Genomic DNA, 72,089 nt, shown 5'->3' with positions numbered 1-72,089 from the left:
GTCATATGACCCTATAATGCGTCGGTGGGCTCGATCTGCATCCATGATCTTACCTCGTGCCATGTTTGCATGCTGTGTTTTGAAGGGAAAGATCATTGTTGCTGGCGGTTTCACCAGCTGCAGAGAATCTATATCTCAAGCCGAAATGTATGATCCTGACAAGGATGTCTGGACTCCAATACCCGATCTCCACTGCACTCACAATTCAGCATGCTCCGGATTCGTTATCGGAGAGAAGGTGCATGTCTTGCACAAGGGGTTGTCGACAGTGCAAGTCCTGGACCACATAGGTTTTGGGTGGACAGTAGAAGATTATGGTTGGCTCCAGGGTCCAATGGCAGTAGTACAGGGAGCCCTGTACGTGATGAGCCATGGACTCATTGTCAAGCAGGAAAAAGAAGCTAGCAAAGTAGTGGTTTCTGCTTCGGAGTTTCGTAGGAGAATCGGGTTTGCAATGATAGGACTAAGAGATGAAATATACGTGATTGGAGGGGTAATTGGCCCTGATCGGTTTAACTGGGATATCAAACCAATGTCCGATGTTGATATATTGACTGTTGGGGGCGATAGACCTACATGGCGTCAGGCAGCTCCAATGACTAAGTGCCGAGGAACAATTTTTGGTTGCATGCAACTAAGAATTTAGGTCCCCACTTTTCTTTGGTAGTTGTTGGTTTAACGCGAGAAGTGAACTCATTTTGTTGAGGCATTTCAATTCCTCTTATTGGAGACGAGAAATCTTTCATTCGTGTCTTTGGTCTTGGTTTTCACTCCATTTTTACTTTTATTTTTAAGAGTTCTAACAGGGGAGATTCCTTTCGAAACGAGAAAGTGACATTGAAGTTCTTGCATAAAATACAGAGAAGAAGGGAGACAGCAGACAAAGACGGATCCTTGTGGGAATTGCCTGGGCAGACCCTATGCAAAAGAGAGATGGAGAGTTAAACCAATTTCTATGGTCTGGACCCTAAAGACGGAAGATAAAGAGAGCGAGTTAAGCCAAGCATTGGGGTCCGGACCCTATGGCTAAAAAACTAAGCTCTTCATCATGTAATGAGACTCGAGTTGAGCCAAGAATGCATATTTTATCTTACCTGGTGTGAGTTTGAATCTTGATATTTATTTTGGGAATATGAATATCTTTTTACTTGATCAAAAAATATTCGATGTGATGATACACATTTTGAGAAAAGGTTTAATTCAGAAAAAAAGATCACTTCCTTTGTAGATTTATTGGGAAAAAAAGTTATGCGCACTAACAGTTAACTAAAAGTATCATAATAATACATAGGATGATAATTTAGGTACATATTAAATATTTTGTCGAAGTACAAGTAGTACATTAAAAAAAATTATAAGTATTACATTGACAGTCAAAATATATATATCATATAAGATATTTTATCAATATACATGTACTGCATTAAATATTTTAAAAGTTGAAATACTATATTAAACTGTCCTCTATGGCTAGGCTATAGAGAAAGAACAATGGTCATCTGTGTTGTTACATGGGCTTGAAAAAACTTGGAAGTGAAGTTTAGTTTCCAAATGATCCTTTATTACTCTTCCATCTTTATTGCGTAATGTCACCGCCACCAAATCTTTTACAGAATTGGGGTTTCGACTTTCCAATCGAAAGGGACATAGCCATGGCTGCGCCTGTCCAAGAAAAGTCATGGAAAAATATAAGGCTAAAGAAATCAGGTTTCCATGGTGACACCAACCCTACAACGAGGGTTTTCTTGTAGGAGTAAGCAACCCTGCATTTTGTAACTTTCTACAAAATAAATGAAAGAAAATGTGAAGGGATAGTGTTTCTTTCAAATAGGGTGAGTGAAACGAAAACAGATGAGTTTCATCATCCTTATTCCTTCGACTTCGTGCCTTTATTTCTGAATTCGAAAAAAATATTGATGTAAAAAATTACAAAAAAGGTTTTTGCATGCGTTTTTTACTGCAGAAAGCCACTAATTCTCATGCATGGCATAGTTCTCTTTAAAAGCCGCACTCACCTGCAAAACTCTACCCTTTTAGCTCTATTTTCTACTTTGTTTTTGCCTTTACCTTCTTCTCTCTGTCTCCTGAAAATTCGTGGCAGAGCTTAATGAAACTAATGATTAAAGCGGAGGTTTTGGCCAGAGCGTAATCGATGCCAAGAATGATAGCCTAGCGCCCACCAAATTGAAGGAGAGAAACAGAGTTTTGAAGCTTTATTTTATCTGCATATCATTTCATTTGCCTCAAAACGCCCATAGATACAGTTCTTTTTTGCAGTAAAGAACACTGGCATAGAGCTGTTGTTTCGTGCCTGGTAATGATCATATGCTGTTGCACGGATGCTACAAAGATTTAAGAAGCATTTCAATTCTCCAGGCCAGTCCACACTTTCTGTATCTGTCACCCTTTCGGTTTCATGTTCTTATCGCTCCCTTTGTTTTATGGTGTTCTGCAGTGACCAGCATCAAGCAAACTCTAATGGCGGATCACAATTCTCAATTGTTTCCTTTTGGTAATCACTTTTGTTTTCATTCAAACCAACCCAAATCTTCCACAAGATTCATCCCACCCGAAACATTGGAACCAAAAGGTATCGGTCTTGCCATAGTCGATACTCTCGGTGATAAGCAGATCGAAAACAATGGCTCTTTCGAGACAAGTAACAATAAGGTCTTGTTTGGGACGGCCAAGCTCAAAGTTACTCCAAATTCTCCTCCTCGGGGGTGTCTTACCTTTAGAGAAATGGAGCTGTCTGAGGATTATACATGCGTGAAATCACACGGCCCTAATCCGAAAACAACTCATATATATGATAACCGCGTTGTAAAGAGCTGTTGCAATACATTGGATGAGGCCGAGTGTGCACCAAAGAGTAATTATTTTCTCAGCTTTTGCCATACATGCAAGAAGAATCTTGAACAGAAGATTGACATTTACGGGTTCAGTTTCCTACTTCTTCCTCCTCAAAACCCGATTTTATTCTATTATGTTTAATGCACAATCTGATCATTTATTTGCATTTTATAATACACAGTGGAGAGAAAGCTTTTTGCAGTCAGGAGTGCCGATATCAGGAAATGATCCTCCATGGAGAGGAGAAATAAGAACTTCATTTTCTCAATGGTTTGGATAAATTATTTATTAACCACCTTTTTTTAGGGTTCTGATCTGAATCATATTATCATTGTAGATCAATGCTTAGAGGATAAAGCAATTAAAATAATAGCAGTAGGTGGGAAAGTTTGATACTTTGTGCAGAGTTATCAGCAAAGAAGCTTTTTCAAGAATTTATCAAGTGATTTTACCGAAATATCACCCGTACAAGTAATAATTATCTGTCAGACACCCTTTATCCTTATATTATTGATCTAGTATACTTTCTAACAAGACAGGGATCGTTCACAAGATTTTGCCCTAACTGATACCACGTAAGAGAAGGCGCGAATCATCATCCGTGCCTTAACTGAACCTATGACATATATGAAAAGAACGGATCATGAAACGTGATTTCATAGGTCAACATCATCTCCAAAAGCATTTTAAAAAATATACTTTAAAAAATTAAAACTATAAAGACTAACATCATAATTTAATACATATTAGATCCATAAATTGAAGAATTTAATAGTATTAATTTTTATAGGCATATTGAAGTGTTTATATTGTGTTTCTAGACAACGTGAGGTAAAAGTGAAAAATAATTTTTAATTCTTAACATTGATGTTCATCAATTCTCACATAAATCTTATATTTATGTGACCTTTTAAAAGTAAAAAAAACACAAAGTGCAACATCAAACAAGTTTAACAATAATGAATTAAAAAAATCAAGCAAGCATATTTTTCACTTTTATTTTTTTGGTTAATATAAAATAACTTAGAAATTAAATAAATAATAATTTATCAATTTTTATTACATTTACATGTATATAATTAAAATAACAATATAATGAAATCGATCGAATGCAACTTATAGAAACATAACATAAACACATTGTCAAGAAATACACTTTTTAACTTTTATCACACATTGTCAAAAAACATAACCTAAACACTTCAATATATCTATATAAACTAACCCATTAAATTCTTCAACTCATGAAACAAATATGTATTAAATTATAATATTATTCCCTATAATTTTATTTTTTAAAATTTTTTAAAGCATATTTTTTAAAATACTTTTGAGGATGATGTTGACTTATATGTATGCGGTTCAACTAAAGCGCGGATGACAATTCGTGTCTTCCCTTGCATGACGCCAGATCAGACAAAACCCCGCGAAGGTGCATATGATGATCCGTGCATAGTCAAAAATAGTGCTAGATCGGTAATATTAAGAAAAAGGATGCATGACAGGTAATTATTACATGTACGGTGATATTTTGATAAAATCGCCAATTTATCAAACCACATCATCGCTAGTTCCCTCCTTTGTTTCTTTATCTTTTTCACAAAGAAAAAGAAAAATACATGCATGCAATATATGAACATTTTCAGGGACTCAACTACCAGTATGATTATATAATAACCCTCCAATAAATTCATATTCCGACGTACTAAAGCATCAAAATGCATAATAGAAGTGAAGGAAAAAACACAGCTACAAAAGGTCATACTGCACTTTGAAGTTTTGAACATTAACATGGCACTTTAGGCAAAACACGAGATTCGTCTTAAAGTACACAAAAGCATAAACAGACGCTGAAAACATACATTTCAGAGACAGTAGCGGGATACAGATATGGTTCCTAACAGCTTGCATTAGAACACCAACACATCTACTTTTAACAAAAGCCTCCTGAAAAGACTTATCCCAGCGGTGGCTATCTATTGAAAATCATAATAGAGCAGATTATTAGTAATGGTTAAAAAAAGAACAAGATAATGTTTAAATATCTTGAGAAAGGAAATACCTTATAAGCAGCTTGGCACAGTCAACAATCTCCATGAGAGATGGCTCCAATGAAACACACTAACAGAGTGGGGCATTAGGCACTAGGATGAACAAGACACAAACAACACTTTCAACTGGGCATGGAACTGATTAACACTAACAAGTTTAAGAGGTGACAAATAACCATTTTACTTTTCCTTACCACCTTTTTCTTCACAAAAAAACAGAAAAAGATGACGAGGAAGGGGAATCAACAGAGAAATCCCGAGTAAGAGTGTATTTAGGATATTTGATTGTTAAGCAGCCAATTGAGGCAATGCTTAAGAAAGGAGAAGAGTTGTAAGAAAAAGAAAGGTCATATAGGCAGGCTAATTTAGTCTAGGTTGTAAAAGGAAACAAAGGGGCTTATCAAAGTTGGACTAATTGAAACCAAGGGAAACACTAGTTGTAGACCAAGGAAAGATGATGATAAAAAGAATACAAAAGAAACTTAAGGAATTCGGATAAGCAGTTTAGTAAGGGATCTACGGACTATAGTATATACACTGTATCAGACACTTAAGGAGGAAATTAGCTTAAGGACAACAACTAAACAGACATTGAGTAAAGTCTTCCACTACTAAGTATATAGTTTCCTTCGAACCCATGGTATAAGAAGGAAGTCGTCACTTTGAATTCATGTCAATCCAAAGAGGGTAGACAATGATTAATTGTAATGAAAGCTCCCCTTGGCTTCCCGAATAGCTTGAGTCATCTTCCATCCAAGCTTACAACACCCACAAATAGTGTACCTTCTGCATTGAGTCAATCAAAAGTTCCCATAACCAGAACCAAGCTCTCATAAACCATCATAAAGGAAATTCTGGAGATTGTTGACCTACCATTGCCATTACTTTCTCATTATCACCACCCATAGAAAGCTAAACCAACACATACCGACCCATGCTACCAACCATCTTATTCAACCTATATACAATCTAAAACTAACTTCAAAATTTGCACAGTAAACTTATTTACAGGAGCTCAAGAGCTCCTTCACTCATTTCAGTCATCAGTGTTGTCCAGGTTGAGAATGCGACGTAAAGCCATAGTCGCAGATACAGAGTCAGCACCTCGAAAAAGTTCCGCTACAGAAGGGCTAAGCTCCCTTGTAGGGGATGCAGGTGCAGACTTAGCAGTTTGGTAAACATCAACAACAGGGGCAGTAGCAGGCGAATCTAGTGACACAGTCCTCTTCACCCGAAGTGAGAATTTGGGAATCGGCAAAGAACTCGGTGGCGGAGAATTAGAATAAGCAGGTCCAGCCCAAAGCTCAGAGAAAAGAAAACCTTCCCCAGAAATCTCCTGAGTAAAAGGCTTACCATTTCTAGGGGTTCTATTGCCCTTGATGGGAATGGGAGAGCTTTTCCGGGTAGCTTTCGCTTTCGAGTGTATTCCATCAGCAAAAGGAGATGGTGTTTGGGGGGAAGATGGTGAAAAGGGAGGGGAAGATGGCTGTTTGGTTAAAGGAGTAGAGTTATACTTAAACGGGGTCGGGAGCAATCCTGACCCGGATTGAAAAGTCCTACAGTTAACCCCTCTGAAATTTCTAGATGGTGGTGATGACCCAAATCTAGCAGGACCATGTGGCTTCACCCTGCTACAGTATTGATTCCTATGCTGCGCCACCACAACAAGTGTCTCCATAACTTCTCTTAATTTCGATAATCAAATACCACAGACTCAGCGATTTCAGCTCGGTCCTATTACAACCAACAAAGAAAAAGAAACCCGATCCTTCTAAAATCCTTAAATCCTTGTAACAGATCACTTAAGAATACTAAAGGCAAGAAATTTTAAAGGCAAAATCATGCCCAGAACATCTCCGCCATTGCAAGATACAGATTACGATGGAAACTAAAATCGAACTGATTTATTTCTGTCTAGAACTACTGGATCAGAAAACCCCTTAGATTCAAATAAACAACTCACAACTCTATAACCTCGAATCAGGCAAAATCTTCATAGATCACAGCCATCAGTCATCAAAACTGCAACAAAACAAAACAAAAACGAATCTTAAATAAGAAAGCAAGCATGAATCTGAGGGTAAATTTCTCGTAGAAGCTCTGGAGTGGGAAAATTACCGGAAAAAGGCGTTTTCCCTCGAGAAATGTTGCAGATCAAATTGATATCAAAATATTGTTTAGATCTGAAAAGGGGATGAAAATTTCTTCTTTATTTTCCTTCTTGTTCTTCTGGAGAAGGATGATTTCATGTAAATGGGTATTGGCTGAGTATTCTTTGTGTCCTTTGGTTTTCAGGGATTCGTTTTTTAATCCTCTATGTCTTTTGTCTTGGGTTCAAATCATCAAAACGCAATGTAAATGAGGGTGGGGAATAGTTAGAGAGAAGTAGGGAGATAGAAAGGAAGCAGACGCTCACGGATCTGAGATAACTTTCTCACAGTTATATTTAAATATAGTTCCATGTACTTTATGGCTCCTCCATCCCTTTGTTTTTTTTTTTTATAGAAATAGTCCTCGTCTTTTACCTGATTTTATATTTTAATATTTATCATACAACAACAACAAACAAAATCTTATTCTCATATGCAGGTAAGAGATTTTAATATTTATCATTTTTTTTCTTATATCTAATTCTATTTTTAATATTTGTACTATTTTGTATATTTAAATTTTAAGAATTTAATTATTTAAAAAATAATTAATAACAACTTCAAAAAACTTTAGTTAAATTAAAGTATCACACGAATCAAGTGACCTCGTTGATTAAAAGATTATTGTTATTTCTTGAGATTTCGAGTTTGAGCATCGCTTGTATTGATGTATGAGCGTTTATTATCAGATAATTAAGAGTCCTTAAACATATACTATGTTATATACACCCCAGATTTATCAAAATAAATAAATAAAATTAACAATTGGCCTTAAAGTATCAAAATAATAAAAAATATAAATCTTTAAAAATATAAATATATAAATCAAAATTTAAATGTATGAAAATACAATATTAAATTTTTAAATTAAATTTTCTTTTGATACAATAGAGTGTTATTTTGTTGAGCCTATCGACTATTAAAAGTTTTAAAATGATCATCCTACGATAGAGTGTTATTTTGTTGAGTCTCCAACTTTTAAAAATTATAAAATTGTCACTCGACTATTCGTATATTTCAAATTCATCATTTTCTGTTAAATAATTTATGGTAGTCTGAGTTGGACGTTAACTTACTGATTGAGATATAATAAAATTATATTTTAATGATGCATACTGGCATTGTCTTCCCATTTATGCATTGATTCGACGACATAATGTTTCAAGAACTTGGTCGATGATATAATATAAATGGAGAGCCGATCCACAAAATACATCTCAAACGATCTATGATCATATTTTATCATATCATATTCAACATATTAACATCAAACTTAGACAGCTGAACGAAAAATGATGAGTTTATAATATATAAATAGTCATGTGACTATTTTATAACTTTTAATAGTCGAAGATTTAATAACGCAACGTCATATAATAAAGGACCATTTTGTAATTTTAATAATTAAGAATACTTAATAAAGTAATATCTTATAGTACCGGACCAATTATACACTTTACCCTTCTTTTTATTTTAAGAATACAATAATATAATAAGCCTGATATATAAAATGTGAACAATCTTACACGTGTCGGATTTCTGTAACTTCAATTTCCCATTCCTTCACTCTAAACCGTCTGATGGAAAAATGGAGTATCGACGTTGTTCTTTTCTTTGCCTGGTTGGTCGAAAAGCTGCCAAAAAACCAAAACGTTTCATTGAGCTTTTACTTTTGGTTTGCATTGCACGCCGAAAGCCATTCCAAACGCTCTTTTTATTGTTAAATATAATCGAGTGCACAGTTTAGCTTTGTCCCCCCCCCCCTAAAAATAGGCTTATCTTTAAAAATAAAATCTTGGGAAAATTCAATTAAATTTATTTCACTGTAAATATATTAATTAAGGTGGTTTTGTATCGACAAAAATCGATATTAACTGTTAAACTATTAATCAAATAATTTACGATATTAATATGATAATTTATGATGTTTATATGATCTTAATTGTTATACTATTAATCAAATAATTTACGATATTAATATGGTAAATTATGATGTTTATATGATGATCTACATGATACAAAAATAATTAATATGATTATTTATTTCACTTTAATTTATTTTTATATGAAATTATTATTCTTAATCTTATTCAAATATAACTATTTTTTTTATAAAAAAAGTTATTCTTATTAAAAATATAAAATATCTTGATTACGGTGAAAGTTTACAACTATAATAGTAAAATAAACATATAATAAGGATAATTTTTTATAACCATTAACACAAGTATCCATTTAACGAAAATGTTAAAAAAAGTAACAAAAAAATCTCGAACACAAAGTGTATATAAACAAATCCGACCAAATCAATAAACGAATCACAAAATAGGACTACGTTATTGAAATATCACTTACAAATCACAAATCAAAGTCTAAAGATGTGAAAAAACTATCAACGAAAACAAAATACATATCTAATTTTTAATATGAAGGTCCAAAATAGGAAAGATATAATATGATAACAAACAAGTATATTCTTGATTAGTTTTGAAGATATCAAATCTAATTCTAAAAAAATTATAAAAGAAAACAACGATTAAACGACTAAAAATGTACTAAATAACAGCGAAAAATTAGTCATAAAGATGAGAAAAATGTATCATAAATACATAATTATTAAAAAATAAATAATAATAATAACCAATTATGTGATAAAGATAAAATAAAAAATATTGAAGACATCAACTAGTACTAAGGTTGATGAGATGATTTATCAATCAAAAATATCAATAGGATTGATTTAAGAGGTAAATAATTTGATATCAGTTAAGTAATGTCTTAAGTTCGCGTTCTTGCGTATGCAAAAAATCTCATATGTTAGGGGCGTTTTTCCCGATATATCACAATTTTCATTTAATTTTCCCTGTCAGGCACCATTCAGACTATTTTTCCCGATCTAACACCCTTTGCAGTAAGGCGTGCCCCATGCAGCGCGCTTTACGCTGACCTGGTGCCACGTAGGGTAAGGCGCCCCCTGAAGCGCGTCTTATGCTGACTAGGATACACATGTGTAAAGCACAGTGCAGGGGTCGCGTCTTACCTGCAAATCTGACACGCGTCAGAAAGGCGCGCGCCGCAGGTTTAATTACGTACATGCCCCGACAGTTCACACCCCATCCTCAATCACTTTCATCACACCAAATCCTCTCAACTTCTCTCAAATTTTTTTATATTCTCTGTTTAAGGTATATTTTATTATATTTTATATTTAATTTATTTAAGTATTTAAATTAATTTTTTTTCAGATATAAAATGGAAGGCGGCCTGCTTCGCTTGGATGAAAATCATATATCTCGATATTTTGCTGATACGGTAACATTTTAACGTTTTAATTTAATTTAAATTATTAGTAATAATTTATTTATTTATTTAATGCATGATTATTAGTTTAAAAATTATTTTTTGTAATTATTCATATTTTAGGATAGAGACCGTATATTAGATCCTTTTATTAGGAACCTTAAGTTAGTGATACCTGACCGTGTCATGCCGTATTTAGTAGAGGTTGGATTCGGTCATATAGGTAGATATGAGGGTCATTGTAAGATAGAACCAGACCTTATTGCTGCCTTAGTGGAGCGGTGGAGACCGGAGACCCATACATTTCATCTTCCGTGCGGAGAGTGCACGATTACACTTGAGGATGTTTCTATGCACCTGGAGCTTCCGGTGGATGGAGGTGTGATATAAGGGATATCTTCCGGTTCTTGGACTACTTTGTGTCGGGTTAGTCTAGGATGTGTCCCGTAAAATTTTAACGGTGGTCGGATACCGTTAAATTTGTTAGATGCCAATTTTTGGGAGTTGAGCGCAGACGCCACTGATGATATAGTTAAAATGTATGCACGGGCATGCATACTGCAGCTGATAGGAGGGTTGTTGATGCCAGACAAATCGCGCAACCAAGTTCACTGTATGTGGTTGCAACATCTTGGCGACTTTCATCTGGTCGGATCACTCAGTTGGGGCTCGGCAGTTTTGGTTTTCCTGTATAGAGAGATGTGTTGAGCGACTAACTACAGAAAAAATGCTATCGGTGGATGTATCCTGCTGTTGTAGTCTTGGGCATGGTATCGATTGCCCTTTTTATGTCCCGTTGTCAAGAACCCATTCGTATTTTCACTACTATTGAGCTAATTAAATTAATCATTTTATACAGTGTATAGTAAATTTTTTCCTTGAATAGGTGGTCTATTGATAGGAAAAATCATCAGGAGCTACCTGATGATTTAGAAAAAATTAGGGTGTTAATCGATCAGAAGGCTGGCACAAAGGTATGCATTTTAAGGTTTAAAAATCAATTTTATATTATAGTTATATAATTAGATTATTATTTTGATAAAAATTATATATTTTTGTTTTAGTTTGAATGGGTGACATATTCTAATGATGATGTGAGGATTGTGATCCCACCTGAGTTGAGGGGCCCATCAGATGTTTGGATGGCGATGGTACCTTTGATATGTTATGCGATCGTCGAGTGGCACTCCACTGATCGCGTGCTCCGGTAATTTGGTTGTTTTCAACCAAATCCGGAAGCACTTCCCAAAATGGACGAGTAGCATAGCACAGATCGACGCAGCAAGACAAATACAGATTGGCTGGTAAGGCATTATGAGTGGGTCGTGTTATGGGAGGATCGACATTAGTGCCTTCCCTGTAGAGAGCCCATTTTTGATGATCTCTTTATTGTTGCTGACGGTTATTATGACTGGTTCAACAGTAACGGAAAACCGTTTATGCTTCCTGATGATGCACGAGGGTGGACCTTTCAGCGATGTCGACAAAGACGTTCATCGACACAGCACCATCGTCCCCCGACTCATGGACGAAGAGCAGGTCCTTCCGGTTCGTCCTCAACTCCACTAGCAGGACCTTCACAGTAGCCACCGTCTCCAGCGACTTACATACCACAACCATATATGATATCGCCACCACCATTCCCTTACTTGATGCCTCCGCCGCCACCTGGTTTTATGACGCCGTCGCGACCACCGTCACAGAGTTATATGACCCCTCCTGGAGGATATTATGGGTTTATGTTTGCATATCCTACTTGGGGTTCATATGCTGGGTATTTATCAGGTGTAGTCTCATCACTTATTGTAACACCCCAACCCGTATCCAACCCGGATACGAGTCCGAAGTGTCACATTGACTTTTCAAACATTTATTCGTATAAAATATTGAGTAATTTAAAAACTTTTATAACATTCAACTTATTCAAAACGTTTACAAAACTATTCAGAGTTTATACAATATATTCTTTTGAATACATGCTAACTAGAACTTTATATATTAAAGTACATATTAATCACCTCTTTTCTGATCTGACATTGAGTAAGGAGAACTGACATGTCTTACTCCACATCGCTCTTTACTCCTCTCCGTACCTACGTATAAATCACTTACACGCTAAGTCGTTGACTTAGTGAGGCATATAAAACATATAATAAAACCACAAACCATTTCATATAACATAATGCATACTTATAAATATTTCATTAATATACTTATCAGTACTCATATCATTATTACTGATTTCTTTCTATCATGTAAGCATATATTGAACCTTTCTATACTCACCATCGAGTATCCATGTCATTTCACAACAAAGCATATATATAGTATCATAACAAGTTATTTATTATCTTTAAAGCCCTTGCATTAGCCCATGTATACATTTGAGAACTTAAGGTATGTGAGTACATTGAGGTTGTGCGCTAATGCTGTCACCACAGCTCGTATCAATTCCCTCATGGGGCATCGAACCTTAGTTCAATATTCATCCCGATAGACCAGTCCATAGATCCCGAAGAACCTAGGTAAACAGTCCATATATCCCGAAGAACATAGGTAAACTGTCCATATGTCCCGAAGAACATAGGTAAACCCTCGACCCTTGGTATGCCAACTATACCACTAGCTCTCTTATCACATAACATGGGCATTAACATTCATAACAGTTCAATTTACTTATTCATATCCTTTCTCTTATGAACATATATCTTTTCTTTTCAGTCACGTACCAAATGTACGTGTAATCATTGATCTTATAATCACATGTTCATTCTCTTCGGTCACATACCATATGTATGTGTAAACATATATCTAATATCATATAACACGCATCACAAATGCATGTATTCACATAAATCATTTCTTATAGCTTTATTCATATCACATATTCATATAAGCTAATATCTTATTTCACATATACTTTCCATATAACTTATATATCTCATAATCACACAAATCATAACATTGATCACCAATCAAATAACATTTTAGGAGTTACTTCTTACCATAGTAACTCCATCACTGGCTCATCGCAAGCCAAATGTTTATTCAATAATATAAGTACAAATTAAATTGCACTCACCTTAGCTTTGCTTTGATTCGATTATAATCCTTCAATTGATCCGGAACGGGATCACGTTCTATATCTACATCATCATACATAGATCTATATTAGTATTATAACTAATATACTCTAATGGTTCACTCCTTAGACTAAGAAAAATGACAATTTCATCTTTCAATGAAAGTATGCATCGATGCACTACTGATGCATCGGTGCATAAAATGCATTCGATGTTGTATTATTACTGGTATGCATCGATACACTACTTATGCATCGATGCATGAATTGCATTCGATGTTTTTATTTTAAAAGAGTGCATCGATGCACTACAAATGCATCGATACACCTTCAAACAATTTCTGGGTTTTAACCTTGATGCATCGATGCACTATGAATGTGCATCGATGCACTCTGCCCAGAACCTCTTTTTGAACCCGAAAATCATCAACTCTTCACTCAAATGCTTCATATTTCATCCCCTTTCATATTCCTAACTTTCATATACATGTTTAAACTCATTTATAATCAATTATCTCGTCTTTAACCTTAATATCATCTCCTCTTTATTAACTTCAAGAATCATACCATATTTTTAACATGTTTTAAATCTAATTCTAACACTCCATATTCCTTAATTAGATTGATGACAAGTCAATTTCCTTCTCAAAATTCACTTACTAACTCTTTTCCAGAATTTCCTTAAGAAACTCATTTTCTTTAATCTTTCATAACTTCTTTATCTTTTGATTTTAGGACAACTTAAGCTTTCCATAAGCTTAAGTATTACCTAATGATCAAAACCACTCTTAAAATTAACAAATAATCAGCTAACAAGGAATCTTACCTTTGCAAGCTTGGCTTTTCTCTCTCTCGTACATGAAGAAGAAGAAGAAGAAGAAGATGATGAAGAGAATATCTCTTCATCCTTATCCCATCTAACATATATATCCTTATCATATCTATTTTTAATTCATTTATTAGTCAAATGACCATTTTGCCCTCTACTTCATTTGATAATTACTAACAACTTTTAGGATTTATTTCTAGATAAATCATTGAACTAATCTATTCTTCTACTTTAATCACCACATTTCTGAAACTTTACCATTTAGTCACTAACCCATAGTTTGGGATGTTACAACTCTCCCCTCCTTATAAGAAAATTCGTCCTCGAATTTTCACTGCATATCTTAATAAGAACATATATTCTAATGTTCTTATGTTTCTTCCCTGACTTATTCTTTCTTGTCATCATCAGAAACTTACTTTTCAATCCTTTAGTTTTCCAACTATCTTTTTCGTTTATACATTCATCTTCTGTTGCTTATCATATAAACAATAACCAGTAATACCAATCCATTGTTGTCTTTTCTATCATTCGATTATGCATTTTTCCTTTGACCTTTCTAAAATTCCATATAATGTCACTCATCACGTTAATAGTAACATCCATCTCATCACTCTATATCATAAATCCATCTATTTCTTCATAACTCTCTAATTACCTTATAACCATACCAAACTTGTATTTCGTCATCATTTGACCAAAACACAACTTTAAATCTTCTTCAATTGTGATTAAACATATACTTTAAGGAGTCAAACAATATTTTCATATCACCTTGCACATTTTTCGTGTTTCTATATTGAACTTATCATTTACAATTCCATACGAATCCTCACTTCATTCACTATATCACATTTACGTAACCAAAATATACAACTATATCCAATACAATTTCATCACAAAATCTTGTTAGTCAACGCTAACTCTTTCATTCTAAAGTACAAATCCTTATCATCTCCACACTCTTTCTTATACACAATAACATCCCTTTGTTTCAAATTCATAACTCTGATTTCATTCATATAATGTTACTTATCCTGTAGACAGTAACATCAATTCTTATCACTCAAAATCAAAAATCAATCAATTGATTTCTTTCCTCATTTTCTAATTAATTCACCACAATCCAAACTTTTACTCATTCTTTCATCATTGTCTGTATTACGATACACATAATCTCTTCATATAACCTAACATACTTTTCTTACTTCTAATCAAACTTATAATCTGCACTTCCTTATAACCCTTTATCATATTTAATCTTTCAGTACCAGACCATACTAATTGAGTCTGTCTGACTCTCATCAGATTTGATTCTCTGGCAGAGAATACAACTAATTCATACCTTATCTGAAGTTAAAAACCAGAATCTCTACCTCTCTTTGATGGTACTGAACTCTATGAAGCACCAATTCTCTTAATCATATGAGATTTTTATTCTCCAAACTTTTCATTCTGAGCTATTTCTCTTTAAAGCTTTAACACAATTAACCATTTCTTGAAACGATAACAAATTCAAAACCAGTAACACTCTTTTAATTTAAGGCGCAAGTCCTAAACAACAAATCACATGTATCATTTTCAGTCGGAATTAACTCAGCAGCAATTCTGCTTAGCTTATTAAACTTATAATCATACTCATACAAGGTGTAATTCCCTTGTTTCAAGCTCGTGTATTCCAGTTTCATATGTCTTATAAACTGGCCATCAATGCACTTATTCTTGAACTCTTATACAATTCTAATCACATCATTTAATCTTTTAACGTTCTTATGGTAACAATTGTCCACCATACTCTAGCTTACCAAAGTAGTAACAAAACTACTCAATTCAACATCTCCACTTTGAAGAAATGAAAACCTTCTATCATATCATTCAACCAAAGGTCTATAACAATAGAACCTTCCTCAAATCCACCCTTGAACTTGGGTGCTCACAAATTTATCAACTAATTTGATACATTCATTCTATGAGTTAAAGAAGTATAAATTGAAAACACATCAGAACATTCTTCAACATGAAGAATAATTTTCCAAATTTTATACAGGCACTTCCTGAGGTGTTCGCTCTTCTCACTGCTTGGCCAGGGCATGTGAATGCTATTACCTTCAGGTTTATTTCCTTTCACTTCTTTCGAAGCTCTTATTATCATACTTCTATTATCACATAATAATATATTTTTATTAGGAAGACAACATACTCCTTACACTATCATATCATAATTTTTCACTTTAATTTGGCATGTATACTTTTTAAAACACTTCTGACTTCGATTTAAGCCTAGAATTGGCTAAACAGTAGCTCTGATACCATTAAATGTAACACTCCAACCGGTATCCGACCCGGATACGAGTCCGAAGTGTCACATTGACTTTTCAAACATTTATTCGTATAAAATATTGAGTAATTTAAAAACTTTTATAACATTCAACTTACTCAAAACGTTTACAAAACTATTCAGAGTTTATACAATATATTCTTTTGAATATATGCCAACTAGAACTTTATATATTAAAGTACATATTAATCACCTCTTTTCTGATCTGACATTGAGTAAGGAGAACTGACCTGTCTTACTCCACATCGCTCTTTACTCATCTCCATACCTATGTGTAAATCACTTACACGCTAAGTCGTTGACTTAGTGAGGCATATAAAACATATAATAAAACCACAAACCATTTCATATAACATAATGCATACTTATACATATATCATTAATATACTTATCAATACTCATATCATTATTACTAATTTCTTTCTATCATGTAAGCATATATTGAACCTTTCTATACTCACCATCGAGTATCCATGTCTTTTCACAACAAAGCATATATATAGTATCATAACAAGTTATTTATTATCTTTAAAGCCCTTGCATTAGCCCATGTATACATTTGAGAACTTAAGGCATGTGAGTACATTGAGGTTGTGCACTAATGCTGTCACCACAGCTTGTATCAATTCTCTCATGGGGCACCGAACCTTTGTTCAGTATTCGTCCCGAAAGACCAGTCCATAGATCCAGAAGAACCTAGGTAAACAGTCCATATGTCCCGAAGAACATAGGTAAATAGTCCATATGTCCCGAAGAACATAGGTAAACCCTCGACCCTTGGCATGCCAACTATACCACTAGCTCTCTTATCACATAACATGGGAATTAACATTCATAACAGTTCAATTTACTTATTCATATCATTTCTCTTATGAACATATATCTTTTCTTTTCAGTCATGTACCAAATGTACGTGTAATCATTGATCTTATAATCACATGTTCATTCTCTTTGGTCACATACCATATGTATGTGTAAACATATATCTAATATCATATAACACACATCACAAATGCATGTATTCACATAAATCATTTCTTATAGCTTTATTCATATCACATGTTCATATAAGCTAATATCTTATTTCACATATACTTTCCATATAACTTATATATCTCATAATCACACAAATCATAACATTGATCACCAATCAAATAACATTTTAGGAGTTACTTCTTACCATAGTAACTCCATCACTGGCTCATCGCAAGCCAAATGTTTATTCAATAATATAAGTACAAATTAAATTGCACTCAACTTAGCTTTGCTTTGATTCGATTATAATCCTTCAATTGATCCGGAACGGGATCACGTTCTATATCTACATCATCATACATAGATCTATATTAGTATTATAACTAATATACTCTAATGGTTCACTCCTTAGACTAAGAAAAATGACAATTTCATCTTTCAATGAAAGTATGCATCGATGCACTACTGATGCATCGGTGCATAAAATGCATTCGATGTTGTATTATTACTGGTATGCATCGATGCACTACTTATGCATCGATGCATGAATTGCATTCGATGTTTTTATTTTAAAAGAGTGCATCGATGCACTACCAATGCATCGATACACCTTCAAACAATTTCTGGGTTTTAACCTTGATGCATCGATGCACTATGAATGTGCATCGATGCACTTTGCCCAGAACCTCTTTTTGAACCCAAAAATCATCAACTCTTCACTCAAATGCTTCATATTTCATCCCCTTTCATATTCGTAACTTTCATATACATGTTTAAACTCATTTATAATCAATTATCTCGTCTTTAACCTTAATATCCTCTCCTCTTTATTAACTTCAAGAATCATACCAGATTTTTAACATGTTTTAAATCTAATTCTAACACTCCATATTCCTTAATTAGATTGATGACAAGTCAAATTCCTTCTCAAAATTCACTTACTAACTCTTTTCTAGAATTTCCTTAAGAAACTCATTTTCTTTAATCTTTCATAACTTCTTTATCTTTTGATTTTAGGACAACTTAAGCTTTCCATAAGCTTAAGTATTACCTAATGATCAAAACCCACTCTTAAAATTAACAAATAATCAACTAACAAGAAATCTTACCTTTGCAAGCTTGGCTCTTCTCTCTCTCGTACATGAAGAAGAAGAAGAAGAAGATGATGAAGAGAATATCTCTTCATCCTTATCCCCTCTAACATATATATCCTTATCATATCTATTTTTAATTCATTTATTAGTCAAATAACCATTTTTCCCTCTACTTCATTTGATAATTACTAACAACTTTTAGGATTTATTTCCAGATAAATCATTGAACTAATCCATTCTTCTACTTTAATCACCAAATTTCTGAAACTTTACCATTTAGTCACTAACCCATAGTTTGGGATGTTACACCTATGGTCGCAACTCAGACACATCCTGTACAGTTTTCACACTCGGCGATGTCTGGGTTTTATAAGTTTTCTCAGTTTTCGCAAGCTGGTGGGATAGTCAGTCATACACCTCCAGGGTCATTATTCTATGGAGGTGCTTCATCGTCATCAGCTCATCCTCAACAAAATGTAACTGCTTAGGACGACAACGACGATGATGGTGATGACAGCGAGGAGTCACAACCAATGATACGAAGAAATCCTCCTCGAGACCGACAGCCACTGTCTTGCGGAACACATTCGCGTCGTATACATCGATAGATTTTTTTATTATATTTGTATTTAGTTGTTTATTGGACTTTTTTATTGTAATTTTTTAATTATTTATCATTTAATACTTATTTTTTTTGTTAATGTGGTTGAATTTATTTTAATTTATTTTGTTAAATTTGTTATACATTTTTGTTAATGTAGTTTGGTTAATTTTGTTTATTACCATTTAAAATCAGTTATTGTTATTTGGTTATCATTTACCATTTAATACTTTTTGTAAGTTTGTTGTATTTAAAATTATGTTCAAATACCAAATTGTTATTAGTTTGATAAAATTTAATAATTGTATTCTCAAACTTTCTTCAGTTTGTCACTTATTATATCTTTTATTATAATCACATATAACGCCAACGTTCAATCTCGTTTTCTTGTATCGTAAGGAGTTGCGGATGAATGTCTCCCCATTATGGCATTAAAATCATTACACATTACTGTCGTCGGGCTGTCAACTTGAATCAACTTGTTCAGTCAGCCCATAGTGGGAGCTTAATGACTGACCCCAAGCAGCACACACTTAAACAAAATTTGCATACATCTCAACATCGACGTCTGAATAATTACTTTGAGATTCAACCATCACTTCAACATCATCATTGTTCGAAAGTTCAAACGTTGTATAAGTTAATGACAACAATGATGTTGGAAATCTGTACTGCAACGACGACATTCTTCTACTACTTCCAACATGAACATTCCTCGAAATCCTCGTTATCAACTCCTCAAGAGTTATGTTTCTCTTGAATGATATTTTAACACGCTCATTTGATACGAAAACAACGCCGGTTTCATATTCTCGAATTTCACCATCATAATAAACAATAACTGAAAGTCGTGCCATTCTTTAAGTTTAAAAGTACGACAATATTATATCTGTAAAAAAACAACTAAAACAAACCTGATTAAATAAATAATATTGAAAACACAAAAATTAATTGAAAACAATTAGTATAATATTTTTTCAAATAATCATAATAAACAATAAGTATAATAAAAAAATTATAATAAAATTACCTTATAACGAAAAATTGCACGAACTTCTGAATCAAATATGAGAATATTGCCGGAATTATTGACTCGTTGACAGAATTGTTGTATTAATTTATAAGTTGAGAGGGGAGATGTGAGGAGTTTACCGGGGGAGAACGGTATTTATAGCCGAGAAAAGTTGCTATAATTATACAATGTGCGGTACCTGCACCGCGCCTTATATAATTGTATCAGTTAAAGCTAAGGCGTGACCCCTGCCCCGCGCTATATATAATTGAATTAAAGGTATGGTGTGACCCCTGCCCCGCGCTATTGCCCTACGTGGCGTAAGGCGCGCCCCAGGGGTCGCGCTTTACACTTGTGTATCCCAGTCAGCATAAGGCGCGCTTCAGGGGGCGTCTTACCCCACGTGGTGCCAAATCAGCGTAAAGCGCGTTGCAGGGCGCGTCTTACTGCAAATGGTGTTAGATCGGGAAAAATAGTCTGAAAGGTGTCTGACAGTGAAAATTAAATAAAAAGGTGATATATCGGAAAAAATGCCTATGTTAGGAGACTCATCCCAAAGCTAGGTGTGCAATATGGGTCGATCTAAAATAGTGAAAGCGAAGCCTTAAAACAAGAAGAACAACTAAAAGAAAGTAAAGAAAAAATTATACTAGTATTAATTTTGAAGAAAAAAATTTGGCGACTATTAAATTATAGTTATACAAATATAACTATTAAAAGAGTAAAATTAGCACAAATTAATTGACATCAATGATTAAGGGACTCGTTATTCTCTATAGAAGTTACGGTCCAAGCATCGATGAGATTAGAGATGGGTATTGGTCGGGTTGAGTTGGGTTTTTGGTTCACCAGACCTGACCTGAGAACAAGAGTCATCCACCCGAGACTCGACCCGACCAAAACAAGTTTTCACCGACTCAACCCGATCTATATATAACTTAAAAACCCGACCGACCCCACTCGATCCGAAACAATAAAAAATTATTCTTATTCAATAAAAACAGTGAATTAATTGAAAAAATAATATATATATATGAGTATTATTGTAATTATTCCTAAATATATAATGTAAAATTATATATGTTTCAGGTCGGGTATTTTTCACCCTAAACTCAAACCCAACTCGAACATCACATTAAAAAAACCGACCTAACCCGAACCCGATTTTTTAAAAAAAACCCGACCATTCGGGTTCGAGTCTCATGCCCATCCCTATATAGAATATGAGTGTTCATAATTAATTAATTAATTAGTTAAGAATCTTTAAACAAATATTGTTTTTTATTTACTCTACTCACGTTAAAAAAACTAAACCGTAAAATTACATTATAAAAAATAAATTATATTATGTTATATTTTTATTTAAATAATTATAGATCAATGGTAATTTGTCGACATCTGTCTCGCGGGTTTCCTTAGGAAGTAGATACGCACCAGATCGCCACGTGTCAATCTGAACTCCAAATGTCACGTTAACGATGTGAAACGTGTAACACTTATACAAATGGTTTTCGCATTTATAAACTCTATTGTTCTTGCGTTTCTCACGAAATCAATAGGACTAATTTTGATTTACAAAATCCAAGCAGAAGAAATGAGCCAGGGACAATCATTAAGGCCGCAACCCGACCAAGGTTCCGACCAGCTAGCTATCAACTACGGAGATGTTTTCGATGTCTCCGGGGGATTGGCATCTACACCAATTGCACCACGAGACGCGGCTACTATGCTTGCCGCTGAGACCCAAGTGCTCGGGAAGCCGTTGGATGCCGGTGCTGCCGCCGTTATGTATTCCGCAGCTGCTGCAAACATTACAACCGGTGTTGTCGGTCCCGACGAGGGCAATGAGATGGTCGAAAGAGAGGGCGTAGCCGTCTCTAAATCGAGAGATGCGCGAGGAAAACTTGTCGTCAACGAAGCTATTGCCGACAAAGTAAAATATAAGCTTATGCATAGGCAATATTTTCAAATTACACGCTGGTTTATAATTAAAACCTAATGGATTGGTTGTTTTTGCTGAAGCAGATGCTATGTGAATATCGATACAATCCATATGATGTTCGAGGAATTACTCTTTCTCCAGCTCCAGCTCCAAATATAAGAGATGAGCAATGGAAAGCTCCGTCATCAAATCCCACGCCAACTCCTCCCATTGGTGCCGTTGATCGAAGTGGAGGCAACATCACCGTGGGAGAAGCTTTGGAGGCAACGACCCTCTCCATCGGTGACCTGCAATACGAGTGGCGGAATCTAGAGTGTCCTGCAGCAGGCTAACCCGGCATAGCGGCCTTGGCACCAGAGCACAAGCTGCTGCCACTTTCAATGACCGTCAGGCTTGTGATCATAATATGATCACTATATCTGATGTCTTATCGGATGCTACCCAGAAGTTGCCTCTGGATAAAGCGGTGACGGCCGAAGATGCGGCAGCGGTGAAAGGGGTGGAGGAAAGAGAAAAGCCTGACATGGTTGCGACGCCTGGAGGAGTGGATGAGACATTGGAGACAGCTGCAGCGGTAAACAGGGATGATATACAGTGATGCTTGTAGTATTACATTTATGGCCGGCTCTTCGCGCCAGTTCTTTGTACCGAAGCAGTAATAGTTTGCTTCCATATATATATAGTAGAAGCCAATATTCGGTGGCTAATTTCAATGTTACTAAAATATGATAAACCAACTGTTGGTTTGGAAATTTTTAGTATGACTTAATCTCGTTTTATATAAGCCATTGTGAAGCCATGAGAGAATAAGAAAAACTTAAACCAACACTCAATGGGTTCTATATGTGAAGCCACGTTGTCCATATACCATCTGACATAGTGGTTCCAATTGCATACGTCTCTTTCCAGTGTTAACACCTGTAGTTACAACATACAAGCCACGTTGTCGAAACAACAAGACTCCACCGTGACCATGGTTGTCTGCCGCACCGAACCAGCGGCACCTTCCCTAAATCATCCCCATGCACCCGCAACCCCACCCACATTGCTCCTTTCCTTTCTCCTTTTCACTTTACAATTCCCTACACTTAAAGGAACCATGAGCCAGCAACAACCACGAAGGCCTCAGCCTGATTATTCCCGTGATCAAGAAGATCCCATCAAGTACGGTGACGTTTTTAACGTCTCCGGTGAACTCGCTTCGAAACCTATCGCACCACTACATGCCTCCGCCATGCAGTCGGCTGAGACCACGGTTCTTGGACAAACGCGGAGAAGTGGTCCTGCAGCTGTCATGCAATCCGCAGCCCGCGTCAATGAAAGAGCAGGCGTTGTTCGCCACCATCAAACAGATTTTACTGGAGACGAAGGCGTCACCGTAACTAAGTCCACCGCGGGTGGCGAATCCTGGATCACCGAAGCCGTTGAGGGACAGGTAAACATTATAAAGATAAAATTATTCTATTACTAACCTGTGATATTGTTGGAAATAAAACACTCACACAAACAACTTTTATTGAAACTCAAACAAATATTACAAGAGTACTCTCACTCAAAAACAAGAACTACAACTCACTCTTATAAGACTTTGCTTCTTCACTCACTTAGAAACTCTTAATTTTTCTTGATTCTTAAAACTAAAATGGGAAGGGGTATTTATACTACTCAAGAACAATCCTACACCACACAAATAAACTAATTTAAACCATTACAAATTCAACAAATATCTAACTCTCACCTAACTAAATTGATGTAAGCAATGACATCATTAATTAAATGATGTAAGCAATGACATCTTTAATTAAATGATGTAAGTAATGACATCAATTTAGTTTGGGTTTGGGTTTAGGCTCCCATAATGGATCAAGTTTATGATCCAACACCCTCCCTTAAACTTGATCTCGTGACCCCTAGTAGGTTCCTTAATCTTAAGAAGTCTTCGCTGGTCAGTGGCTTGGTAAAAATATCAGCAACTTGATCTTGTGACTTCACATATTCAACTTCCACATCTTTTCTTGCAACACACTCCCTTATATAGTGGTAGCGAATATCAATGTGCTTGCTTCGATCATGGAATACTGGATTCTTCGCTAAGGCAATGGCTGACTTGTTGTCGACACAAACCTTGGTAGGCTCTTCTTGTATCAAACCAATCTCCTTCAATAGATTTCTAAGCCAAATTGCATGACAAACACATGAGGTAGCAGCAACATATTCCGCTTCACAAGTGGATAATGTGACAATCAGTTGTTTCTTTGACATCCATGTGAATGCAATATCTCCCATGAAAAATACGAATCCAGTAGTGCTCCTTCAATTATCTATGTCTCCACCCCAATCACTGTCGCTATATCCAACAAGCTTGTAATCATTAGAAACTGAATAGAACAAGCCAAAGTCAATTGTACCTTTCAGATAGCGAAGAATTCTCTTTGCGGCTTTAAAATGGGTGGTTGTTGGGGATTCCATGTAGCGACTAACCAATCCAACTGCGTGAAGAATATCGGGTCTCGTGCAAGTTAGATAGCGTAGACTTCCTACCAAACTTTTGAAGAATGTTGGATCTACACTTTCGCCTTCTTCATGTTTGGTCATCTTGATCCCGTATTCTGCCGGTGTGCTTATTGGCTTACAGTTCTCCATCTTGAACTTCTTCAGTATCTCCTTTGCATAGCTTTCCTGTGAAATGAAAATTCCATCATTTTGTTGCTTAACTTCAATGCCAAGGTAGTACGCCATGAGCCCCATGTCTGTCATCTCGAATTCTTTCATCATCACATCCTTGAATTCATTAAACATGCTTGGGTTGCTTCCAGTGAAGATCAAATCGTCCACGTAGAGGCACACGATCAAAATATCTTCATCTTTGATCTTGATATATAGAGCATGCTCGTAGGGACATTTGTTGAAGCCATTCTCTTGGAAGTACTTGTCGATTCGGCTATTCCATGCCCTTGGTGCTTGTTTTAGCCCGTAAAGAGCCTTCTTCAACTTCAACACCTTGTCTTCATGCCCTTTGACTTCATAGCCTGATGGTTGCTGAATGTAAAGTTCCTCTTCAAGAACTCCATTTAGGAAGGCGGACTTTACATCCATCTGTTGTATCTTCCACTTGTTTTGAGCTGCCAAAGAAATGATTAGTCTGATAGTCTCCAATCGAGCAACAGGAGCAAATACCTCATCATAGTCAATTCCAGCCTTTTGACTATAGCCTTTAGCAACTAGCCTCGCCTTGTGCCTTTCAATCTCTCCTTTGGCGTTTTGCTTTGTTTTGTACACCCATTTGACACCTATCGCCTTATGTCCCTTGGGAAGTGAGGTAAGTTCCCATGTGTCATTCTTCTCGATGGCCTTGATTTCTTCGTCCATCGCATCTCTCCATTTCTTTTCTTGTACCGCTTCTTGAAAGCTCACTGGTTCACAATCGGCAAACAGACAAAATAATGTAAGATTATCTTGTCGTTCAGTTACCTCATAGAGATCTCTAAGGCTTCTTGTGCGTTGCACAACTCTTTCACTTTGACTCCCACTTGACGATGATGAAGGTGATGAGTCTCCTTGAGTGGTTGATGTTGGTGAAGTGGGTGGAGTTGCAAGCTCTTGTTGAGATTCATCTAGTTGCTCCCTCATTGTCTGCTCATCTTCTTCAAACTGAGGAAAGAAATTGAAGTCATCTGTATGAGAGTTAAAATCCCATTCTCCTTCTTCGTTGAAGACCACATCTCGACTAATCACAAACTTCTTATTGTCTGGATTGTACAACTTGTAGCCCTTCGAATTAGCATCATAGCCGATGAAGATAAAACTCTCGCTTTTATCATCAAGCTTCGTTCTTCTCTCGTCTGGTACGTGAACATGGGCTATACTTCCAAAGGTTCTCAAGTGGGAAATGCCAGGCTTTCTTCCACTCCATGCCTCTTGCGGTGTCTTTCCCCATACACTTCTTGTTGGAGATCGATTTGACAAGTAGACTGCACATGATACTGCTTCCGCCCAAAATTCTTTGGGTAGTTTCTTACTTTTGAGCATGCTTCGTGCCATGTCGAGGATTGTTCTATTCTTTCTTTCTGCCACACCATTTTGCTGGGGGGATCTAGGAACTGTCATTGGTCGACGAATTCCATTTGCTTCACAGAACTCTTGAAACTCCCTGGAAGTAAATTCTCCACCTCGATCGGATCTCATGGCTTTGATCTTTCTACCGTTTTCTCTCTCCACTGCTGCTTTGAACTTCTTGAAGACTTCAAAAACTTCTGACTTCTGTTTCAAGAAATATACCCAGGTTTTTCTTGAAAAATCATCAATGAAGAGAAGAAAATAGTTATTGTTACCGAGAGAGCTTGGCTTGATCGGTCCACACACATCGATATGGATGAGCTCAAGTGGCTTCTTAGCTCTTGTCTCTGACTCCTTTGGAAAGCTTTTCCTGAATTGTTTCCCGACTAGACACCCTTCACAGAGTTGGTCAGGATGGTTGATGTGAGGTAGTCCTTTCACCATCTCCTTCTTAGATAATAGCTCTAGACCTCCAAAATTGAGATGCCCAAATCGAAGATGCCAAAGCCATGATGCATCTTTGTAGCAAGCTTTCAGGCACTTTGCAACATCATTTTGTATGTTGATCAAGAACATTCTATTCTTTGACATCGGCACTTTAGCAATGAAGTTATTCTTATCATCTTTATAGAAAGATTATAATTATTCATATGAATATCATAACCTTTCTCTACCAGTTGCCCTAAACTTAAAATGTTACTTTTCATATTGGGCACATAGTAGACATTTGAAATAAATTGATGTCTCCCATCTTTCAAACGGATAAGAATGTTACCTCTCCCTTTCACTGCTATTGTGGAATCATCTCCAAACGAAACATTTCCACTTACTGACTCGTCTAGCTCCACAAACATGTCTTTCCTTCCACACATGTGATTGCTTGCACCACTGTCAAGATACCAGGAATTTGCTTGGACACCATCAGTTTCCTTTCGTGCTAGAAGAAGAGTTTCTTTGCCATCTGTCTTTTCCTCCACGTAATTGGCCTTCTCCTTAATTTTGTTGTTGGGAGCTCTACATTCTGAAGCATAATGCCCAAATTTTTGACAATTATAACATCGAATTTGAGATTTGTCATACTTTGAGTTTGGATTAATTCTTCCACGGCCTCGTGTTGAGCTTTCTCCTTTCTCATAGTTGTTGTTGGAATTGTTATTGTTGTAATTCCAGCCTCGTCCACGACCTCGACTTCCACCTCGTCCATGGCCTCTACCTCTGCCTTGGCCACGTTGGTTTCTATCATTGCGTTGGCTCTCATGCATATCCTTGAGTTGCAGCTTGAGGAGTTGCTCAGTAAACTCATGCTTCTTTTTATGCTTCTCTTCGTATGCTTGAATTGATCCTTGGAGCTGTTCGATCTTCATTTCTTCCAAGTCTTTAGTTTCTTCAATCGTCACGACGATGTGCTCAAATTTGGGATCCAACGAACGGAGTATCTTCTCTATTATCCTCACATCGTCTAACTTTTCACCATTTCTTTTTAATTGATTAGAAACAGCTACTACTCTTGAGAAATAATCTGAAATAGACTCAGATGCTTTCATGTTTAAGGATTCGAATTCACCTCTTAATGTTTGGAGACGAACCTTCTTCACTTGCTCGGATCCTTTGTAAGAGGTTTGCAGCTTCTCCCACGCTTCCTTGCTAGAGCTTGCACTTGAAATCTTTTCAAAACCATCATCATCTAATGCTTGATAGATGAGGTAGAGAGCCTTCTTGTCTCTCTTTCTTGAATCCTTCAAAGTTGTCTTTTGATCTGGTGTAAGAGTAGCAAAAGCATCATCATCTGCAGGCTCGTTATAGCCTTTCTCTATGATATCCCACACATCTTGTGATCCAAGAAGTGCCTTCATTTTGATACTCCAATTGTCATAGTTGTTGTTGTTGAGTGTCGGAACTTGGAATGGTGCCATACCATTTGCCATATCTCTCAATATAATGAGATTTTGTAAAATCCGATTGCACGGATGAATCCGGAACGATGAAAAAAAAACTTTGGAGGGACTTGGACAACTCGGTCAAGGGCTCCAACTCGGCTGACTTGGCTCAACTCGGTGAGTCAACTTGATTTTCTGGCAACAGTCTTCCGGCGGTGCGTGGCGGTGCGTCAGAACTCAGATTGAGAAAATTCTGGCGGCGGCGGATTCCTCTCGTCGAGACCTTCGATCTTTCCAACTCGCTCTGATGCCACTTTGTTGGAAATAAAACACTCACACAAACAACTTTTATTGAAACTCAAACAAATATTACAAGAGTACTCTCACTCAAAAACAAGAACTACAACTCACTCTTATAAGACTTTGCTTCTTCACTCACTTAGAAGCTCTTAATTTTTCTTGATTCTTAAAACTAAAATGGGAAGGGGTATTTATACTACTCAAGAACAATCCTACACCACACAAATAAACTAATTTAAACCATTACAAATTCAACAAATATCTAACTCTCACCTAACTAAATTGATGTAAGCAATGACATCATTAATTAAATGATGTAAGCAATGACATCTTTAATTAAATGATGTAAGTAATGACATCAATTTAGTTTGGGTTTGGGTTTAGGCTCCCATAATGGATCAAGTTTATGATCCAACAGATATATATTTTAACGTTGTTTTGATGAGAAAAGGTTGTCGGGCAATACATTCAACCCGAAGTTCCTGCGGCTATCACTCCGGCATCATCGTTCGGTGCTGACCCTATAACGGTCGGGGGAAGCTTTGGAGACGGCGGCCTTATCTGCTGCCGATAAAACCATCGACCAGAGCGATGTAGCCGCCATTCAAGCGGCTGAAAGAAGAGCTACTGGATGTAACGAGACACTACCTGGCGGTGTGGCGGCAGAAGCCCAATCTGCGGCCACTCGGAATTCCCGGACTATGCTGTTTGAAGATAAAGCCACCCTGTCCGACGTTTTATGCGTAATAATCTTGCGTTACACCCGTATCACTATTTTAGTATCGATTTGTATTCGTGAAAAAAGAAAAATTAAAAAGGTTTGAAAATTTGGTGCAGGATGCAAGTTCAAAGTTGCCTAAAGACAAGGCGGTGACCGGTGAAGATGCTGATAGGGTAGTGGCGGCGGAGATGAGAAATAATCCTGACATGACCACCACGCCTGGTGGAGTGGCTGCTTCCATGGCTGCAGCAGCTAGGCTTAATCAAAATTTCACTCCTTGAACCGGATGATAACGCACATTTAATGTGCGTCCAAATTAAGTAATCTTAATTCCTTCCTTTTTATTAGAAGTAAACTTATGTACGGTGTGCGCTATGGTTTCGACTCATACGTTTGAATATGTCCTATATCAATAGTTGGTTTTTATTTGAAGTGTACTTATGATTTGGACTAGTATATTTAAAATAAATAAAATTATATATCAAAAAATATATTATATTGAACCCTTTAAGGAAATATTGTTTTCTTTTGAGTTTTCTTTAAAATTATGAATAGAAAAATTCCTGATAATAAAATTATCAATAGCTACTTTTAATTAATTTAAACTATTAAGAGAATATATTTTATTGTTTTATTTGTGAAATATATGTAATAATAATAAATGGATGATGGAGAAATTTAGGTAACATTTTTTGCTAATGGGCTCTCAATCCATTAGTTTTTGGATCTCACAGTTTTCGTTTCATTAATTCATCGTCCCAATGTCCAACTCCAATGCATACTGCATAACACATAGGGTGCGTTTGGATGGGGAATGCTGTTTAGTTGGCCAGGAGTCCAGGAATGTCATTACCTCTCTTTCCTTATGTATTATAACATTACCGGCGTTTTGGATTAAAATGACCTTAATTTTTTTTTCTTTCCAAAATATCATTCTTCTGTCATTGAATAATAAAAATTCTACGAATGTTAAATTACAAATTTATCCTTAAACTATTTTAGATTTACAAAAAAAATCTATAATTAAAATTTTATATGAAGTTCAGGGGTTAAAATAAAATTTTACCCTTTCATTAAACCTTTTTTATATTTTTAATTTTGTAAAAAAAATTATATAAATTTAAATTTTTTAAAGAAAATATATAAATATTTTCCAACTTGTAATATTATACAAATATATAACAATGACAATTTGATCAAATGTACATTCCAATAATATTTTATTCCTTTAACCAAACATAGTAATCTTACATTCCTGCTAAACCAACCAAACACAAAATACAACATTCTCAGTAATCCTATTCACTGGTAATCTTTTATTCCCACTGGTAATCTTACATTCCGTGAACCAAACGCAGTACTTATCTTTTAAGTATATAATTTTTAATATGCTATGATGGGCGAGATTAAGACAGATAAAATATTTAATTTTAAAATGTAGGATGGACAAAAATTTTATTCGATTAATATATAAATTAATAATAATTTGAAGTAAAAAAGTTAAGGTATTTGCACGAATCTCAGTGACTTCGGTGGTGGTAAAGGAATTATTATTATTCTTTGAGTTTGCAGATTTATATGAGTGTTCAACCTCAAATGATTGAGAATTATCTTTAAACATATATTACCTTGTACTCATATATAAAAAAAAGGCCGGGGTACTTCATGCCGATGATGATGTATCAATATTTGGTAATATATAAAATTATATATTATATAAATCTATGTCTATATATAAACTGTTTTTTCAACCCGCAAAAAGTATTAATCTATCATTATGTGTTCTGCATTAATATTTAAATAAATAATTAAAGATATATAAGAGTAAATTAAGATGATTTGTAAAAATAAATATCTAATGATAATGAATCATATAGTTATTCACCGAGCTGAATCATAGGCAAAAGGGTAGTCCGCTTGGTGGAGCAGATTGAGCCTACCATGTGTCTGTTGGACCATTCTATTTAACTTAGAACTCACCTCTCCCTTTCTCTATACCCTAATCCGTAACCAAAAGGGTTTCATGCATTTTAAAGGGAACATTCATTAGCAACTTTAGTTAATTAGGGCACCTATAAAGCAAGCATTCATTATTTCGATTATTCTTGCAATAAATAAACCTCCCTCCCATGGCCTTCTCACTACTTTCAACAGCGAATCTAATATGACATTAACCTGTTTTACTTTACTACCATGGCCCATTGCAGTAACTAATGTCCGAGAAATATCTTATGTTTACGGACACTAGAATTTACGTTCTTCTGAATATTGTAATAATATTCATATCAATTAAGTTAAGAATTAATAGATGATAAATTTTTTATTAGTTAGAGCATTCAACGAATTTTATTATATTAAATAGTTAACTTGACAAATAGATATATATCTTAAAAAGTAAAAAGTGGTAATAAATTGAACTGAGTTTATACATAAAATAAACATTTTCAATGTTCATATAACTTAACTCGAGTTTAGAATCTATTAAGAGTTTTTAGTAGGTAAAGAGAATGTTATTTTTCTTAGAGGATTCAAGTTTGAGTAGATGCATATGTAAGGTGTGTATACGTTGTTGCTAAACTAAAAAATATTTTATATAAATATTATTTTGTAATCATCTTGTATTATTAAAAGAAATTCAATTTTAAAGATAAATCTCAGATTTTTTTTAAATTTATTTATATTTTGTAATTCGTTAAACTAATTTGTTTTCACTCATTTATACTATCTTTTTATTTTTTGAAAAATATCTAAATAATTTATAATTTTGTATATGTTTCCTTTTAATAATTTTTATATGGACAAATTAACATGTAATGTTATATATTGTAAATTTATTTTTTATGTGATACAACTGTATATATAAATAAAATAATAAAATATATTTTAAGTTTAAAAAGTATGTCGATTTGACGGGTTAACACGAATATTGAATGTTAGAGTTAAAATATAAATCATTTTAATAAATTTTTTGTTAATATTTATTTTTCAAATTTAATATAGTTTTCTCAAACTCATTTAACGAATCTTTAATGTATACGTATTAGCAATCAATAAATAAAAAGTTAAATAAATTTTACCATATAATCATATAAATTATTAAAAATATTATTATTTCCTAAATTGAAATCTCATTATCTATAAGTACTTTCAACAGCAATTTGGCAAATATATAATAACGGAGTTCCATCTTCCTCTGGAACACTGTACATAAAGAGAATTAAATAGGTGGAGAAAATAACTTCAATGATCGAAAATGTCTTATAATATACGATTTTAATCAATTTTTTTTGGATTTGCGAAAATGACCAACAAACTCGCAACGCGAACTCTAATTTCGCAACTCAGTTTCCAAATTCGCAACGCAAATATGTAAATCGCATTGTGATTTTCCAAATTTACGTTACGATTTTCCAAATTCGCAAAGCGATTTCCTCGCAACACTGAATTTTAAATTCACAACTCGATTTCTGAATTCGCAACGCGAATTTTATTTTCGCAACACGAATTTTAATTTCGCAACAGGTTTTAGTTTTGCAACACAAATATTTTGGGTATATAACTACGCAGCAGCAGCAACTCATAACCTAAATCCCTAAATCGCAACTCATTTCATCTCCATCTATCACTCTTTCCGGCGACATCCGTTCCTATATCCAACGACATCCTTTTTCATCTCTATTTTTTTTTACATAAATTTTATTTCTATATAATTTTTCAATGATTTCTCTCTCAAATTATCAACTATCAACTTAATAAAGGTATATTTTTCTCTAAGTTAGTGATGATATGTAGTTTATAGCTCGTTTGTTTAGTAAATTAATTTATAATTTGTAGAATGAAATCATCTAATGTTGATTATGTTTGGATAGATTTGTGTTTTGGAGGGTCATGAGAGAATGTTCATGGTGTTTTACAATATATGCCTTTACCCATGAATCTTCAACTAAAACTGTCATTAAAAAAGTTAATTTATGAAACTCTAATGTTACGTGTTGCGAAGAAATTGAATTTAGAGTCTCTAAGTGGATTTAGGTTATCTTATAAGAGAAAATGTAAAGTTTATTTGTTAACCGACAATGAAGATGTTGAACGATTCATTGCTTACATTAGTGTTTCGCAAGAAGATGATGTTACATTGTATGTTTATTTAGAAACCGAGTTGCGAAATTGGAGTTCGCGTTGCGAATTTATTGGTCATTTTCGTAAATCTAAAAAAAATTAATTAAAATCATATATTATAAGACATTTTCGGTCACTGAATTATTTTCTCAAATTGGAGCCTTATATGCTGCATTTTCCTTCTCTGTTTTAATCACAACTATGCCAACCACTGTGGGAGGAAACCTCAACCGTTGCTTCATCAAGATCAAATTCCCATTAACTTCCTCCGCCTGTTACACCCTTCCACTTCCTTCCTCCACCGCCTCCGCCACCACCCCATCATCTCTTCTCTTCAATAACTTCAGCTCACCCTCCAAATCCTAGGCCAATCCTTCCTCCTCCTCTGACCCCCACCCCGGTCTTGAACCTGAATTCGCCACCGCTTTCGCCTCGAACCGCTTCTTTTTCACTTCTCCAGGCAGCTCCAACTCCATCATCGAATCAACACCGTCGTCGACCATCGCCACTCGACCCGGCGATACGAAGGTGTTTAAAGAGACGGTGTGGCGGTCCGACATTCTCCCCGGACCCTTATGTGGATTTCAGGAGATCCATGCAGGAAATGATGGAGGCACGTGACATCATCGATGTCAAGGCCAAATGGGACTACTTGATGCAGGGGGATCCGAGACAGATGATTCTGAGCTGTCAGATTGCACGTTGATGGCGCTGAGATACCATGAGTTGGCAGATCAGCGCAAAGGCGAGAATTGATTGTGACATGTTCCTCATTGGGGTCGTTTTGAGTATGTTTCAGTCTTTTGGCCATAACTTTGGCTACAGGTGTCAGAATCGCGCATAAGACCCCAATCTGAAAAGCTCTTTTCGACGCGCACGCTCCATGTGGCCTTTTTTTCAACCTCAAATTCTGCCGTTTTCCCCTCCGAATCACTAGATTTAGTTATTTTTTACTATTTATGGTAATATTTCGATTGTTAATTAGGAAGTCAATTTAAATCCGATTTAGGCCGGATTTTTAGGAGATTGCTTATTTTATTTCGAATTTCAATTTAGAGTGATTTTCGGGATTTTGCTATTTTTGGCAAAATTCGAATAAAGACGATTTTTTTGCTATAACAGTCCGGCTTGTGGACTGCTTTTTGGATTGTTTTGATTTTATAATATTTTATTAAACCCTAGAGACTTTTTTTTTCTCTGGTTTTTGGGCGAATTTTCTCTTGTGAATCGTCTGTCGGAACTAGCCTACAGGATAATCACTATTATGTCTGGCGTCAGTTGGTATCAGAGCTTCAACATCTTCTTGGGAAATTTCACCAGTTTCAATGGCTGGAGGTCGTGGTCGTGGTCGTGGTCGTCGTGAGTAGGTTCTGAATGAGGAAGCAGGATTCCGGGGCACAGGATTCTGGGAGCATCGTGGTCGGGAGGAGCGTCATGGAGACCTCGGTTTTCGGGTCGATCTCCCTGAGTTTTCTGGTACATTACAGGCCGAGGGATTCGTGGATTGGATTAATGAAATGGAGCGTATTTTTGAATATAAGGAAGTCCCCGATCGTGTGAAAGTGAAACTGATCGCTATCAAACTCAAGGGCAGAGCATCTGCGTGGTGGGAACAGTTACGACGTTCACGAGAAAGACAGGGCAAAACCAAGATCACTGATTGGGAGAAGATGAAAAAGAAGATGAAGGGCCACTTCCTTCCCTTCGGCTACACGTAAACCTTATTTCAGCGACTTCATGCGTTGAGGCAGGGCGCGCGATCAGTCGATGATTACACGGAGGAGTTTTACCAATTGGTCGCCCGGAACGATTTATCTGAGACGGAGGAGCAGATGGTGGCGCGATATTTGGGGGGTTTACGCCAGCCCTTGCAAGATGTCCTCAGCCTTCATTCATTGTGGAGTGTTTCAGAAGCATACCAGCGTGCACTTGCTGTTGAAAAACAGCAAAACAGGAGACCAATGATCAGGAGCGATCACAACAGTCGACCAGTTCGCCCTCAAGAGTCCCGTCCTGCTCAGCAGCCACCACAGGGTAATTCTAACCCTACTATTAGATGTTTTCGTTGTGGTGAACAAGGGCATAGGGCGACTGATTGCAGGAAGCCTGCTAGTCAAAAGGGCAAAAATTTGTTGATTGAGGAAAACGTGGAAGACGAGACTGAGGAGATTGGCGAACCCGTGTATGACGATGATGAGACTGATGATGTGCTGTATGGAGATGGTCATGAGACTCTGGTCGTTCGCAAGAGTCTACTTACCCCCAAGGGCAATTCAGGGGACGATTGGTTGAGAACCAATATTTTCCACACGACTTGCACAGTTGCAGATAAAGTCTGCAAAATGATCATTGACAGCGGCAGTTGTGAGAATGTAGTGTCCAAAGAGGTTGTCCAGAAATTGCAGTTGAAGACGGACCGTCATCCTAAGCCATACAAGTTGTCATGGCTAAATAAAGACAGTGAGGTAACAGTTGATAGGCGATGCCTCGTGTCTTTTTCAATTGGTAGAAAATATTTTGATAATGCCTGGTGTGATGTTGTGTCTATGGATGCGTGTCATATATTGTTGGGTCGACCTTGGCAGTATTATCGCAGTCTCATTCATGATGGACGGAAGAATACATATTCCCTTAGCATCAAGGGAAAAAAGATTGTGTTGGCACCCCGGCGGGAAGGACTTACTCCTACCCCAGTAACCCATAATACTAATCTGCTTTCTATGTCCAAGTTTTTAGATGAGATTGAGCATGGCGGCGTGGTCTATGCCTTGCTACCTTGCGAGAACAATGCAGTAGACGTGGATACAGATTTACCAGTAGAGGTGCAGCGGCTGCTAGCAGAATTCTCTAACTTGATGCCAGAGGATCTTCCTCCTGGACTACCACCTATGAGGGATATTCAGCATCAAATTGACCTTGTTCCTGGGTCAAGTTTGCCAAATCGACCAGCATATCGCCTCAGTCCCAAGGAGGCCGAAGAGTTGCAGCGACAGGTGGAAGAGTTGTTGGAGAGGGGCTATATCCGAGAGAGTATGAGCCCACGTGCAGTCCCTGCTCTGTTAGTGCCAAAGAAAGATGGTTCTTGGCGTATGTGTGTTGACAGCCGAGCGATCAACAGAATTACAGTGAAGTACCGGTTTCCAATTCCCCGTCTAGATGATATGTTGGATCAGCTATCTGGTTCTAAGATCTTCTCAAAAATTGACCTTAAGAGCGGTTACCACCAAATCAGAATAAGGCCTGGAGATGAGTGGAAGACGGCGTTTAAAACGCCACAAGGGTTGTATGAGTGGATGGTCATGCCTTTTGGGTTATCCAATGCGCCCAGTACATTCATGAGATTTATGCATCAGGTCTTGCGACCTTTTATGGGGAAATTTGTTGTAGTTTACTTCGATGATATCCTCGTTTATAGTCCGACATGGACTTCACACTTCGATCACCTCCGTGCTGTTTTTGAGATGCTGAAAACGGAGTGCTTGTTTGTCAATCAAAAGAAGTGTTCTTTCTTCACTACTTCTGTGACTTTTCTTGGTTTTGTTGTGTCTACTGATGGTGTTCATGCAGATCAGTCAAAGATAGATGCAGTCTTGGAGTGGCCCAGACCAAGAACCTTACATGACATCCGAAGTTTCCATGGCTTCACTACTCTGATCGCCCCTATCACAGAGTGCCTCAGGGGGCGTGATTTCCAGTGGTCTGAGGAGGCAGAGGCCAGTTTTCAACTGGTCAAGCAGAAGATGACCGAGGCTCCAGTTTTGGCACTTCCAGATTTTGACAAAGTGTTCGAGGTAAATTGTGATGCATCTGGCGTTGGCATTGGTGGTGTTCTGAGTCAGGCAGGTCGTCCGGTTGCTTTTTTCAGTGAAAAGCTATCGGGATCAAAGAAAAATTATTCCACTTATGATCTGGAGTTCTATGCCATAGTTCAATCCCTGAAGCATTGGCGTCACTACCTAGTACAGAAGGAGTTTATTCTGTTTACCGATCATGAGGCCTTGAAGTACATCAATGGCCAACACAAGCTGAGTAGACGTCATGCCAAGTGGGTAGCATACTTGCAAGAATTCACTTTTACGCTGAGGCACCAAGCAGGGAGTTTGAACCGCGTCGCAGATGCCCTGAGCCGTCGTACCTTACTTCTCACCACCATGAGTACTAAAGTTGCAGGATTTGAGACGTTCACAGATATGTATGCAGCTGATCCTTCCTTTGGAAGGATATTTCAGGAGGTAACTGAGGGTCACCGTCATGATTTTGTTTTGCATAATGGGTATCTGTTTCGTGGATTACAATTGTGCATTCCAGATTGTTCATTGAGGCAGCAAATTATAAGTGAACTCCATAATGAGGGACACTTTGGCCGAGATAAGACATTGGCCCTTATCTCTTCTGAATTTTATTGGCCCAAGTTGACTAGTGATGTGGCCCATTATGTGGACCGTTGTTATGTGTGCCAGCGGTCTAAGGGAGTTCTCACCAATGCGAGATTGTACACTCCCTTACCTGTTCCTGAAGCTCCTTGGTTCGATGTCAGCATGGATTTTGTACTAGGCTTACCCCGCACCCAAAGGGCCTCTGATTCTATCTTTGTTGTAGTTGACAGGTTTTCCAAGACGGCTCATTTTGTAGCTTGCAGAAAGACTATGGATGCTGACCGGATTGCCCATCTCTATTTCAAGGAGATTGTGCGTTTACATGGTGTTCCTCGATCCATCACTTCAGATCGTGATACTAAGTTCATCAGTCATTTCTGGAAGAGCCTGTGGGGGAAACTGGGAACGCAGTTGAATTTCAGTAGTGCCTACCACCCCCAGACGGATGGCCAGACTGAGGTGGTGAACCGAAGTTTGGGAAACCTTTTAAGGTGTTTGGCAGGAACGAAGCCGAATCAGTGGGATTTGGCATTGCCTCAGGCAGAATTTGCCTACAACAGATCAAAAAACAGAACCACAGGTTTAAGCCCATTTGAGATTGTCTATGGTCAGAACCCATCCGGGGTGTTGGACTTAGCCCCTATTCCACGTATAGGGCGTTTCAGTCCTAAAGTAGATGAGATGGCAAAGTATCTTCGGGGTATCCATGAGCAGGTGAAACAGACCATTCATGAGAGCAATACCAAGTACAAGACTCGGGTCGACAATCATCGTCGTCAGGTACTTTTTGAAGTTGGTGATTTTGTTTGGGCTGTATTAACTCGTGATCGTTTTCCTGTTGGTGAGTATAATAAGCTTAAGGATCGGAAGATTGGACCTTGTGAGGTCGTGCAGAAGATCAATGATAATGCTTACAGGTTGCGACTTCCCAGTCACTTGAAGACTTCTGATGTCTTTAATGTGAAGCACCTGAGTCATTGTTTTGTGAATCCTGATGACACTACTCTGAACTCGAGGACGAGTTCTTTCCAACCCGGGGTGACTGATGCAGGGGGATCCGAGACAGATGATGCTGAGCTGTCAGATTGCACGTTGATGGCGCTGAGATACCATGAGTTGGCAGATCAGCGCAAAGGCGGGAATTGATTGTGACATGTTCCTCATTGGGGTCGTTTTGAGTATGTTTCAGTCTTTTGGCCATAACTTTGGCTACAGGTGTCAGAATCGCGCATAAGACCCCAATCCGGAAAGCTCTTTTCGACGCACACGCTCTCCACATGGAGCTATGCTCCATGTGGCCTTTTTTTCAACCTCAAATTCTGCCGTTTTCCCCTCCGAATCACTAGATTTAGTTATTTTTTACTATTTATGGTAATATTTCGATTGTTAATTAGGAAGTCAATTTAAATCCGATTTAGGTCGGATTTTTGGGAGATTGCTTATTTTATTTCGAATTTCAATTTAGAGTGATTTTCGGGATTTTGCTATTTTTGGCAAAATTCGAATAAAGACGATTTTTTTGCTATAACAGTCCGGCTTGTGGACTGCTTTTTGGATTGTTTTGATTTTATAATATTTTATTAAACCCTAGAGACTTTTTTTTCTCTGGTTTTTGGGCGAATTTTCTCTTGTGAATCGTCTGTCGGAACTAGCCTACAGGATAATCACTATTCTGTCTGGCGTCACTACTTGCATGAACTCCTTTTGTGCTACCTTGCATTGAATCCCAAAAGTACTCACAAGTTTATCGTCGGATCGTTTGCTGATCTTGTTGTTAGCCTCTTGTCAATGGAAGGTGACGTTACTAAAATCGCCGGCGGCAAGATTCCACGGCAGTGCATGTAAACTTCGATGAATTGTAGTTACATTTTAGTATTGTTGATTTGCAGGCAAATCATATAAATAATTAGTAAAGTTTGTAAGTCAATTCAAGTGAAGAGGAAAAGTATAGTTCAATAGTTGACGAATGCAGCCTGGAAGATAATAGGGATAAAGCAACTTTCAGTATCTGAATTTAAAAACTTTTCTCAATTTGATCCTTGAATATTTTTCATATTAGCCCATGAATTCCATTACTTTTCTATTTTTAGTCCTTTTTGATGATTTTACATTATAATACTATATCATAATATTCACTCTTATAGCATCACATCATTAAAATAAACTAAAATTAAAATTTAATATGAATAAAAAATTAAGAGTAACATTGAAAAATAAATTTAAGAACTAAAAATTACATTGAAGAGAACCCTAGGCATGAGTTTAATGACATGTTTAATAAATTTGTAATATTGTGCTTAAAATTTAAATATATTTAACTTAATAGTAATTTTTTTTTTATAAAAAAACCATGATAGAGGAAATGATAGCAATGGGTCTAAAAATTGCACGAATTGGACAATTAAAGATTAAAAGATACAAGTGTCCTTTTGTTTTGTACATAATATTTTTATGAATGTTAAATAACTCAAAATTTTGATTAATTAATATATGCTCTCTACTTGTCCTAATACAATTTTATATTTTTTTCAAGGCAAGTGAACAATAAATTGTGCACGTGATTTGAACCGTACATTTGTCCATCCATGTTGCACCTAAGAGTTTTGAAACAATGGGTGATGGATCACATGCTTATGTCATGTCACTACCTAAATAGAGAAACTAAACTTGTTTAAAAATTCTATAACACAAATAATTTAGGTAAAAAGAGCACTGGTGATGAAATGTGCATTTAACAAAATGCATGGGACAGTCACAGCATATACAAAAATACGCAATGGCGTTGAGCTACTCTAAACAATATTGTTGGCCTATTCTGTACACAGATGGGGGGGGGGAGCCACCGTATGCATCCCTAAAGCTAGCCTTCCATGGCATCCATTAATCCAGGCTCCAATTGTTAATTCTTTCATAATTTTAACCATCAGAAACTCTATACTAAGCATACAGAAATCTAGTACCTTGATTAGTAGCTGCCATTCAAAAATGGACACTCGTACTAAATAACATATAACGAAACAGAAGGAGCTTGGTTAAACAAAACTATCACCTCGGATTATCGTATGATTCACTCCTCTGATGGAAACATGGTGAAGAGTCACTCCAGAATTTAGAATTCGTTAAGTTCCATAATCACGGTCAACTTGAGAACTCAATAAAGGGTGCTCAGGGGATTTGGTATATTCAACTGAGTCATATTAGTAAATATATTACCTTTCAGATATATCAGACTGTGTTGCAGTTGATGTTTATCTGATCAGTAATGTTAGTAATGGCAACCTCAGAACCTGCTGAGACGATCTCTGTGGACATGCGCATGCACTGCTGCAATTTTTCGTTTATGGAAGCATCATTGCAATCTGTATGGGAAGTTACATCAATTGGAGCCGAGACTTCTCCGGAAGTTTCCATCTGTCACCCTGTTGGGAAGGACTACTTGTACTGACATTGGATGCAGCATTATAATGGCCATTTGCAGCTTGTTGAGCACTTCGGAAAGATGATGGAGAAGTTTGGTTGGTGGCACTTTTGGAAGTAGCTTGGCAATCTTTTGCTAATTCAGACAGGACTGTCTTATCAACACCGGAAACACATTCTACAATCTGTAATTTTGAACTCTCATGGTGCTTCAAGTCATTTGCATCCACAGATATCTCAACTGTACCTTCGAAACCATTAGAAACAATTTCCTTACCAAAATCCGGCGCATGAACAACTGCCGCTTCATTGTCAGCATGGACAATATTATCAGAGTCTTTGATAGAACCTTCATGCTTAGAATCAAGGTCCCGTTTAACAAAACTTTCATCGGGTGCTGGAATGCAAGATGAAGAAACAGTACTGGTCTCGGGAAGATTTATAGTATCAGCCATTATATGAGAAGTATATTTCAAGGTGTCATCAGAAAGTGGCATTGTAGATTCGACAGCAGCGGGTTCATTTCTATCATCTGTTTCAGGTGCAGGACTCTCGGCAGACACATTCAAATCAAACATAACTGGGCACTTCTTTCCAGATTTAGAGGATGCCTCACCTGTCATCTGCTCCTTCATAACATGTGTCTGCATAGGTTTCTGTAACATATCTACACCGGGAAAGACCAGCATATTCATGTTACTCATCTTCGACTTGCATGCAGTTTCTAGTGGTTCGAAACCAAAGACAGAAGTCCATGTTTCCCTCAGTTCTGGGACGGCAGGTATGACTAATTTCTCAACATTCAGGGAGCTGAGGGCCTGAAAAATCAGGGAAAGAGAAAAAGAAACATAAAAAATGAAATCCACTTGAAACATATTAATTAAAATCAAAATAGCGTAATTTCATATCACTGTCACACTATTACTCTTTACAGGGAAAAAGTAATTTGATATCTGGTCATAATGTCTAATCTTTTGAAAAAATATTAATCCACTTATTAAGTAGCATCAACCCCCCCCCCCCCCAAAAAATGTGGCAGGAAGTGCCCTGGTGTATAACACTAGTCATACACAGTTACATACAAAAAAAAATGTAAATGTCAAAATTCGTAAAAATGCAATTAATACTCCAGCAATATAACACAAAATACAAATACATACAAAGAGAACATTGAGTTAGACATACAAATTCAATCGCGCAAAGAAGCCGGCAACACATCCCTTGACGCCTATAGACATACCGTGTCCCAATGAAAGGCATCTCGGCTAACAGGTTCCCATGGATCCTGTTAGTCCAAAAATTAAATAATTGTAATTATTAGGATTAAACCAAATAAGTGCAAAAGTTAGGCAAATGGGTAGGTTCATTTGGTTATGATCAACAAATATACAATAACAAATATTACAAGGTAGAATTTGGAAACTTGGATTTTAGAATTTTGGAATTGGGCTTAAATGATGGTGTGAATTGAGTAATAAAATACTTAGAAAACCAACATTAATTATTATTTCTCAAATCCATGGATTTGTTATATACTTATTTAGTGGTGAATTTGAAATTCCTAATATATTTTTGGATTTTATATCCATGTTTTTATAATTTATGCTTTTTCAACTATATATCATATTGAATCTTAACTATTTCTTCATAATGTAAGCTTTTCATTCTTGCTATTTACATAGCAAATGGAATCCAAATGGAGCACAAAGGTATTTATGAATATGAAACAAACAGCAGTTTGTTAAATCTTCGGTCTAAATATATTCACATATTAGTGGAGTAGTTGCTATTTGGATGGGGAGCTAACTGAACAAGATAACTTAAAAAGTAAATGTCTAGAAACTATCAGCAGAGGAACGAAAGGAAGGTGATCAAGAGTGCTTAAAAGGATGAGTCGACATGGCAAGATGAATATGTTATATTATCACTCTTAAAATGTAAAGACATTATTTCTACATATTCTATACTATAATTCACAATTAACTAAAAACAGAAGGATTACCTGATAGATGCTGCAGAAATAATCTCATCCCCCCTTTCTAGAATTGCAGTGTAAAAGCCACTGTAGTTTAGCCTAGTGAAGTTTGACCTGAGAACAAATGGAGATTAATAATTTATCTGAAACAAAAATGTCTAGGTCTTATTCAGTTTCAAAAGTAGAGCAACTATAGTTGCGAAGAAAAATCAAATATCACTTCACTATAAAGCCATTAGCTTGTCCTCCAGATTTTCACATAGCAAGAATAGTACCATTCAACCACAAAAAGAATGACACACAATCTGTTAAAATGGAAGCCTTTAAAAGTTCATATTGTTATAGTAACTATTGTAATGTATAAATGTCATATCAGGTCATCACTATATATGTTGCCTGTTTGGATTGTTTTTATCTACAAATTTAGAACCGTTTGCCATCATTCTATTTAACATCTCCTAGATCTGCAGGCCTAGGGCAAGATTAGCATTGCAAAAAAGTTCTTCTCTAAACACTTAAGCAGTGACATATTAAACTTTAAATTAGGGCTATTGAAGAACATAGTTCTGCTCACATCTTTGTTGCCAAAACCCAAAAAAAAAAACCTAAAAAAATTGAAGACATTTGTACAGCACCAAACTAAAATATCAAATCATAGTCAGAAGGAAAAGCCAAGTTTACTTCAAGAATGTAATATAGACTCAAGTACAGATGGAACACATACCAAAAATTATAGACAATATTATGAATCAGATTGATCCCACTTCTGTGGTCAACAAGAGGCAAAAAACACTCATCCATCACGGATAATGCAACAGCTAGCTTTGAATTTGATTCAACCTTCTGATATGCTTCATTGAGACAAACATCTGACCTGATATCATAGCGCTGAACAAGGGTCCATGAGAAACCTTCTGGAAGTTCATGTTTAACCCCAACTAGCTTCTGAAGTCTCTCAAACAACTAGAAAAAGCAAAGGACTTCAAAATCAACTTCAAAACATAGAAAATAGCAACCCCCCGCCCCGTTTCAAAAGGGTGAGGTATTAATGAATTCTACACATTCAAAGTCAGAGCATAACATGTCTGCAAATGAGTAGCTCTCAAAGAGAGCCAGAGATTGGTTGAATGGACACAACAGGATGGGGCTCCCTTCCAATTCTTGCTAAACATAACGCACAAGATGGGATCAATATAGTGTCTAAATCCAATAACAGAAACATCTCTAGTAGATAAAGAGTTAGACTCCTGATAAAGAAATAGAGACAACCCTTAAATTTGACAAAGCGAGAACCACAATCATTTCATACCAGCAGGCAAAACTTACAAACAGTAAAAAATAGCAATTAAAACTATATTTACAAATCTAGCAAAGTACAAGTTCCCCACAGCACAATTATATCAATTGCAAACTAAAATTATACCTCTTTGCATCTCCTCCCACAAAAGAATGCACGACTTGAAACATCATCAAAAGCATCCGTGGGCTGAATACATGGTTCATGATCTACCCAAAAATTACTTCAGAAATGAATGGCATATAATAGCAAGAACAATAACAACGGCACCAAAATTAAAAATAAAGGTCGAGGGGAATCAACAATCAACATATATACAAAACAGCTTGGAACTTAACAAAGGCATACATTTTTCTTCACATAAATGGCATGTTAGAACTGTAGGAACTGCATCATCATCTTTGCCCATTTGGCGTGCGTTTCCAACCATTCCACAATATTTGCATGTACAATAGACACAGTTCCAGTTTCCTGAAGGGAATGCCTGTGGCAAAGAAAAGAAAACCAGAAGAGTAGATTAAGCACAATCAAGATTTTAATTTACTTCTACATGTAACTCCCAAAAAGAAAAACAACACAGAAATAGAATTCTCAAACACAGGTTTCCTTCTGGCTACTTCTCACAAATGATTTTCATTGAAGTAACTTCAGCAAAGAAATTCCTTTCCAAAAGCCTCCAACAAAGAATTCCAAGCATAAGTTTCAATCTATGCATGTTGATCTAAGTTTCTGTCACTGTTTGATCCTAGTGAATAGTCTAAACATGAATATACAAAAACTTACGGGTATTCTTCCACACCCGATCCCATTGATCAAATAGATTTCATTGTCTGCTAAAGGTAAAAAAAAATATTAAGCATTTCCCCATATTTTTCATGTGCTCTAGTACTGAAAAACTATTACAGACAAAATAAAAGTTGATAAAGGGAGCTAGATCCCATATGCATGTACTAAAGGCATATGGCAACAAGTACTTACTTCTATATCTAAGCAACTTTGATGGAATGTTGATGGGCAACTATCACAACATATCAAATCACCACCATCCCCACAAATACCGCAGGTATCGTCATTTGGGTCTTCACCACCAAAATCCAAAAAATGGAGGCCCTTACGATCAGACTGCTTTTGTTTGTTCCATGCATCTAATAAGCATTGCAACAGGGGAACTCCTGTTTCTAAACATATATTCTGAAAAGGTCGATGGACTTTGATCCCCGCATGAGTTTCAAACTCTGCAATGGTGAAGACATCACTACAACAGTTGCATTGGATGCCATCCCTAGTTATCTTACCAGAAATACTCTCACAAGTACGTGTTCTTTTTTGAATAAAATATTCCACCTTCCCATCCTGTGGAACAGTTCCCGAATCAATCATCCAAGAAAGCAGAGTTCGTTTTCCTTCATATAGCACATAACCACCACTATCAGATTCAGCTCCATCCATAGAGTTGCGAACCAACAAAGCATATCGCTTTCTCTTTTGTGTCTGCTGTAGTTTACGCTTCCTGCTCGATACTTGTGTTCCCCTTTGTAAAGTACCATCAGAATTCATCTCTTCATGAAGTGAAAGCTTCTCTTTTGGGACCTTTTGTTTTTTCTTTTTGGCATTGTCCTCCCATTTCCTTTTTCGCTTATTCATTTTCTTTTTAACTCGTCCATCATCCTCTGTATCGTCATCCTCCCCTTTTTGCTTCTTTTTCCGACCCTTTTCTTTAGAACTATTCTTTTTAGGATGCTAAGTTCTTCTTCAGGAATCGGAGTAAATACGAAACCATTAGGACAAACCTTCGAATAGCCCTTCTCATAATTCTTTTTAAGCATCCTGTAGGCCAACGTTACTGACCAGTGAGTCCTTCCTTCAGGATTAACATACACTGCATCGTTGTACTCTTTATTATTCTGGGGCCTGTAATCAATTGTCCAACCTGCTGCTTTAAGCATATTCACTATTCGATCTCTCAAAGCTTGTTTTACTTTTGACCTTCTCAGTTCCCCTTCATCTCCGGCTTCCTTTACTCCCGTTTCATTGCCTTCCACTGTAACAACCTTAGGTCTTAACATTAGTGAAGCCTTGCTCTCATTCTTTTCAATAAAATCAAATTTATCCTTATTAGCAGACCTCTTTAGATTTGATTCTTTCCCAATCAGTAACTTCTCTGCATATGAAGTATTAGCAGGCATATTAATCTTTAAATTCCTCCTCAACTTCTTTCTACCTCTTTTTAGCCCAACCAACTTTTTTCTCCCATCTATAATCCTCCCCTTCAAACCCTCACTACCACCCTGAAGCTTTGCTGGTCTTCCACGCTTACGGATCACACCTTCCTTTACCTTGCTTTTACATTGATCAATCCCTTCCATTTCCAATTCAACTAGTTTATTTGGTAACTCATCACTGCCCTGCACTTTAGGCGGCCTCCCACGCTGATGCATGAACTTCTTCCTTGACTCACAATCAAAGGGATCGCTTCCTCCCATTTCGGTATCAACAGCTTTCTTCTCAACCCCATCATTGAGATGCATCTTGGGTGGTGACTCATGCTTGTGATTTGCCTCCTTCCTTGTCTCAACATCAGAGTGATAACTCTCTCCTGCTTTTACCCCATCCACTTCCTTCTCAAATTTCTGAGTTCTCTGTCTCGTCAATGGCCTGCCATGCCCACAGTTATTATTTGACTTCTTAATGCCACTACCATCAGATTGATCACTTCCTTCTGCTTCCACATTAATTTCTTTCTTCTCAACCCCACTATTCTCCTGCACCTTCCGTGGTCTACCACGCTTACCCTTAGACTCCTTAGCTGTATTCTCAACAGAGCAATTACTCTCCCCTGCTTCTATACTAAATCCTTTCTTTACAGACCCGTCATTGCCCAGTAGCTTGGGTGGCCTTCCACGCTTGCGCTTCTTCCTCACTTTACCACCTGGGCATTCATTCTCTCCTACATGCTGCTCGAGTGTCTTCCTCTCAAACCCCGTCTTCCCTTGAAACTTGGGTGGTCTTCCACGCTTACCCTTAGATTCCATAGTTGTATCCTCATCAAAGCAATCACTCTCTCCTGCTTCTATAATAAATCCTTTCTTTACAGACCCGTCATTGCCCAGTACCTTGGGTCGTCTTCCGCGCTTGCGCTTGCGCTTCTTCCTCACTTTACCATCCGGGCAATCATTCTCTCCTGCATATCGTTTGAGTGTCTTCTTCTCAAATCCCTTCTTCCCTTGACGCTTGGGAGATCTATCACACTTACCCTTTACCGCCTTAGCAACTTCTCTCTGCTCCTCCACTTCACCATGAGACTGATCATTCCCCTCCTTAACCACCTCAATTGGTTTTGTCTCAGAATCATTGCCATCTACAGTTTTATCAACCCCACTCCCAATCTTATCACCTTCGATCACACTCCCAGTTTTCACTGCATACATTGACCGTAAAACCCTGCCAGAAAACTGGACTTTTTTCTTCACACTATCTTCTTTAGTATCTACATTATCCTCCACCAATCCTCCCTTTTCCGTATCATCCTCATCAGATTCATCAACTTGCGGATTACCCGCTTGACCATCTTCCCCACATTCTTCAATGTCCTCTTCTTTCTCAAATTCAACCTCTTTCAAAGAGCACCCTAACGGATCATCATTTAAACCAAGAACCGGTTGCTTCACACCATCCCCATTATTTTCCTCAATGTCTTGCCTTGGCAAAACCTCACTCTCATCAGGTTTCAACTGCAAACAGCTAGATCCTCGGCCCTCTTCCATCTCTTACAAAACCCTAGATTCAAGAAGGCACCCTTTTCTTTCTTCGCTCAGAAAATCATCACACCGTGCATCACATCAACAAAAAACCAGTAGACAAGGCCCATTGGTTTCATCTTGACAACAGAAAATTTAACTGCCCAAACTACAAAAAAGGATATCGCAAAAGTCTAAAATCAAGAGACCTGAATTAAAAGGCCATAAGAAATCAAAGAAAAACAAAATTCCTAAATAGAAAGTGACAAAGAATCGTATCAGAACCGGCGGAAAGTGATCACGCACCTTACCCCCAATGCAGCAGATTGAAATAGGATCCTATCGTACCACAGCGTCGTATCAGACTACGGAAATAGAGAGCTGAAGGTCACTCCAATGGCGTTTCAAATTAACTTTGGGGGATTATTAAAGTTGGGGGTAGAGAAAGGGATAGATTTAGGATTTTAGGGGCTCTCTAGTGTTGGGGTTTTGATTTTTAGTACGGCTTATTAGAGTGGTTTGGTTACATAGACGCACCAAAAGGTCCAAAACCACCCTGTCTTCATGGGTAAGATTGTCTTTTACACCGTGCCTTCATTTTCATTTTCATTTTCCCTCCATATTTGCGCACGATTTCCCTTCCTCCTTAATTGAAAATCTAAAAAGTTGCTGTGTTTAATCCCAAAAATAAATAAATAAATAATCGAAGTTTCTGTCTAATAAATACTTAGGTGGTGTTTATTTTTTATTGTGTAAGGTTTACAAAACTCTTATGTCTGTATCGCTCAAATCACGTGTAGACATTTAACTTCGTAGACCGTTTATTTTTAGAAAACAGAAACTCTTCTAATGTCTACGCGTTGTCTGCGCGGCGCAGACGTGACCTGATGTTTACATACCTCTTCAAAGAGATTTTATATTTAATTATATATTATATTTGATTTTAATTTTAATTTTAATATTGATTTTTTTAAATAAATTAAATATTAATTTTTTTAATATTATATTATAGATATTTAATTTTATATCATATAAATTATTTTATATGTTATTAAAATTTTATATTTATTTTTATTATTTTGATTTAAGTTTAAATATAATATTTTTTTGGATTTGTTATTTTTAAATTATATTTAAACTTTTTATAAAAAAAATATAAGTATTTAAACCACATTGCTTAATAAAAATGATTTCATTGTTTGATAATTAAGATTTTAAAATATAAAAAATTATAAATTATGTTTTTAAAAATTTAAAAATATAATCACAATTAAATAAAAAATAATCATAAAATAATTTTATAAATTTAAAAATATTTTCTAAAAATATCATATAATTATAAAAATAAATTATGAATATATATTTAAAAAAATTAAAAGTATTATCTAATTTCATATTTAAAAAATCATATAATTTAATGATCATTTATAAATTTTATTCTATAAAACTTATAAAACTAATAATACATATGCTTACGTGAGACTTATAATAGAATTAATAAGGTGGTGTTTGTTTTTCTAAAAAAATTATTATTGTAGTTGTATGAATTATTTAAATTTCAGTATTGTAAAACTAAAATTATTTAAATCTCAGTATTGCAAAACTCTTTTAAGTTTAAAAAATCAGTTTATTTATATTTCAGTTTATTTTAACAGTCTGCAGACGTTAAAAAACAAACAGTCTTCTTCTTGCAGACTGCAGACTTTTGGTTCACCTCTTCTGCTGCAGATGTCTGCAGATGTAATCCGTAGACTGCAGACCTTTTACCTCTGCAAAAACAAACACCACCTTAGTTTCTATATTCTTATACTAATTTAAAATTTATGAACTAAGTTTCAGATACGTGTTAACAGATAACTAATTTGATAATATCTTTTTACATATTAAAATTATAGATAATTTTTTTTAAATATATATTGTTATATGTAAATTTTAATTTTACATAATTATAAAATAAAATTTTAATTTGGTTTTCATAAATCTCTAAAATCATTATCAAAGTTATATCATTTTACATTTGCATTTTAAATTTGTGTTTTGTTAATGTAAAATAGATCAAAAAATATATTTTTTATTAGTGGTTAGGTAAATGATCTGAGATGTGAGTAGTAAAATCATTTGAACAGCGAACCGATTAGACTAGTAAAAAAAACAATGCTTGGACTGGGCTCCTTCTGATGGGCGAACCCCAAAAAGATCCTATACTCAAATTTAGCCCAACTTACAAATGAAAAATGAACTAAGTCTCTCAAACTATTGTTGTATTCGTATTCGTCCCCAAAAAAAATCCCAATTTTCTTTTTTTTCTTTTTTATGTTTATTTGAAAATTTTAAGACTTTGAACTTGTTTTTTTTCCCTTACTTATTGGATGAAAAAAGGAACTCAATTGTACATAAATATATTATTATTATACGGAATACGGTTTCGATACATGAAAGGAAAAAGCCCGATAATTTATTAATAATTATTTTAAGTTAAATAGATTATAATGACAGTTTTATAACAAAAGTAAGACTTTTTAATATGAAAATGAGGCGAAGCCAATATATGAGACTCTTACATGTATGTGAGGACCATAGATATTTCTATGCATTGAGCAAACTATCTGGAGATGTCTAGAAAACGGAGAGTATTCCATCCGGTAAGAAATCAATTTTGTTTATGCAGTTAGCCGTCTCATTAGCTTCACATCGGATCAAATATAAATCAACGCCCCAAGTCTTGTTACATGCGTTAACGATGGATCTCATCAAAGTAGAGGGGTAGGGATTGCAAACAGGCGGGTCGGGTGTGGATATCCCCTCCCTCATCCTCATACCTACCTAATATTTTTCAATCTACCACTCGCCCACCACCCATGATGGGTAAAAATTTTCATATACACACCCCCATGCGGGTACATTCTCAAATACATCCCCACACTCATTATCCAACTAGATATGTATCCGGCTAGACCCGCTTGACATCAAACTTAAGTTATACATAAACAACAAATACATAAATAAAACTAATACTTACTCATTTTGCCCTAAACTGATACCAAGTAGTCTAAGCTCCATTCCAATCCGAATTTCAATACGTTTCCACAGTTTTGATAAGTTTTGATATGTTCCAACCAGTATCAATGCATGCATATTGATATAAGATTTCGACATTTTAACTAAAAAAACGAGTATTTTATTATGCAATCCCTTCCAATATCCTAAGACAGTGAATTTTTTATACCAAAAACACCACAAAATCCAACATCATTTGAAGATCGGAAGAAACATGATAGTAACAAATGAAACTGAGAAATATGTAGAACACATACTGCCTTTGAAGATCAGCGCAGTAATGACTAATGAGAGGTTTGAAAGGAAAAAAATTATGCATAAACTTAAATTATCCCTAATATTTGGTTAAATAACCAGTTATATCTTATACAATATTAGGATTTATAAATTAGTCTTTAAAATTACACCTAAATTCATAATGGTCCAAAATGTAATAGATATTTAGCTGCCCGGGCAGATGCGGGGCGGGTAAGGTGTCAAACCCATTACCCGTCCACTACTCGCGACGGGTACCACTTTCTAAATCTAGTCCGGTCCACTACCCACTAAAATTATACCCATCCCTGCCCCAATTGGAGCGAGTGCGGCACGGAATCCACGAAATTGTACTCGTTTGCCATCCCTATAGAGGGGCTCTCAGAAGAAGGTGACGGGATAAACTTAAGGAAATCAACATTGTCCGTCTGAACCATAACACATTCGAAGCCATTTAACCAAGCGAGTTTCTACAACTTCTCACTGCAATTCTATTACCAAAAGTCCCTGCAAGAACAGATACCATCCTTAAAATGATGGAATCTATTAGCATCTCTCAAAATGATCTCTCTCTGGGTTACTTTTGCTATTAGTTTAATTGCAGTGTGGCAATCTCCACAAACACGAAGATTTTTCATGACACGAATAGGTGCCTCCTTCCGAACCTTCAACAACCCATATGCCACAGCCAATTTCTCACTGTGATATCTCAAGCTATGCCACTTCTCTTCCTCCTCCACATCATGCAGCACAAAGCTTCCATCAGGATTATACCCGGCTTCTCTCAACAACACACCTATTTCCTCCAACATCCTCATGATCATTGCATGCTCAGGATGTGCCCTCACATCACCTGTAGTGAACATATGAACCCTTTTCTCGACCTCAATCCAGCTAGAACCGGGTGATTTCTTCACACATCTTACCCTCATGTTTTTTCTCAGATTCGCAGCGTCGGTCCATTTACCTTGGGATGCATATATATTCGACAACAGGATGTAGGGGCCAGCATTTTCAGGCTCAAGCTTTAGAAGCTTCTTTGCTGCAACTTCAGCCAGATCCAACTTTCCATGTGTTCTACAGGCCCCTAACAGAGAACCCCAAACAGCAGCATCTGCATCCATGGGCATTTTTTCAATCAAATTCATTGCCCCGTTTACCTGGCCTGCTCGACCGAGCAAATCCACAATGCAAGCGTAGTGCTCGGTTTTTGGCTCCACCATATATTTGGATTTCATCGACTCGAAGATATCTAGCCCTTCTTTAACCTTGCCGGTGTAACTACAAGCCGTCAGAATTCCAACAAATGTAACATCATCTGGTACAATTCCTGAAGAAAACATTGATTGGAAAACCTGCAAAGCCTCCTCACCTAAGCCATGCTGGGCATAACCACATATCATAGAATTCCACATAACAATGTCCTTTGAAGAAAACCTATCAAAAACTAGCTTTGCTTTTACAAGATCACCACATTTAATATACATTGTCATCAAAACAGAGGAAACATATACAGCTTCATCAATTTGAGATCTCAACAACTGGGCATGAACCTGCTTACCATGATCCAGACTTGCTAAGCTGGCACAAACGGAAAGAGCACTTATCAAAGATGCAAATTTTGGCCTAATGCCCTCCTTTTGCATCAATATGAACAAATCAAGTGCTTTCAATTCGAATCCTTTCCTCTCGTAAACCTTAATCATCGCATTCCATGTTGCATCATCCTTAACCTTCATTTCATCAAACACCCTCCTAGCTTTTGCTACCTCTCCATTTTGGGCAAACCCAAGAATCAAAGCATTGCAAGTGACAACCGACTTCACCGGCATCGCCTCAAAGAGTTCAAAAGCTACTTCTATCCTTCCACACTGAGTATAACCCATCAACATAGCTGTCCATGACACCTCATTTTTCACAGGCATCACTTCAAAAAGCTTCCTAGCAACATCCACAAGATTATTCTGAACATAACCTGTAATCATAGTTGTCCAAGATATCACATTTCTCCATGGCATCTGATCAAAAATTTCTCTTGCTTCACTCAAACGTCCTTCTTTACAATATCCCGCTATCATATTAGTCCTAGCAACCACATCCTTTTCCGGCATCATATCATACAGCCTACGTGCATCGTCAATTCTACCTTCTTCAATGAGTCCACCTAACATCACTGTCCATGAAACCACGTTCTTCTCGGGCATTAACCAAAACAAGGACTCTGCCTCCCCCATCATACCCTCTCGAACATACCCCCGAACCATGGCGGTCCATGAAACAACATTGCGTTCCGGCATTTTATCGAACACTTTCCTTGCTTCAGTGACCATTCCATTTTTCGTATACCCAGAAATTAAACCATTCCAAGATACGGTGTTTTTATACGGCATTTTGTTGAATAGAAGTAGGGCTTCATTGGGTTGGTTATTCTGAAAGTAGCCAGCAATTATAGAGTTCCACGAATCGACTGTTTTGTTAGGTAATACATCGAACACTTTGCGGGCATTCTCAATTTGACCCTCACGAACCAACTGGGCTATTCGATACCTGGGTACAGCCGAAAAGCTTGTAAAATTCGCTCTACATATGTTTAAGAGAAACCGCATAGATGAGTAAGAAAGCTTTAATTTTTTTCAAACGCTGAAATTAAACGAAAGCCTTTTGGCACAGAAATAATAAAACAAATCTCAACTAGAAGATGCTACGTTTGCAATTTTGCATCTCCAGGGAAGAATACCCGAGTCGGATGGTTTTCAACCCGACCATCGTGTTATTAATTGAAAACTTTAATTGAATTTAAATTTAGGGTGAAAAAAATTCAACTTATTATTATTATAATTATTTTTTATATATTCAAAAATAATTTTTATATTAATTTTTTAATTAAATTTTTATTTTTCTAATAAAAATGATATAGATTTGTGTCAAATTAGGTCTAATCTAATTGAGGATAAATTTTTTCCTTAAAGATCAGGTTGAATTTCAAGTCAAAGTTTGAGATCCTCTTACATTTGAGGCAGATCGAGTGAGGAATGAGAAACTTGATTTTTAAGTTAGGTTTGAGTGAATCAAAAATTCAATCTGACCTAACCCATGACTATTTCTAGTTCTATACTATATATTGAGTGTAAAATTTATATACAAAATTGAATTTGATAAAAATCCCATTGAATTCCAAATATAACGCAAGGGTTGAATTATTCATCTAATTCTTTTACATAGTAGAAACCTGATAAAAGAATTAGACCCAAAAACATAAAAGTTCTCAAATGGTAGTCCAATGCAACGCATATAGATTATCTTCAAAAAGAACACATGAATCTTGGTAGGTAAATAGTAATGAAATCTCTACCATAAACAACCTCAAATGGAACTCCATATAATACATATATAGATGTATATTATAAGAATACAAGTAAATCTTTCGATAAAAATGTCAAATCAAAAATATTTTTAAATTTAAAGTCTGAGAGGATTAAGAAAAAGAAAGCCTAAAATCTACTAAAAATAAATATTGATGTAGAATTTTATATTAATGGTTAAATTTATAATATTTTAGAAGTAGTAGGAGATGATAGTATATTATCAATATAAAATATATAAAAATTTAAAAATTGTAGGAGGGATTGTATCAACTTTAATTCACCCTAACTACGATCGTGAGCCTCCCGTGTACACGACAGTAAGATGACATAATATGGATGCTACTTGACTGGACGACCGGCTACGGATAACATGGCTGTGGGCCTGGGAGTTAAACAGCTAGATCCACCGGAGATGGGGGCCTAGGCTGTTGGCAAGTCAGAGATATCCTCTCTGTGAAACTTCTCTTTTCACCTCTGCCGGGAAATATTTACAATATAGTTGAGACAAAGTAAGCAAAAATTATGTTTTATTTAGGACATTGACATGCTTTAGAACTGTATCAAGAGGTAAACCCAGCAGCATAATATGGAATTCGGACACTTGGTCAAATGCAAGGAGTTGGCCCCAAAATTCAGTTGCAGAAAAAGGACCAAACAGCAGCAGCGGCTTTAGTTTTCATAATTGTCATTAGTTAGCCATAAACATCAACTTCTCCCACTTCAATCCAGCTGGTCAAGATTATCAATGTGAGATACAAGCATGTTGATGTTTACATGACCATAGGAGCTTGGGTCATGCATCTTAGATGATTTGCAACTTTCAGCACATGGGAATGAAGTTGATTGCATTAAGTACACTTGCTGTCTTATAGTATAAAAGGCTGACCCACAATTCTCTGTGATTTGATCAAACTGACATTATTTAACCGAATATTTACCTTTTTAACACCGTTTGATATATATTTTCCGAAGTGGCATCCTTTCGACTGAGCTGGCGAAAGGCGCATCCCCAGGGACGCGCTTTACCCGGGTTTTCGCTGAGTTGGATGCCACGTGTGGAAGGTGCATCCTCGGGGACGCGCCTTCACGGGATTCTGATGACTCGACTGCCACGTGTGGAAGGTGCATCCCCGGGGACGCGCCTTCCATTAAATGCCATAAATACCCCCATCCGTTTTCCTTAACTACCCCTCCTCCTCCCCTATATAAACCCCCTCAACCCTCCCTCATTCTTCACACCAAAATTAATTTATGAATTTATATTTAAATTTATTTTTATTTTAAAGTTATTATGAATTTATATTAATTTTAATTTTTTATAATGTATATTATTTAGGATACTGATCGTATTTTAGAAACTTTTATTAAAAATCCACGTATACCGACACCGGAACGTATTTTGCCATATTTGGCTTCTGCCGGGTTCGAGTATATTGCAACAATTATTGGCGGTTGCAAACTCGAACATGTCCTAATTTCTGTACTGATTGAGAGGTGGAGGCCCGAGACACACACTTTTCACCTTCCATGTGGAGAGGCCATAATTACATTGGAGGATGTCTCTATGTATTTGGGGCTTCCCGTCGACGGAAATATGATGTGTGGTATGGCGGATGGTGATTGGCAATCAATGTGCATTGATTATTTTGGAGCTGCTCCGCCAGAGTTTAATGGAGGTAGAATAATTTTATCTTGGTTGAAAGCTAATTTTGAGGTTTTAAATGAAAATGCTTCAGAGGATCAAGCAAAGGCATGTGCTCGGGCATATATTCTACGAATAATTGGAGGAATATTGATGCCCGACAAATCTCGCAACCAGGTGCATTGTATGTGGTTGCGGCATCTGATCGATTTTGATGAAGCTGGAAGATATAGTTGGGGCGCTGCAGTTTTGGCATTTCTCTTTAGAGAAATGTGTCGGGCGACGAATTATAAGAAAATTGCTATCGGTGGATGTCTCCTGCTTCTACAATCATGGGCGTGGTTCCGCATGCCTTTCTTATGCCCGATCGTGAATGAACCATACGTATTCCCCTTATTGTTGAGGTAATTTTTGAACTAAATTTTGATTTAAATATTTTTAATTAAATAGGGTGATATTTAGTTTATATTATATTTCATAGGTGGTCGATGAAAAGAAAGAACCATAAAAGTATACCTACTGGGTTAGAGGAAATTCATTTACTTATTGATACGAAAGCTGGGTCTGAGGTATGTTTTTAAATCTGTTTAAATATTAATATTTTAATTTAAAATGCTAGATATAATTAGAATATTTTATTTATTTGAATTGTATATTTATATTTCAGTTTCAGTGGATACCTTATGCGAGCGATGAAGTGAAGGCTTGCATCCCACCCCACCTTAGTGGGTCATTAGAGGTATGGATATCGGTTATATCTCTTATATGTTATGCTATTATTGAGTGGCATCCAGTTGATCGCGTGCTCCGTCAGTATGGTTGTACGTAATATATTCCTGGAGCACCTAGGAATTTAGACGACGTGCATAACATAGATAGACGAGGAAAGAAAGAGGTTAACTGGGTGGTGAGACACAGAGATTGGATTACGCTTTGGGAGAACCGATATACACTGTTGACCCCTCGACAATATTACGTTGAAACTGGTCATATGGTTACGGATAACTATATGGATTGGTTTAATGAAAATGGGAAGCCGTTTCTACTTTCGGCGGAAGCACGAGGGGTTAACATTCCTAGACGCCGAGAAAGACGTCAACCGTCTCAATATCATTGTCCCCCGACGCGTGGACGGAGAGAATGCGCTACCAGTTCTGCATCAGTCCCACCACAACATCCTTATCCGTCGATGCCGCAGGGGTACATGCCCAACCCTCCACTTCATATGCCAAGCCCACCAGTTCATATGCCATCTTCGCAGGGTTACATTCTAAGCCCGCAGGGTTACATTCCTAGCCCGCCAGGTTACATGCCTAGCCCGCAGGGTTTTATACCATATGGAGGTGCATATACGACTATGTTTAATGATCCAGCATATGGTTTATATGCATCTTATTTGGCTGGTGGTGCTTCTCCGCAGACACCTCAATCTCCATCTGGATCACAGACATCGATGCCAATGTTTCCACAGTTTTCACAGTTCCCGGGGAGCGGTGGGATTGTTACTAGCACTCCTCCAGGGTCGTTATTTTATACAAGCCCTTCAGCCCCTTCAGCGTCATCTACACCAAATGAAGAAAATGTTGCTGATGATGATAGTGAAGATGAGGAGACTGAAGAACAAGTTCCACGAAGAAATCCTCCACGAAATAGACAACCACCGCCCTGTGGAACTCATTCGAGAAGACGACATCGGTGATCCAGTTGTATTTTAATGTTATTTAAATAGTTATATTTCAGAATTTTATGTAATTTGGTTATGTTATTTAAATGTTTCATGGTTGTTACATACATATTTTTAATGTTATTTTTATTCACATTTAACATTAAATGTTTGATAAATATTTTTAAAATACAAATTATATTATTCAAAATTTAAAATAAAAATAAAAATAATATTATTCGAAATTTAAAATTAAAATATAAATTATAGTATTCGAAATTTAACATTAAATTTCAACTTAATATTCCAATTGTATTCGAAATTAAAAGTTATATTCAGATTATAGTTCACAATACTTAAATTGAAATTAAATTTATCCATACATATGATTTTATCATTAACATATATATTAAAACGTATACATTAAAATCAACTTATCACTTCACATTTATTCGTAAAAACATCTCGATGCTCATTCCATACAATTTCAATGTCACAATCAACTTATCACTTCACATTTATTCAATTTATCCATAACATTTTATCTAATTTATTCAAACTTCACATAACGTTTTAATTTAAGTTATGAACTTAAATTAATCTATATGTATAATTTATTCTTAACTTGCTGAACTTTCAAAAGAAGTTAAATTTTGGTTATAAATTAGTTGATTTCACAATCCATCTAGTGTCCCCGAGGGACATGAGTGACATAATAGGGCAATGATAACATATTATCTGACAAAAAATGGAAGGCGCCCCCCCGGGAACGCGCCTTCAAGTCCCCTGAGAAATAATAAGTACTGATATGAATAGTGTCTCCGAGGGACATGAGTGACATAATAGGGCAATGATAACATATTCTCTGACAAAAAATGGAAGGCGCGCCCCCGGGAACGCGCCTTCAAGTCCCTTGAGAAATAATAGGTACTGATATAAATAGTGTCTCCGAGGGACATGAGTGACATAATAGGGCAATGATAACATATTCTCTGACAAAATAATAGAAGGTGCGCCCCCGGGACGAGCCTTCAAGTCCCCTGAGAAATAATAAGTACTGATATGAATAGTGTCCCCGAGGGACATGAGTGACATAATAATGATAACATATTCTCTGACAAAATAATAGAAGGCGCGCCCCCGAGAACACGCCTTCAAGTCCCCTGAGAAATAATAGGTACTGATATGAATAGTGTCCCCGAGGGACATGAGTGACATAATAGGGCAATGATAACATATTCTCTGACAAAATAATGGAAGGCGCGCCCCCGGGAACGCACCTTCAAGTCCCCTGAGAAATAATAGGTACTGATATGAATAGTGTCCCCGAGGGACATGAGTGACATAATAGGGCAATGATAACATATTCTCTGACAAAATAATGGAAGGCGCGCCCCCGGGAATGCGCCTTCAAGTCCCCTGAGAAATAATAGGTACTGATATGAATAGTGTCCCCGAGGGACATGAGTGACATAATAGGGCAATGATAACATATTCTCTGACAAAATAATAGAAGGCGCGCCCCCGGGAACGCGCCTTCATGTGAATAGTACTCCGATTATAGACACTATTATATGCAACGTATTATAAACTTTCAAAATAAACTTCAGTTCACAAGCTTTCAAATTCTCAAATTCCCAAACTCTAAATTCTCAAATTCTCTGAAAATGAGTCATCTTTCTGCTGTTGTTTTGTATGATGGAGAAATTAAGGAAGCTGAAGAGGGGGTTGTTTTTGAGTCAGATCATTATATCCCCTTAACCTTGAAGAGAAACATCACAATTGAGGAGTTAATCACAAAAATTTCGTTAAAGATTCGTGTAGCAGGCCAGAGAAGACTATTTTCACTTCAGTACAGATTTTCTACTGAACTTTTTCCGCTCATGTATACATCATTTCAGCTTTCAAACGATGATGATGTTTCTATGATGGTTGATGCTCATATGGGGAGTTCACAATCTCTTATTGAAATGTATGCCACTTTTATTGAGGTTCGTGCAACTCATGGTCTCTCATATTCCTCTCACTTTGGCATTGCATATCAAGCTGATTAAGTTGATAGCCCGACACAAGTGATCTGTAATGATTTCACATCATTAATGGCGGATCCAACGCTAGATGCCATGCCATCAAGTTCAATAGGAAGACATTCATCTGCAACTACTTATGATCTCAACCCACGTGGCTTCACCAATAATCCATATGGCAACATCTCTTCTACTTCAAGGGGCAGACATTCATCTGCCAATGTTTTCGACTTATATATGGAAATGCCAACGAGACGGCAGTCTATTCACATCCCACATGATACAATGGCCTCAAGTTTAAGGGGAGGACACGCAAGCGGGAGCTTATTTGACCTTAACATTGGATTATCGGAGGAACCCTCATCTCCACCAGGAGAACCTCTTCGGGAGCCAGATGCAGATGGTGCTGAAACAGGATTATTCGTTGAACCTGACTCACTACAGTTTAACGTACATTCTGATGATGACGAGGATGACGTTCCGATAAATACAACACCAGCCGAACTTCCTGCACATATGTATGAGGCTGATTATGATGCAATGTATGAGCCTGAATTTCCAGATCTTCCTGATGTTGGCAACTATGGACTTCAATCATCAGTCAATGACGGTAATTTACATATTGGAATGGAGTTCGCATCGAATGAGGAAGCATTGATGGCAATAAAGAGTTACAATATTCGTAACTCAGTTCAGTCCCGAGTTGATCGATCTAACACGGAGAAATATGTCTGCTACTGCATCCAACGTGACAACGGATGTCAATGGATGGTCTGTGTATCAAAGAGGAAGAGGAAGAACAACTTATGGGAACTAACCAGATACAACAGTCCTCATATATGTTGTGCAAGAGGTATAAACCAGGATCATCCCAACTTGGACTCCAACATTATTTGCCAAGCAATCATGCCCATTGTGAAGCAAAGCTCTCATATAGCTGTTGCAGTGTTGATTTATGCTATACAGTCACAATATGGGTACACTGTCTCATATAAAAAAGCGTGGTTGGCAAAACAGAATGCCATTTGCAAACTTCATGGCGAATGGGATTCCTCTTACAACGAGCTGCCCAGTTGGTTTCATGTTGTGCAAAGACTTAATCCCGGGATAATTGTTGAGTTCGAAACTCAACATCATTACGTGAATGATCGAATGGTTCGCGATCGCTGCAAATTTTACCGTGTCTTTTGGACTTACCCTCAGTGTATTAATGCAGCCAAGTACTGTAAACCAGTTGTCCAAATTGATGGTACTTTCTTGTATGGGAAATACAAGCAAGTTTTATTATTAGCTGTGGTCCAAGATAGAAACCGCAATATTCTTCCTATTGCGTTTGTCCAAACGTTTATATGTTGTCACCAGGGAATGAGTATGCATTATTTCAGACCGAGGAGCCGGGATAAAAGCAACAATGGACTCTTTGGGTACAATGTATAGACCTCCACATGTTCAACATCATTATTGTGTCCGTCATATTGCTGCAAACTATTACGGAAAATACAAGAAGAACGATGAACGTCAGTTAGTCGTGCGGATGGGTATGCCACTTTTTTCCAATTTTTCTATCAATTTCTTATTAATTATTTATACTTCATATTAACTATTACATATTCCTAATGGCTTAGGTTACGAACTCTTACCTCAAAGGTTTGAGTCGATACTACAAGAGCTGTTTGGCAAAAATAAGAAGGGGTGTGAGTACATTATGGACATCAGTAAAGAAATGTGGACAAATGCATATGACGGGGGGTATCGCTATGGTCATATGACAACAAACTTGGCTGAAGCAATAAATTCAACCTTAAAGGTGGCGCGTCATTTACCAGTCATGGCGTTGGTTAAAACGACTTATTTTCGTTTGGGTCAACTCTTTGCAAAGCTCGGTGGACAAGCTCTTACTTGGATGCAAAACGACCATATTTACCACCCAAGACTAGCAGTTGATTTACAAAAAAAAATGGCTGCATCAAATGGGATGTTAGTTACAAATTTTTCTCGCACTCGTGAATTGTTTCGTGTAACCGAAATGCCACGTCCGCTGCAAGGGATTGGAGCTAACTCTTTCAGAGTTAATCTGCAAGAGAGGTGGTGCGATTGTGGTTTCTTTCAAGCACTCAAATATCCATGCTCTCATGTCATTGTAGCTTGCTCACATTCGCATTTGGACTACAAAAATTATGTTGATCCCGTATACCAACTTTCACAAGTATTCAAGGTATATGAATTTGAGTTTCCGCCCATAGGAAACGAAAGAGACCCAAATGAGATTCAAACTTGGCTTACAATTGTACCAGATCCATTGCTATTGAGGGACTCAGGTCGTCCAAAATCTACTAGAATACATTGTGATATGGATATTCGGGAGAAGTCAACAGAACAAAAACGATGTGGGCATTGTAGAAACATCGGGCACAATAGAAAAAAATGTACAGCTCTGTTATCATCATATAACCGTTAACTCTTATGTAATTAATATTGTATTTAAATGAATGTTTTTGTTTCTAATAATTTAATGTTATTGCATTTTATATAATTTGTCAATGTATGTACACCTAAAATTTTTTTTAACTTTTAAATACATAAATATTTTCAATATATTTATTTAATATAATAATTAATATTATTAGTTATAATTTTTTTTAAAATATAATAATAATTCCACCTTCTAAGTAGAGAAAAATATTAAATTAAACAAATTAAAAGTTATTAAAAAATTTATGTATACGATGACACATTTCATGTTCTGATTGGAGGATTAAATTTATTAAATTAAATTTTCAATAAGACTAATTTCATAAAATATGTAAGTATTGAAGATTAAATATGTAATTATACTAATTTATTAACTTATGCATCAATATTTTCGTTAAATATTGATAAGAGATGACTAAATTGATAACATTTAAATAATTAACTGATAAAATTAATAGATCGATAATCAAAATCAAAAATAATAATATAACCATATGTGTAAAATTATAATTTCATACATTTTTCCTATAACTACAATAAAATCAAAACTGGTTTTCATATATTGTTCTATCATATTAATGTAGATAATTCACTCCACCTTTAACACACATTAACAAAATACATTTGATAATTCTTACACTATAATCGAAACACTTTACATAATATATTACTAATTTATAATAATAATAAAAATAAAATATTTATTATTAAACAAAATACCAACGTGGCAGTCGAATTATCAGAATCCCGTGAAGGCACGTCCCCGGGGATGCGCCTTCCACACGTGGTATTCAACTCATCAAAAACCCGGGTAAAGCGCGTCCCCGGAGATGCGCCTTTCGCCAGCTCAGCCGAAAGAGTATCACTTCAAAAAATATATATCAAACGGTGCTAAAAAGATAAATATTCGATTAAATAATATCAGTTTGATTAAATCGCCACAATTCTCATCTTACCTTATTATTCAAAGGCACCCTACCCTACCCTACCTAATTTAGATTCACAATTCACAGTACATAAAAAAAACACTGAAAAATAAATAGTAGCATCAAATTCATGCCTTCAAACTTTTTATTTCAGAAAAAAAAAAATGAAAGACATTCTCACTGTTGGATGGTTGATTATTGCTGTCTGACAGTTTAGCAGCTCGCATGACAATAGTTTGTACTTCATGTTAATGTCTTTTATTTTTATAAATTTTAAAATATTTATTTGCATAAAATAAATAATATCACATCAACATATATTACATATAAACCTTCAAAATAATTATTAAATTTAATATTTTAATTAGTATTCTTTATTGAAAATAATTTAATTTTTCATATTGAAAATAAAATTTCAATTATCAAATTTACAAAAGGTATAAATATAAATAACTATTCGTTGTATAACTTTTAAATTACAAATATAAATTATGGCAATAATTGCAATCAATATGCATACAGATTCATCGTTATAAATTTCTCAACTGAAATTACAATAAACATACATTAAATCAAACATTACAAACAAATAACTATTAACTCAAATTAAATAACATACATATGATTTATAAAAAGTAAAACTCAAATTTTACATATAAGAAAAATAAGATTTCAATTTTGGCCATCTATACTTTCCTTAAAAGTTATTCTCAAACTAATTTAAATCTTCGATTCTAAGATTTAAGTAATGAAACTCATCAAGTATTCTCAATAATAATAGGGTATATGTGCATTGTTATTTGATAAATTTTTTTAAATATATATTATCTTATAACCATCTCGGACTATTTCTATAATTTCATTATGTAATAAAAATTTATTACTAATATATATTCCAATAAAAGTGCTACCATGGTCTTTTCCTCTCCAAAATATCCATTCCAGCTTGGGAATCCCTGACATGTATATATATTTGTATTGTATTCATATTATTTTGGATAAAATACATCGATGTTCCTAAACTATAATTTTCTTATCATTTCAGCTATTGAACTTGTATAACTTACGAAATGATCATTAAATTTATCAAAAAGTTAATTTTAATCAATTCGTCATTATGTATTGTTAGGAGATAACATAACACCTTAACTTAATTATTAATATCTCACTTAACCCATTAATTGTAACTAAAAATTATTATTTTTTAATATTTTTCAATCAATAATTTTAAAATTTTAAAAAATATAAAATTTCAAGTGTGGTATATATATTACATGTTAAGTATTGTAAAATTCTTATATACAGGGGCAGACCTTATAGTTGCCCTGGGTATCCCAGGCAACTCCTCAAAATTGTCTGCTTAGTGTTAATTTTTTCTATTTTTTAATTAATACAAGTGTCACCTCTAATATTGTGTGTAACTGTTGCTATTTATTATATGAAAAAAAATTAATATCCTATTTAAAATAAAAAAAGAGATCAAGCCCAAAAAACAAACCTTAAGCCCATGAATCAATCACCTATTTTCAGTTTTGTGGGAATTGGGATACACCTGAATTTTTGTGCAACCCCTGAATTTTTGTCCTTAGTCCGCATCTGCTTATATATATGATTTTGACACATTTAAATATTTATGTTTATGCACAAACCAATCAATTTCAGTTGTTAAGAGATTGTTGTTATCTCTTGAGGCATCGAGTTAAAGCATTGCGTATGTAAGGATGTGATCATTCATTGTCAAATGTTGAGAGCATTTTAACAGATACTACCTTATAATCACTTAAGATTTATCAAAAAAATATTTATGTTTATACGTGTTTTTTATTAGGTGTTGTAATTATAATTTAACCTAATTTGTTTATTTGAAGAAAAAAATCATTATGGACCCATTAAATAGCATCAGTAAAAAATATTATTCTCTCAAGAGGGTTTAAATTTGAAAAGTTACATTTATAAAATATTTATACATTATTAAATGATTAAAAAAATTAAGCATGTCTTATTTTATAATCATCTGATACTATTAATAAATAAATAAATCATTATATATAGTTTATATTTCATAAATATCAATATTAATCTCAATTTCCGAAATAAAGAGATGGTTGGCTATAGTTGTATTAATGCCTCTTTCACCTAATTCACTTTTTTTAACAGAAAAAAATATTTCTTTTGAACCACAAAAAAAAAAAGAATTGTTTAAGACAATATATATGTTTCATATCCCGAGGCTATTGCTTAATTATTCATGAAGCTAATTGACAAAAAGTCATTAAAAACTGGGCATTAGGCCTAGACATCATGATTTGTGCCTAAATTCTTAAGTTTTTAAAATTGGATATGGTTTAACCGGATTTTATATAAAATATTTTTTTTAAATTTTACATTATATTCAAAGCAATATTAATATATATGTAACATTTTTTTAAGTTTACAATATTAAAAGGTATAAAAATATCACAAGTCATAACATATATAAATTAAAAACCATAAAATCAAGTGAAACAAAATGATTCAAATCAACTACAACATAATATTTAAGGTAAAACATATTAAATAATAAATATAATTATATAACTATAATCAAAAAAATAAAATTAAGGCTTAAAAAACCATAACAAATGATGTCATTTGGTTTAATTTAAAAAAAATAATCCCACATGACTAAAAAACATAGAAGAGCATCCCAAAAGTTTAAAGAGTAAAAATATGAGAACAAAATAATCTCACATGGCTAAGAAACATAGAAGAGCATCTCAAATTACTTCTATAAATAATAGAGGTAATTTGACATTCAAAATCATGGAGCCTTTTGGTGAGCACAGAGCGAACTATTCTTTCGCTTCAATTCAGCTTAAATTTTAGGCTTCAATCGAACTTATAATTTTTTTTTGAGTTCGAGCCTTTTCGAGTTCAAGTTTTAAAATTATATTTCGAGTTCGAGTTGAACTTGATAATCTTTAGCTCGTGAGTTTTTGAGTCGAGTTGAGCTTACTTTTAAAGTTTTCGAGTTCGAGTCTAGCTCAGCAATATTCGATTTTGACTTGGCTCGTTGAACAAACGACGTGGTTTGGTTTAATTTTTTTAAAAGAAAAAAAGTGAACCGCTGGTTCAACCCGATTTTACCGATTTTCAGCCAGTTCACCTCGGTTTTACTGATTTTCAGCCGGTTCATTGCCAGACCGATTTTGTGAGGTAACCGGACTGGACAAGCCACCGGTTGAACCGACTGATCCGGTCCGGTTTTGATAACCATAAATTCAATGAATTAGTTGTTGATAGGCGGGGCAAATTGTATTTAAGTATATTTTGCATTGTGTTAAAAGGAAAAAAAAAGTAAATCTAAAAGATGACTAATTTATGGAATATATTTTCCTTGTTCATGGCGTAAAAGATGAGATAAAATCATAATAAATTGGGTTAAAACAGGACTTTCTTTTGTGTCCAATCAATTGGCCCCAAGTTTCCGCCAAGAATTGGTTCACTCGACAATTGCATGTGATTCACCACCGGTTTCTTAGTATCCCATGTTATTATTTTTCAGCAGGTAATCCCATTCTCAAGATTTTTATCTGTGATTAAATAATCAGGTGTAATGGGACGAGACATTCAACCTTTAATACTCCACCTCTATAATATTTGATTTAAATTAATTAATTAATAAATTAAATGTCGATTTTATAATAAATAAAAAACCATAAAAAGTACAACGTATGTTGCTGTTACATGTTCTACGTAAGTTACTAGAAATAAATTATAAGATAAAGTACACAAATAGTTCATCGATTATATGGTGATGTTTTGTTGAGATTTTTAATTATTAAAAGTTACAAAATGATTCATCGATTATAGGAAGTTATTTTTTTAGTCATACGTCTATTCATTTGTTTAAAAATCGTATTTTTTCGTTAAAAAAATGAAAGTCATTTGAGATTGACATTAACATATCGACTAATATATGATAAAATCATATTTTAATGATGTATATTAGAACTATTGATGATTTCAAGCACTTGCTCGTCGGTAGCTCGACAATATAATATAAACGAAGAGTCGGTCCATAAAATACAACTCAAACGGTTATGGGATAAGATTTTATCATTCCCATTCAACATGTTAATGTCTAGCTCAGACGACCATCAATTTTTAAACAGAAAAAGATGAGTTTGGAATATATGAATAGTCGAGTGATCATTTTGTAACTTTTAATAATCGGAGGACTCAACAAAATATCATCCAATAGTCAAATGATCATTTTATAACTTTTAATAATATAATACTTAACGAAACAATGCTCTATAATCAATGGATCATTTGTGTAATTTACCTTAAATTCTACATTTTCCTCGCCATTAAAGTAATCATTGTCCGGGAAGAAACAGAGAGAAAAAAGGGTGTTGGGTTGGGTCAACGAGATTGAAAGCTCCCGTGAGTGATGGGGTTCGCGTATGGAACATGAAGCAGGCAGCTCTTGGTTCACGCACCGCTTTGCCAACCATTGCTTTGCTCTGTCTGCTCATTCAAACCATGGCAGGAAAATTGTAGTTAAAATATTAAATAGAATAAAATGTAAAGTTAAGGAATTAAATTGAAAAAAAATTAAATTTATAATTTAAAGTGATAAGTAAAGTTATATAGATATTCTATAGTGATAAAAAATAGACATAAAATGAAAGATTAATTGAATAAGTGAGAAAATCATGTAAAGTTAAATAAATAAATTAAAAGAAAAATGTTATATAAAAAAAGAAGAATTGAAGATTCATCTGTGTTCTACAATGATTTATGAACATATGGTTCAAATTTTGTAAACATTAACTCTAAATTAAAGATGAATTGAAAGAATAAAGAAATCAATTATCAAATTTCAAAATTGTTAAAATACTCAACTAAATTTTTTTATGAGAAAATAACCCCAGTGACCAAAAATGCCTTATAATATATGATTTTAACCAACTTTTTTTGGATTTGCCAAAATGACCAACTAAATCGCAATGCGATCGATAATTCGCAACGCGATCTCCGGTATCGCAAATCAGTTTCCAGATTCGCAACGCGATTCTGACTATCGCATTGCGATTTCCCAAATTCGCGTTGCGATTTTCCTAATTCGCAATGCGAATACGTAAATCGCAATGCGATTACATAAATCGCAATACGAATTAGGAAGATCGCAATGCGATTACGTAAATCGCAATGCGATTTACGTAACCGCATTGCGATTTACGTAATCGCATTGCGATTTTCCTAATTCGCACTTCGATTTACGTAATCGCATTGCGATTTTCCTAATTCGCACTTCGATTTACGTAATCGCATTGCGATTTAGTAAATCACAACGAGATTCTGACTATCGCAATACTGAATTTCAAATTCGCAACTCGATTTCTGAATTCGCAACAGGTTTTAATTTCGCAACACAAATGTTTTGGGTATATAAATACACAGCAGCAACAACTCATAACCTAAATCCCTAAATCGCAACTCATTCCATCTCCATCTATCACTCTCTCCGGCGACATCCGTTCCTATATCCAACGACATCCTTCCCCATCCGGCAACATGTTTTAGTTTCGCAGCTCGTTTGTTTAGTAAATTAATTTACAATAATGAAATCATCTAATGTTGATCGTGTTTGGATAGATTTGTGTTTTGGAGGGTCATGGGAGAATGTTCATGGTGTTTTACAAAATATGCCTTTACCCATGAATCTTCAACTAAAACTGTCATTAAAAAAGTTAACTTATGAAACTCTAATGTTACGTGTTGCAAATAAATTGAATTTAGAACCCCTAAGTGGATTTAGGCTATCTTATTAGAAAAATGGTAAAGTTTATTTGTTAACCGACAATGAAGATGTTGAACGATTCATTGCTTACATTAGTGTTTCAAGTGATGATGTTACATTGTATGTTGTTGAACCTAGAAGTAGTGAAGTTGGGTCAGTAGAGGGTAGTAATCAACTAAGTTTTTCAACCCCAATTTATGATGCTCAAAATTTAATGGTTCCACCACAATTTCATCACCAAGCAAATATTGTTTCACCACATTTCCAATACCAAACACAATCTCAAAACCCACAACCTTTCCCTAATCCAAATCCCAAACAACTTTCAGCACCAAATTTCGGTTTTCGTATTGACCAGTTAGACGATGATGAGCCAACAAAAAAAATTGTGAGTACTAGTCAGTATTCGAAATTTGATCTTGGTCAATACCCGGACTTTGACTTGGTCAATACTCGGATTTTGATGATTTTTCAGAAGAAGAAACAGACCCTGCGTGTAATGATTTTGATATTGGTCAATACCCGAATTTTGATGATGAAACAGCCGTTGCCGAGGAAGATGTTGTTGATGATAATGAGGAGGAAGTTACGACTGTAAATGAACATGTTGAACATCCATTATGTAATTCATATAACACTAAAGAAGAAAAAGAAGAAGAAGAAATCCCCAAAGAAAAGTCCCCGAAGAAAATGCCACGAGAGTATAACTGGAATATGCCAGAATTACTTCAGATACCGGAAGAAGAGTTGGTAAAGATAGCAGTTGATTGTCACACAAAAATTATTCGTATCAAGAAAGATGATTGTTTTGATACAAAGGAAGACTTGAAGATAGCTTTGTATACGAAATGTGTGGAAGATGGCTATCAACTAAAAGTTAACAAATCAAGCAAAGATTGTTTCGAAACAAGGTGTATGATTGACAAAAACTGTATGTGGCGTATGATTGCAAAGAGGATAAAAGATTGCGAAATGTTTCAAGTTAGGACTTTTATTGATAAACATACATGTACAAGAACCCAAGTTTTTCCTCACCATAGACAGGCAAACAAAAAGGTGTTGGGTGGTTTTCTGGCTGAGTTAATGTTTTTGAATGGTAGGGTATATCGGGGACATGAAATTATGAGTGACATGAATGCTCGGTTAAATATTAGTATCTCATATTCTCAAGCTTGGAGAGCCAAATGTTATGCCTTGGAATTGTTGAGGGGGTCGCCAGAAGCATCGTTTGCCCAACTGTCGGCTTATTGTCACAATTTAAAGCTGAAAAATCCTGGGTCGGTAACTCATATCAAAACAGATAGAGATGGACGCTTTGAGTTGCTGTTTATCGCCATTGGTGCTGCGGTTAGCAATTCAATATAATTTTGTTGACTCATTTTTGTTAGTTACATGCATTTCACATTTAAATGATTATATTTCTTGTGTATATGATTTTGTAGATTCGTTCGTTTATTAATTGCATGCGCCCAACTATTATAGTTGACGGAGCACATTTAAAAGGTCGATACCTTGGAGTAAACTTATTAGCAGTAGCCATGGATGCTAACAATGGGATACTGCCAATAGCTTACGGGGTTGGAAAATCTGAAATCTCTGATTCATGGACATGGTTTATGGGGCATATTAGGGATTGCATAGGTCCTATTAGCAATCTGACAATCATATCTGATAGGGCAAACTCAATTGACAACGCTGTTAAAAGGTGTTTCCCAGATGCTTTTCATGGACTTTGTGGTGTTCATTTGTATAGAAATCTAAAATCAAGGTCTTCTGGTATAAAAAATCACAAATGGACATACTGGAAGGCTGTAAAAGCTTATCGGGAAGTGTATTTTAATAAGCATATAAACTGTTTAAGAAGTGTTTTGCCTCAGTGTGCTCAAACACTAGAAGATGTCAGGTTTGAAAGATGGTCAAGAGTACATCTACTTGGAGCAAGATATGGTTTCATGACGTCTAATAGTGCATAATCAATCAACGCTCTAAGTCGTCATTCCCGGAAATTACCCATTACTATGTTAATGGAGTTTTTTCGAGCCTCTATTCAACAGTGGTACTACAAGAAAAGAAACCATGCATGTATTATTTCTTTAAATTCGTAACTTATCATATATTTTACTAAGTATTATTTATTTAAATTTACAGGAACATTGGAACATCGTGTTACACCATGGACAGAAAAAAAGATAACGAAACGTGTTGTGAAGTCAACGTCATGGAGAGTTAAACCATGTTCAAACACTTTGTTTGAAGTACTGGATAATAACTTAAATGGGCTTGTCGATCTAAATGCAAAGACGTGTAGTTGTATGAAATGGCAAACATCTGGTTATCCATGTGGCCATGTTATAAAAGTTTATCTTCATCTAAACCAAGATGATTCAAGCGCATACGCTATGGATTGCTACACTACAGAAGTATATCGACAGACTTATGGCGAGATTGTCTACCCTATTCCACATCCTTCTGAGTGGGACATACCAGATGACTTACAAACAGTTTTGCCACCAGCCATGGACAGAAGGCTACCTGGTCGACCAAAAAGTCACGATCGTATACCGTCTAAGGGTGAAGAGAAGAAGAGATCGACATGTAGTCGGTGCAATGAAAGTGGTCATACAAGGTTGACATGTGGATCACCAGTGCCATCACAATCATCTTTTCCTCTACCAAAATATGGATCCTCATCAAAATCCAAAGCTCATATGGTGTCAAGCAAAAGGCAATCAAAATCGCAATCATCTTTTAAATCCCAATCACAACCGGCTTCACCTTTTGGGACTGTTAAC

General features: G+C 35.7%; 5 protein-coding genes and 3 pseudogenes across 5 annotated transcripts in view; 5 read left to right on the top strand and 3 right to left on the bottom strand.

Moving 5' to 3' along the window:
- LOC120188568 (F-box/kelch-repeat protein SKIP30-like) overlaps positions 1-1,131 on the top strand; it is a 3,452-nt gene extending 2,321 nt beyond the window's left edge. The window contains exon 2 of the mRNA XM_039191957.1: positions 1-1,131. This exon is cut by the window's left edge and continues 473 nt beyond it. Within this exon, the coding sequence (XP_039047888.1) occupies positions 1-646 (646 nt within the window). The 3' untranslated portion in view covers positions 647-1,131.
- Positions 1,132-1,586: 455 nt separating this feature from the next.
- LOC120189012 (protein MARD1-like) lies at positions 1,587-3,251 on the top strand. Its single transcript, XM_039192362.1, has 4 exons — positions 1,587-1,707; positions 2,456-2,702; positions 2,742-2,937; positions 3,027-3,251. The coding sequence occupies exons 1-4, from the start codon at positions 1,587-1,589 to the stop codon at positions 3,102-3,104; spliced, it is 642 nt and encodes a 213-aa protein (XP_039048293.1). The 3' UTR covers positions 3,105-3,251.
- A 2,354-nt stretch (positions 3,252-5,605) lies between these two features.
- LOC120188846 lies at positions 5,606-7,302 on the bottom strand. The gene is made up of 2 exons (XM_039192232.1): positions 7,023-7,302; positions 5,606-6,926 (listed from the first exon to the last, which is right to left on the bottom strand). The coding sequence occupies exon 2, from the start codon at positions 6,580-6,582 to the stop codon at positions 5,941-5,943; it is 642 nt and encodes a 213-aa protein (XP_039048163.1). The 5' UTR covers positions 6,583-6,926; positions 7,023-7,302; the 3' UTR covers positions 5,606-5,940.
- A 14,561-nt stretch (positions 7,303-21,863) lies between these two features.
- Positions 21,864-22,840, top strand: LOC120188855 (annotated as a pseudogene).
- Positions 22,841-23,326: 486 nt separating this feature from the next.
- Positions 23,327-29,462, top strand: LOC120188696 (annotated as a pseudogene).
- Positions 29,463-33,501: 4,039 nt separating this feature from the next.
- LOC120188837 lies at positions 33,502-39,631 on the top strand (annotated as a pseudogene).
- An 860-nt stretch (positions 39,632-40,491) lies between these two features.
- On the bottom strand, positions 40,492-47,606 carry LOC120188864. Its single transcript, XM_039192249.1, is given in 8 exon segments — positions 40,492-41,911; positions 42,279-42,378; positions 43,096-43,182; positions 43,793-44,031; positions 44,492-44,574; positions 44,714-44,849; positions 45,344-46,006; positions 46,009-47,606. Coding segments are annotated over 8 exon segments (3,561 nt in total). The 5' UTR covers positions 47,398-47,606; the 3' UTR covers positions 40,492-41,047.
- A 4,187-nt stretch (positions 47,607-51,793) lies between these two features.
- Positions 51,794-54,142, bottom strand: LOC120188649 (pentatricopeptide repeat-containing protein At1g56690, mitochondrial-like). The gene has a single exon (XM_039192060.1). It carries the CDS (start codon positions 54,018-54,020, stop codon positions 51,909-51,911), a length of 2,112 nt encoding a protein of 703 aa, XP_039047991.1. The 5' UTR covers positions 54,021-54,142; the 3' UTR covers positions 51,794-51,908.
- Positions 54,143-72,089: the final 17,947 nt, after the last annotated feature.

Source organism: Hibiscus syriacus, unplaced genomic scaffold (assembly GCF_006381635.1).
Source record: "Hibiscus syriacus cultivar Baekdansim isolate YM2019G1 unplaced genomic scaffold, ASM638163v2 tig00116951_pilon, whole genome shotgun sequence".
Taxonomy (NCBI): domain Eukaryota; kingdom Viridiplantae; phylum Streptophyta; class Magnoliopsida; order Malvales; family Malvaceae; genus Hibiscus; species Hibiscus syriacus.
Note: the sequence above shows the minus strand (reverse complement) of the source record. Positions and strands in the feature narration are given on the sequence as shown.

What these genes read in the sequence shown, in the direction of transcription:
- LOC120189012 (XM_039192362.1), top strand. Translation starts at nt 1,587, where the DNA reads ATGTCACCGCCACCAAATCTTTTACAGAATTGGGGTTTCGACTTTCCA. An exon ending in TATAAGGCTAAAGAAATCAG is followed by an intron (nt 1,708 to 2,455) that starts GTTTCCATGGTG and finishes GGTGTTCTGCAG; the next exon opens with TGACCAGCATCAAGCAAACT. An exon ending in AACAGAAGATTGACATTTAC is followed by an intron (nt 2,938 to 3,026) that starts GGGTTCAGTTTC and finishes TTGCATTTTATA; the next exon opens with ATACACAGTGGAGAGAAAGC.
- LOC120188846 (XM_039192232.1), bottom strand. Translation starts at nt 6,582, where the DNA reads ATGGAGACACTTGTTGTGGTGGCGCAGCATAGGAATCAATACTGTAGC.
- LOC120188649 (XM_039192060.1), bottom strand. Translation starts at nt 54,020, where the DNA reads ATGCGGTTTCTCTTAAACATATGTAGAGCGAATTTTACAAGCTTTTCG.